A 67,973-nucleotide genomic window follows, 5' to 3' on the forward strand; every position below is an offset into this window, starting at 1 on the left:
CAGCGAGTTGATCTGTGGCTCAGCTGCACCTGCTCATTGTTCTACATTCTTCGCTTTGGGCTGGGCTGCCATCATATCCCCACCGCGGGGGAGGGGCTCACAGCAGCCCCTCTGTGCCAAGCTCCTTCCCTCTGTTAACACATTTCACCTACTTCCGTCCTGTCCCCAGTTCCCAGAGAGGAAATCTGGGCTCAGTGGGGGGAAGGGACTGTCCCTACTCAGCTGTAACAGGAAAGCTAGGACTCCAGCCCAGCTCTGTCCGATGGAAAAGCGAGTATTTCTGCTCCACCGAAACAGCTGCTTACTGGAAGGTCTGGGGATGTCTGCTTACCTAACGAAGCAATCATGGGTTGTTACTGTCCAGCTCGTCACCGACAAGCTAGGGGCCCGTGGAGGGTCTCATCGGATGGAGGCACGGGCTCCGGACGGGGGAGGTCTGCATCTGAAGCCCCTTCAGATTGGCCTGACCCACTCTCTCAGTCCAGGGTTCTGCAGTGTTTGTGTCACACAACAACAGGTGCTGGAGCAGGGCCCAAGAGCCTCTGGGAAAGGGGGCTGGGCTTCAGTGCACACAGCAGTGCTGGGCCTGGCCCTGGGCCCCTCATGCCCAGTCTGGACTCCACCCTTCACTGGGAACTCCTCTGTGCCCCTTAGTCTTGGTGCTTCTGTTCCCCTCAGCCCTGGCAAGGTTAGGCCAGGCCTCTCCCTGGCGCCCCCTCCACTCACTCCATCCCCTCCCCACCACTCCTGCACCCTCAGGGAGCCTCCCACGTCACTGACTCATTGCTGGCTGGGGCTTGTTCACTACCCTGCAAGCTCTCAGCTTCTGCCGACTGCATTCTGCCTCCCCAGAGCCCAAAGGGCTGCCATCACCCGCACCCAGCCAGTCTATAGCTCCCCACCCCCACACTCCCCAAGCAGGAGCTAAGCTTTGTGGCTGCGGCTGAAGGCGTGGCTTTCCATCTCTGGCGTCTGACTCCTGGCTTTCCCATCCTCATTTGTGAATGCGTTTGCATGTGTGTGCGCACACACACACACCCAGACACATGACATGGGAGAGCCACAGGCCAGCAGGCAGTCCGCTGGCCAGGTGCAGCTGTGTGCCAATGCAGTGGACGTGTGCTGCTGCCCCATGGAGGAACCGCTGGACACTTCTTGCCTGGCAGCATGGGGGCGGGGCAGGTGCCTGGGAAGCGAATGGGGCGACAGCTGCTCCCATGGTGCCCATGCATTGACCGTAGGCCTCCGTGCCCACAGCCAGCAAGCCCCTGCTGCTTGCTCATGGGCTGTCAGGTTTGCCATGGGGAAAGTTTGGGTCTGTCCTGGCTGGTCTCTGCAGGTCCTGGCTTCCTGCACTCAGTGACACAGACTGTAGCCTCTGCAGCAGTCGCAGCCCTGTGGCCCTTAGACCAGGCTTTGCTCTCATCCAGGAGAGGTGACCCCCCCACCCCACCCCAGCTCCCGGCTGCTCTGAGCCCTTCTGCTCCCTCCTGGCCCTTCCACGTGCTCTCAGCCTTGCCCGCAGCTCCTGGCAGGGGCCATATTCATGGATAGAGCCCCCCTGAGCTCCTCAGCTGTCTGGAGCCAGCAGAGGGGTGGACAGTGGGGACTACAGGCTGGCTGGGTGGGGCGCCCCTTCCTGTCTGTTTCCTTCCAGGTCTTTGCCACTGGCTCCTCCTCCAGCCCAGGCTCTACCTGCCTGAGGGACTCAGCATGTTTTACACAACCGCCCCTCCTGCTGTCCTCTTAGGTCCTGACTCCCATCTCCAGTGCCCAGCTCCTCTGTTGCACCTCAGTCAGCCTCCCCCCACCGGACCCCCAAACCTCATCACCTCCTCACCACCTGGAACCACTGCGCCTCTGAGAAACCGGCACCCAGCTCTCACCTGTAACCCACTGCTGCCCCCACCCAGCACCTGCGGTGCCGAACAGCGTTCTAAGCTGCTGTGGTTGTGGGGTTGCCAGTGGAGCAGTGCTGGGAGGTGGGGCCTTTCAGAGACCTGAGGTCATTAAGAGGGATTACTCCCGCCTTTCTCGCGGGGCAGTTCTCTCCGGAGTTGCTGTTCTCTGGGGACCAGATCAGGCACCGCGAGGGCAGGCTGTTACAAAGCCAGTCTCTCGCTCGTGCTTGCCCTGCTGCTCTCCACCATGAGCTGAAGCACCACGCGGCCCTCACCAGAAGCAGAGCACATGCCATGCTCTTATACTTCCCAGGCAGCTGAATCCGCTGCCTCCCTGGACAAATGACCGGTCTCCAGGATTCTGGGACAGCAGACTAAGCCCCTTCTGTGTGGGAACTCAGGCTGGCTTTCTGACAGTCCTCGGAGCTAGACACCGTTGCCACTCTGCTTTTACAGAGGGGAAGCAGGCTCAGAGAGGTTAAGCTCCTTGCCCAAGGTCACAGATGTGGCGGTACAGCCGGCAGAGCGGGAGTCAGGCCCTGGGCTGTGTCTCCTCCATCTGTGCCCTTGGCCAGGGCTCCACACCACCCCTTGCCATAACTGGCCTCTGACCTCATGCATCCCTGGAACTCCACATTTTCTCCATGATCCGTTCACGTCCATGTCTCTCTCCAGTCCCTTGAGAAGCCATACGCACTGACTTCAGTTCCCCCCTTACAACTGCACATCGCTCCGTGTCCTGCCAAAGCCGCCCAGCAGAGCCTCCACCTTGCATCAGCCCAGCCTTCGGGCTCCTCAAGGCTCTGCCCAAGCTGCTAATCTAGCAGGCGAAAGAGACCCCAGCTGGGCAGGCAGGCGCTCTGTGCACCCCCATTTCTGGCACCACTTAGGCTCCTAGGAAACCCCCCCTCCTATGCTGAGCTCACTGACCCCTCTCCTGGGCTGCACCTCCTCTTGGGAACACCCAAGCCTCTCCCATCTTGAGACAAGACCCCTCCCCCCCAACCCGCATCTGTTGCCAGCTCACACGCTCTTTCATTCCCGAAGGCGCTGTCTACACCTGACCTCCACCTCCTTCTCAGGAGTCATCCGCTCCAGCCTGGGCTTCTGTCCCATCATCCTCCAGCCTCTGCTGTCGCCAAGGCCACCAGCACATCCTCGTTGCTGAAGCGGTGACCTCTGCTCAGTTCTCCCCAGCTTTGGTGCCGTTGAGTGCTCCTTCCTGGGAATGCTTTTCCACCAGAAGATGCTTGATCTGCTCCCACAAGGCCCACAGCTCCCGCGAGGACGGGCAATGCGGGCTTTGTCTTGGCTCCTCCCTCCCCCTCCAGCTTCCCGCCACAAATCCCCAACCCACACCAATCCCGCAGGTTGTCCCCTCCCAGTGTCTCTGCAGCCTGTCCCTTCCTTTCCCGGCTCATGCTTGCCCCTTACACCCTCTACCGATCTCTCCCGATCTCTCCCGGCGGTTAAGGCCTCCTGGGCCCTCTGGCAGCCGCCCCAGCCCTGGCTTCTCCAGGGGCTCCCCTGCCTCTGCTGCAGCCAGCTGAGCTCGCCAGGAGTGCGGAGTGAGCTGCTCGGGGAGCAGGAGCCTGGCTAGCCCTCCCGGGACCGCAGAGTGCAGCTGGGAGGCCTTTCCTCCCTGCTGGCCGCCTCCCCGACCCCTGCGACCCTGTGTCCAGGTCTGCACCCCAGGCGCTCTTTTGGAGGTCCAGGCTCAGGTCCACTTTGCTTGCTGCATCCCCAGCAGCACCTGCTTCTCCCCAGGTGCCCGGTGATCAGCGGGTTCCAATGGTCAGAGGTACCACTGAAGTCTGTGCCCGCCCTCCTGGCCTCACTGGGTTTTGCAGGTGCTCTGTGGCATTTCTCGGCTCTGCCTCCTCACTTTGCGCCCTGGCTGGCAAGTGGACGTTCCAGGGCAGATTCTTACCAGGCAAGAGCAGGCAGGGACCAGGGCAGAGCAGAGTAGCCTGAGGCTGCCGGCCAGTCCTCGCTGGGGCCCCCTTCTCCTGTGCCCTCCCCTCCTCCTCTCCTCCTCTCTCACCTGTTTTCTCAAGGCTACGACCCTGACCCCTTGTCTGGGCACTGCTCTATGACTCCAAGTTCAGGGCTGCCTGGAGGCTCTCCCCCCTCCTCTTCCCCCCCACCCCCCGCCGCCCTCCCTCTCCCCCACAGCTCGCAGTCTTCACTTGCCTGAGCCGCCGCGTGGACGTTCTCTGCCGTCCGACCCGGCTGACCCCTGAGCCCCGGGGCCCTCGGCAGGGACGGATCCCGCGAGCGCCGGGCCGCCCGCAAACTTCGAAGGGCTGTGCGGGGCGCGGGGTCCGGGGTTGCCCCTTCCCAGGCCCCCAGGGCTTGCGGCCAGGGATCTGGAGCCTGCCGCTTTGGAGATCTCGGCGACTCTTGGAGAGGGGCTCCCGCCCCTGCGGCAGGGCCGAGCCGCGCAGCCCCCGCTCAGCTTCCAGTTGCAGCCCCCGCGGCGGCGGCGGCGGCGGCGGCGAGCGGGGAGGGACCGGCGCGGGCGTGGACGGCGCAGCCAGGGCTGCGGGGACCCAGCCTCCTTCTGCCACCCGGAGCCCGCCTGGGAACGTCGGCTGCGCTTCTCGGTTCCCTCTGGCCCCGGGGGGGAGCCGCGTTCCCACCAAGTACCTCCCCTCTCCCGCTCCGTGCCGCGCCGTCTGGCTGCCTGGGCTCCTGTCGGCTTGCGGGGAACTCCTGGCCCGCCCACGCCGTTTGCCCGCACTTTCCCGAAGCCCGCCCGCCACGGGTGCAGGAGCGCGGGGCAGCACGGGGTGGGGGGACGGGTCACTAGGCTCTGCAGATACCCCCGCCTCCGCCTGCGGGGGCTGGAGCTGGGGGGGCAGGGAGATTTTTCCAGGGCTGAGGCTCCTTTCCAGCACACCTCCCCCTGCCCCAGTCAGCCTGTGCCAGCCCTGCTCCCTGGAGAGGGGCGTGCAAGTCCCGGTGGGGGTCCTTCCAGCACGCTAGGGGAGGGATGGGGAGAGCGCCTGGGCCCCGCTCCAGGCTCCAGGCTGCACTGAGTTGGAGAGGGGCTGCGTGGGAGCGCGAGGGTTCCTCGCTGGCCCTCTGGAAGGAGGGGGCCTTTCCGCTGGAAGAGCATCTCCTCCCCCGCCCTGGTTCATTCACTGGCTCCTCCATTCATGAGCCTGCCCAGGGCCCCGGGAAGGGAGGCCTAGGCGGCCTCTGTTTGCAGATGAGGGAATGGAGGCTCAAGGCCCTGCAGCTTGTGGCCCCGGTCTCTTGGGAGCAGGGGCAGAAGCAGGTAGGTCTTCCCTGCCGACCCCAGCCTCAGCGCAGCCAAGCAGGGATGTGACTTTGTGGAGAACACTTTGGTTTGACTGCAGTGTTCTGAGCAGCCTGGCCAAGGCTGGGCACAGGCACAAGCCAGGTGTCAGGACCTGGCTCCCGGAAAGACGAGCTTCCTTTATTGAGTTGCTGGGTGCAGTGACACCCCCTCCCCTGCTGCTGTGGCTCAGAGGGGAGAGGGCCCTGCCCCTGATGCTGCCACACACCCCTGCCAACCTGGCCCGAGCTCCCCTGCGGACAGAGCAAGGAAGGCAGGGCTGCACCCGACTCTGCGTGAACCCCTCCCATGAGCAGGGTGAGGGGTGAGAGGTCGGGGCGGAAACTGCCCTGCGGGAGGACGTATCTGCTCAGCCAGCCTGGAGGAAGGAGGTCCAGGGACCCCGCAGCAGCGGAAACAGGAGCCCAGGCCTCCGGACTCTGCTGCGTTTCAGGGGTTCTCTGACCCCTCACCCAGTTCTGCCCCGGTGCACACAGCTCTTGCCTCTTTGTGTGTCCATTCCTTAGTTTATTCTACCCCATCCCCAGCACCTCTCTGGTGGGCATCAGGGATACCCTAGCCCTGCCCTGGGGAGAGCGTGGCCCGGGAGGTTGATGGTGGGTGGGGGAGGGATCACCCACCCACAGTTCAGGCCCCACACCCCCCACTCCCACCCTGTCCAGCCTTGGGCTTCTTGGAGGAGAGAGTTGGAGGTGGACAGGAGGAAGGACTTGCTCGTGGATCAAGGAGGAGCCACCAGGCCTGAGTTGTAGCCGATGACGATGATGATGGTGGTGAGGAGGAGGAGGAAGGGAAGGTGAAGGGGCAGGGAGCCTGCAGGAGGGAGGTGGTGGGGGTGGGGGGAGGGTGGAGTTCAAGGACAGAGAGAGGTTGGAGGAACCAAAGATTCCACGGCTGGCCAGTGTTTCCTCCTTCATGGAGGTCTGGTGTGGCCAGGGGGCTGAAGCCGTGGCAGGGACAGAGGAACCGTGGACACGCAGCCTGGTGCCACCGCTCAGGCTTGTTCGGTGAGATGGGCTCTCTCCCCTCGGCCTTGGTTCTCCAGCATCCTCGGGCTGCCTCCTGTGTGCCTGCTCACAAGAGGGAGCAGCAGCCAGGGCTGCTCGGAGGGCCTGTGGAGGAGGGGAGCCCTGGGCCCGTGGGAGCCATCAGGTGTGGTCGGCACGGATCCCGGAAGCGGGGGACGGGTCCCAGCTCGTCTTCTGCACTGAGGCCGCACCTGGGGGTGCAGGCTGTGGAGAGGAGCACTGCTTTCTAGCAGCCACGCACGCCTGGGCCTCCTTGCCCCAAACCCTGGAGTAGAAGGGGCATTGCAGTGGCTCTCCAGGGAAAGCCCGGTTCCAACAAATTGAAGGCACCACCATGTATTGAGTACCTACTGTGTGCCCCTGTCCAGGGCTAGGGGCTAGGAAACGGGTAGGGAAGAGGGCCCCTGAGGCAGGCAGGGATAGAGACAGAGCATGGACTCTGGGCAAATCCTGGGTACTCACCCCTCTGGGGAAAAACAAAATGTAAGAAAACACAATTTGGGGGTGCCCTGGCCCCTAAGATAAAGGTGTGGGGGCCGGGGAAATATTAACCAGCTCCAGCCCTTCCCACTCGCAGACGGAGAAGGGGGATCCAGCTATGCAGCCCTCCCTGTGCTCGTGAGCAGAGTGGGGGAGCCAATTACTGACCCTCCCGAGCTCGTGGACAGGGTTGGGGGGCTGGCCCAGCCGTGACCCCTACTGCATGCCCTAGGTGAGGGGCCAGTATGGCATGGATAGGGCGCAGAGAGAAAAAACATAAAGGAGGGGCCGGTGCTGTGGCATAGTGGGTAAAGCCGCTGCCTGCAGTGCCGGCATCCCATATGGGTGCCGGTTTGACTCCTGGCTGCTCCACTTCCGATCCAGCTCTCTGCTATGGCCAGAGAAAGCAGTAGAAGATGGCCCGGGTCCCTGGGCCCCTGTAACCATGTGGGAGACCCAGAGGAAGCTCCTGCTTCCTGGCTTCGGATCGGCGCAGCTCCAGCCATTGTGGCCAACTGGGGAGTGAACCAGTGGATGGAAGACCTCTCTCTTTCTCTCTCTCTCTGTCTCTCCTTCTCTCTCTGTGTATCTGTGACTTTCAAATAAATAAATAAATCTTTAAAACAAAATAAACAAAAAAAGGAGACCAGTCCCAAGGGGACTCCCATCTCTAGGGCCACTCCCCCATGTCCCACTTCTAAATCAACTCTCTTTTGCTCTTGCACCGTTTTGGACTTTTCTCTTTATTGCTGCACTGAGCAAGTCTGCAGACCAGGGAAAGCTGCTCTCCCATGGCCCGTGTGCACCAGGGGCCACACCCAGCAGGTTTAAGGCGGCAGCTTGCTTGGAGGGTGTCAAGGGAGAGGGAATGCAGGCTGGGGGCACCAGGCAGGGGAAGGCAGTGTGTGGTTAGGGGCTTCCTTGAAGTGGGTCTTTCAAAGGGGGCGGTTCTGTTGGGTGGAAGGGAGCAGGGGGGCCTGAGGACCAGGATTGTGGTTCCTTGTTGGGGAGTAGCAGGAGGCCAGGCAGAAGAGGCTCAGCTCAGAGAGCTCAGCTCGGCTCGGCTCAGAGAGTGCCTCTCTGGCCAGGTCCGTGGCTCCCTGGGCGCCCGTCACAGCGGTACTGATTTGTTTGTGTCTGTTCCTCGAAGGGTGTCCCCATCTGATCCACTGCCGCCCAGGGCCTGGCCCTGAGGACTTGCCCCTGTCCAAGGTGTCTGTTCCCACCCAGCTGGTGAGCTCCGGAGACCCAGGGCCAGGTGGCAGGGTGAGGGACACAGGCAGGACCCCTGTCGGTGGTGGCTATGGACTGTGGGCTGTGGTCTGCTTCTGGGGCCAGGTTGAAGTGAGGAATTGGGCCCCAAGTTCCAGAGAAACAAGTTCAGTCGCTCCAAAGAGGAGTGGAGATGGGCTGCAGCTCAGTAAGCAAGGCCTGGGGGGCTGCCTGGAAGAGGGAGCCCTGCAGGGGTCTTTGATCCCCTTGGTTCCTGCCCCACACCCTGTCCCATGCCCGTGGGATCCCTTCCCAAGAGCCTCGGAGGGGAGAATGCAGGCTGGGCGTCTCCAGGGCCTGGGTCACCTCTGGCTTGGATCTTCTGACTGAGAGCTGGTTGGTACTGAGCTGGGGGAAGCAGGCAGGCAGGCAGGGAGCCAGGGTAGGGCAGGCGCCTCAGCCCTCCTCAGGGCCCCGGCCCCCTGGCTTCAGCTTCTCCAGAGTCCTGCTCACGCTGGACAGGCTGCTGCGGACTCCTGGGGGGAGAGCAGGACAAGAGCTGCTGAGGAGACAGGCTCCATGCGGCTGGCGGGGTCAGAGGAGCCGGAGGGCCCGGGGTGGGTGTGCCTGGTGATGCATGTGGGAGGGGCAGTCCCAGCGGCCAGTTCCAGCCCAGCTGGAAGAGGCCCGCATGGTGAGGACAGCTCACCGCGCGGCGTGGGGGAGGCAGGACTCTGGAGGTGACCACCTGGTTTGAGTCCTACCCCCTCCTCCCGCTTCCAGGCTATGCCTCAGTTACCCTTGTATACAAATGACGCTGACTGTGGGGCCTCTTTCATAAGGGAGTTGCTGTAGGGACAGGGTCTGGAGTGGTTCCTTTCGCTGGGTGCTGGGGCTGGGGGCTGGGATTCCCTCCCCTGGGAGCTGGAGCCGCCTTTGGGTCACTCCAGCCCTGGAATTTTCCAGTGTGTCGGGGACCGGGGACAGGAGACAAGAAGACACCCAGGTTCAGGTGTCAGCTCTGAGTCGGATTCCACGGGGGAGGGGAGGGGCCCTGAGGACTAGCAAGAGCAGGTGCGGTCTGAGTGCCCCAAGGAAGAGCTGCCCAGCGCTGCTGCCCGCCTGTGCCGGGGACGCCGCTCAGAGCTTCTCCCTGGGCCCTGCAGAGCTGCTTGGTTGCATGGGAAGATGGAAGACCGATTCTGGAACCTCTGCAACTTACCTTCCTTATTGCCATTGGTGCTGGATCTTGCCTCTCCCTGGTCTGGCCCCGAATTGGGGTGGATTCTCAGGTTCCCTGCAGGAAGAGACCACCCCAGGCCCCCTGGTTACTGAGTGGTTCCCACATCAAGCCCCGTTGGGAAGGGAGGTCCTTTCTGCTGTCTACCCTGTATCCCTGCTGCTGTCTCTGCTCCACTGCTTTCCTTTAGGTCACCGCCACGGGCTTGGCAGAAGAAATGAGGGCTTGAAGGAGAGGGTGGCAGATGCTTTTAGGGAGGTGGGGGCCCTGGGGGAGGATGGGGCTGTGTAAATCCACACAGGATTGGTGGGGTTGGGTGTCTGTCTAGGGCAGCTGAGATGAGGTGTGAAGCTCTACAGGGGTCCTGGGGCCAGGAGAGACAGGAGATCTTCATGGGGGCTCAGGGATGGGGGCGGTACCCAGAGACCTTGGCGGCTTTGGGGGAGGCGGACCCCTAAGTCTTCCCAGCCAGTTCAAGCCCCTTTGCAGCGGGCAGCAGGCTGGAGCTGCTGCACCGTAGTCATGGCAACGCCTGTACAACACACATGGCAGCTCCAGCACACCAGCCAGGAGCGGTCTCCCACATGGGCTGGGCTCGCAGACCCTCACACAGCGGGCCTCCCTCAGCCTGGGCAAAGGGGTCTGCTGGGGAGAAGGGGGGAGAGGACTCACCCATCGCAGGCAGGATGTGGTCCAGGTTGAGCCGAGCCTTCAGGAAGGGGTAGACCAAGAGGAGGAGCCCTGGGGAGAGACATGGAGGGGTCTATGCTGGCAAGGGCACCCGCTAGTGTGAGGCGCAGGAGCCCCGGAGTGGCTTGTGAGGGTGACCCGTGTGTGCCGGGGGGGGGGGGGCAGTGCTCAGGTGTGCAGGATCGGGAGGGGCCCAGGACCTTCTCTCCACCCTACCAGGGGGCCTCCAGGTTGGCTTCCTGTCTTCTGCTGCCTGGACATGGGCCCAGCTGACACCGTGGCTGCCATCTCTCCCTGGCACACACTGCCCAGTCCTGGGGAGGGGGAGGCAGCGGAGCCGGCCCTGCCCTGCCCCACCCCAACCCGCTTCCTCCCAGGCTGAGTGCTTGTGCCGGAACTCAGAGTTCTGCACATGCCCACCCTGACCTGGTGCGCCGGGTCTGTTTTAGTCCTGGGGTGCAGGGATGGGGTGGGGGTGGCCCTCAGCATACTGCAGCATACTGCAGGTCTGCCAGACAGACCGACCGACAGAGCTGCTGCCGAGACACCCAGGGAAGGGACAGGAAACGCGCTCTGTGTGGGCTGGAGCCTGTCATGCATGCCCAGGGTCCTCGGGAACTGTGTCCTCCTTCCCCTGGCCCACTTCACCTGCCCCAGACAGGCTGCGAATCCCTCCACGCGCCCAAGAGCTGGGGGCTCCAGGCTGGAGCCTCCTGAGCAGAGGGTGACCGTCAGCTCCCCTGCGAGTTGCCTCGCCCCAGCAGGAGCCCAGGCGGGCTGCCCCGCTCACACCCCTGGCTTCCATTCCCCCCACCCCGTTCCTGCTGACCCAGCCCTCCCCTCCATTTCCTGTCCACCTGCTCCCCTGGGGAATCTGCCCCCACCCAAGCCCAGCCCAGCACCTGCTCACCCAGCCCAGCGGCACCGATAAAGACGCCGCCCATGGCAGCTGCGGCCTTGGACACGGACACACCGATGATGATGCTGCCGGCCACCAGGCTGAGGGCCACACAGGCCAGCTGCAGGCAGCGGAAGTCTCTGTCCATGCAGGCCTACCCTGGCTGCGGCCCCAGCCCGCGGCGCTTGTCCTCTGTATGGCCCTGGAGGTTTCCGTCCTCTCGATGTCCCCTTGCTGAAGCTCCAAGTAACCCTTGGGTTGTTCCGTCACCCTGTGCTACAGCTCTTCTGGGGCCCCCCCAGCCCCACCTTGACATGGGGTGTCTACCAGGGTGCTCCTAGAGGCCACCAAAGCTGGTGGCCGCTCTCGGGACTCCTGCCCGGCCACATTTCTGCCTGGGCTGACAGCGTTCCAAGGAACTGGGCCTGACCCAAGGGACGTTGCCCTCTGCCAGCCTCCACCGCTGGGAGAGCACCCCAAAGCTCAGCTGTCCGGGACACCTGCCCCAGCCTCACCTATTAAAGTTTAAAGGCTCAGGGGGCGGGGCGCGGGGAGCTGGCCCCCAGGCACACAGCAGGGAGCTGCTGAGTTATTTATGAGCTTGCAATGCAAGCGGCTGCCTGGCTCCCAGAGGCTCAGCCCTTGGTCCACGTTCCAGAGTTGGCTCCCCAGGGGCCTCACCTGGGATTCAGGGGTGTAAGGAGACCCCCTCCATCACAGAGTCAGGGTCTGCTGTCCTCACCCTTGGCCTGGGGGTGCCTTTGCTGGGGTCTGAGACGGAGGCAGGGGAAGAGACCCAGACAGGCTCGCGAGGCAGGAGCTGTGAGTGGGACAGGAGAGGGAGGCGAGAGTCGCCCCGAGTGCACCATCTACCCCTGCCCTGAACCTCCATCGTTCTGGCAACCTCTGGGCTCGCCAGCAGTGCTGAGGGGTCCAGGTCTGCAGGCTACTCTCTGGTGCCCTCTTCTCCTCCAGTAGCTTGCTACTCACCTCCCTCTGCATGGCTGGGGGAGTCAGGGTGCACCCCAGCTGCCCTGGGAGCCCTGGCTGGGAGCTGATGGGGAAGCACTGTGGGGGTGGTGGGCATGGCGGGACTGGGTCTGGAGGCAGGGTTCAGAGGTGAGCTTGGGTGGGGTCAGGTCTGGAGGCACAGGCAGGAGGGGGGCATGGGTGGGCATGGCGGGGGCAGGAGGCCTCCTAGACTGAGCACCTCCTTTCAGCCTGGCTGCCCACCTCCTCACAGCGTCCGCCAAGCAGAGGCAGGGCAGCAGTGACTCAGCCCAGCCCAAGCTGTGGCCTTGGCCCCAGCCTTTAACGTGAATTTTCTGGTCTTTGATGGATCAGAGCCTGCCCAATCCCTGAATATGGCCCTGGCCATGGCCCTTACCTGGGGCCCTACCACCCTGCTCGGATCCCCCCCCCCCCCCCCCACTGCACCTGCAGTTACCTAGCCAGGCTCGAGGTCTCCTACTTCCACCTGCTCCTTGGCCCTGCTTTCTAGAGAGCAACTCCTCATCCCCAGGACCTGCGCGGGGCCGACTCTGAATCCCTCCTGACTGCGGCTCCCATGCCCCACCTTCCTGTCCGCTCCCACAGACTGCCGACTCTCAAAGGCAGACTCAGGGAGCGTGCTCAGAACGCCGTGCATGGAGCCTGAACCACCCACCTGGGGGGGCCCAGCGGGGCTGTGGGTGTGGGGGAACCTCTTTCTCTACCAAGAGTCTCTCCTGGGGTGTGGAGTGGGGGCCTGAGAAGGCCTCAGAGTCATCAGAGCAGTCTCAGCTGGGGGAAGGTAATGCTGGGAAGTCAGAGAGGAGGGGTGGCCGCAGAACAGAGAGGCCCTCACCATGCTCTTTGCCTCCAGGAACAGGAGGCTTCTGCGGGGAGTCGACCTTTGGTTTGCAGGGTGGGACACTGGCATCTCGTGTGGGCGTGCGTGGGTTCGAGTCCTGCCTCTGGCCGCTCACTTCAGCTTCTTGCTAATGTGACCTGGGGAGGCAGCAAGTGCTGGCTTGAGTGGTTGGGTCCCTGCAGTGCCCCACATGGGAGACCTGGATTGAGTTCCTAGTTCTTGGCTTTGGCCTTGGCCATTATGAGCACCTGGGGAATTCTCTGTCTCTCAAACAAACAAATAAGGAGGAGGAGGAGGAGGAAGAAGAAGAGGAGGAGAAGCGGTAGCAGCAGCAGCCGCCTCTGGAGCTAGGTATTCCCCAGCCACAGCTGTTGTCACCAACGCCTCCTGTGTCTCCTGCCAGGATGAGGTCGGATTATTCCTCTAATTAGACATCAAATGACAGCCCATGTTCCTGCCACGCATAACAGATCCCCCGCTGACTAGTTTAAGAAGGAATCATCAAAATAATTGTCCATGAAAACGTGCACCTGACAGGTTGTGCTTTGGGAATCTGAAGCACCGCCCCCCCCCCCCCCCCCCGCTCATGTCTGCTGTCCCCCACCCTGGACCAGGCAGGGCCTGTGCTGGCTGAGGGCGGCCGGACCATGCTACCAACAAGACACGAGCTGCTGGGCCAGGCTCCCATGGCCCCTCTCGAGCTCCCTGACCCCGTTTCCCTCGCCTGGGAACGGGGCTGGCAGAGCCTGGAGTCAGCCCCCCACCCCGGCCACACCCAAGCACAAGTGTCAGATGCAGGGGAAACACGCTGACCTCCAAACGCTGCAGACCACAGACTGGTTCTGAGCTGGCGTTCTTTGACACTGGAGGTCCCTCGGGGCACAGAAGGATCAGGAGGAGGAAGTGTGCAGGAGATGCGGGTAGTCAGCAACAAGATCCTGAGGCCCTTCCAGCTCCGATCTGAGATACCGGGAGGCAGAGGACCACCCAGAGACCTCCACAGAACCTGTGCACCCACGTTCCTGCCCGGCCTCTACCTGTCTTCACTCCGGGGTTTCCAGGTTGTCTTCTTTGAGGTGCAAGGAATTGGCAACCCCACTATCAGAGGGAGGCTTCGTCTTCCAATGACTCAAGCGGGACCTGCACCTTCCGTGGCCCGCTGTCATGCCTGCTGCTCCGCCGGCCGCAGATGTGCACCGTGAGCCTTGTAGCTCCTTCCCCAGGGCTCGCCTGTCCTGAGAGCAAGACCTGTTTGTCCTTGGGCCATGTGGGGGAGGGAACAGGCAAATGAGTTCAAGGAGCCTGTGTCGTGTCGGGGCGACGCTGTCCACCAGGCTCCCCACCACCCACCAGCAGCAGCACCGCCCTCCTCGGAGGAGTCAGGTGCGACTGGGCCGTGGGCACAGTGCTGAGGTCCACCACAAAATCTCTCCTTCGTCTCCTGTGAAGCGAGGGCTGGGAGGGTGTCTGCCTTGCACCAACTCCAAATGTGGTGTGGGGGTGGGGAGGCAGAGTGGCGAAAAGGCCCCAGCTTGGTTTGGTTGTTTATTTTCCTTGAGGGGTGAGAACCCTGGAAAAGAGAGTGATTAATTCGCTGATCCCTTGGGGGACGGGCAGCTTTCTTGGACCGTTCAGAAGCTGAAGTCAGAGAAGCGGCTTCCAAGGCAACTGCTACCATGGCAACGAGAGTGCCAGCCTTGGGGGGGTACCTTGCTCCTCGGCCCCCTCCAGACCTGAAGCAGCTGGAGTGGTTGGCGTGGGACCAAGACACCATGGTTCATGGAGCTGGTAAGGGACAGCAGGCAAGGAGGGAGGAGGGAGCTCAGGCAGGCGGACCTGATCAGGGAGGGACCAAAACTTGATGACCCCCATGCCCAGAAAGCCACAGACAGGACTCCTCAGGGTCTGATCAATCAGGACTCAGGGCAGGGCCAAGCTCTGCCAACTGGAGTTGAGGGAAGAGGCCTGAGGTGTGGGACGCTCCAGGGGCTGGGGCCAGCTCTATCCCCTAAGGCCCAGCCAGTATGAGTCTGAGAGCTGGGTACTGGCTTCCACCACCGCAAGTCCCAGGCCGGAATGGGCTCTGCGATCCAGGGCCTTGTTCAGCCTCTGCTGTCTCTGTCCCTGTGGAGCAGTACCCTCCCATGGTCACCTGGCGAACGGTGGCAGAGGCAGGACTAGGCCCGGACCCTTGTCCTCGCCCCAGGCCCTAGCCCAGGCACCCCATGTGAACAGGGGCTCCAGCCCAGAGAGGCATCCAGAGAGGTCCCTCACCATCGCCCCACAGCCTTCAGGGAAGAGCTCTGGCAGCCGGAGAAAGGGGAGCTCCTTTCCAGCCCTGGGGCTGTGAGTTGAAGAACTGTGCCCCAGGAGACAGCGGCAAGGAGAAGGAACGCGCTGACTCCGTGTGCTCAAACTAAACACTTGGCCAGACCACAGCTGTCGCAACAGCACCACAGCTGGGCACGATCATCCCCACAGACTGCGACTCAGAGGCGAACTGGCCCAAGGCTTACAGCCGGCAAGCGGCAGAGCTGGGATCTGAGGGCAGGCAGTGCGGCTCTGGGTCCTGGTCCCAAGCCTCTCCGGACAGAACTCCAGTTCCACCATTCCTAGGTGCCCCGGGCAAGGTATTATTCCCTTTGCTGCTTCATGCCGCATGTTGGGTGGGGAAACCTACCTACCTACCACGTAGGTACTCCCAGGACTGCCGTGAGAATTAAATTAGCTGTCTGTGAACTACTGAGTGGCCACCCAAGGCTGGCACAACCAAATCGGGCAGAGTAGCCTCCGAGCAGAGCCATGGAGGATGGGAGGGGCTTGGCGGGGGCACTGGGGCTGGGGGTGGGTGGGCCCAGCTTGAGGGAAGGCGCAGAGGCAGGACAGGGCGGGGAGGCAGAGTGCTGGCTGAGGAAGCCTCTGGAATCACAGGCCTGCTGGGCAGGCCGGGAGGAGACGGGAGCCCGGGGACCGAACTCACCTCCTGGCTGTGCCTGTTTCTCCAGCCGGCCTCCCTGCAGGCAAGTGAAGAAGGGAAGGTCACTGCAGAGGGAAGCCCATCAGCAAAAGGCAGGGCATCGCCACTGCGCAGGCCCCCAGTGCAGGCCCGGCCCCACAGAGAACCCCTTGCCCCACACCCCGTCTGCCTCTGTGGGGACATACAGAGGTCACTGCCATGCCAGCCCTCTCCAGGGGCCCCGGGGATGTCCAGAAAGACCTCCCATGATGTCCAAGGGCTGTGCAGGGCAGGTCCCACTTTTATTTCTCTTTAAAAAGATTTATTTATTTGAAAGGCACAGCTATGGGGTGGGTGGGTGGGGGGAGGCAAAGAGGGAGAGGCAGAGGCAGAGATGTCTTCCATCCACTAGTTCACTCCCCAAATGGTTACAATGGCCAGGAGTGGGCCAGGCTGAAGCCAGGAGCCAGGAGCTTCATCTGGGTCTCCCATGTGGGTGCAGAGGTCCAAGGACTTGGACCATCCTCCGCTGCTTCCCCAGGCTCATTAGCAGGGAGCTGGATCGGAAGCCGAGCAGCTGGGACTTGAACCGGTGCCCATATGGGATGCCGGTGCTGCAGGCTCTGGCTTAACCAGCTGTGCTAGAGTGCTGGCTCTGGCACCATTGTTCTTGTTGTTGCCAAATCTGGCAGGACAAGTGCAGTCGCAGGCACTGGAGTGGTCCTCGGCAGAGGCTTGGTGGTGCCACAGGCAGAGGGAAATGTGCTCCTGCGTGAGGCCCTCTACCAAAGCCCTCTGTGAAGTGAGCCGTTTCCAACTCCGCTCTAGGTCCTGGCAGGGAAGAAGCGATTGGTAAGCGTTTGGTGAATTTCATCCCGACAAGGTGCACGTTCCCCCCGCCTGGCTGGACTCGGCCCAGCTCCTCCTCAGGTCTGCAGGTGAGGAGACGGACCATCCAAGACGCCACAGCCAGAATTTAAAACATTTTATTACAACAAGCACAATGAACAATATAGCATCACGGTGTCGTAAACGAGCGACATATGCAGGTCTGTTTGCTTTCTGCAACTCAACAGCTCGGCTACGAGGCAAGGGCTCCACCTTCCCTCTCTGGAGGGACCAGGGCGGAGGGGCTGTAGCTCAGGGCAGAGCTGGGGCCGCCCCTCCGCCGCCCTCCCTACCGGACCTGAGGGCAGGGCAGCAGCTCGTCAGAGTAACAGCTTAAAACCAGTGTTCTAAAAGGGAACAGCTCATTAAAACCTCGACGCACGCACGGCGCTCCGGAGGGCAGCGGCTGCTGGAGCTGCAGGAGCCCATGGGCGTGCGGGGAGTGGGAGCTTACATCCCACCTCTGCTGGCAGAGCGTGGTTAAAACGTTAAAAAACACAACAAAATAATACTGACTGTAGCAGCAACCCCAAACAAGGAGGAGGATGACAAATGAGGAGGATGACATCTCGGTCACGGCAGAGAGAGATTCTGTGTTTCTCTGTGCTGCAGCCTGGAAGACCGAGCCGGCCGCCCGGATGAGGAAGGCTCTCTCCGCTCCTCCCTGAATTGAGGGCACGGCTTTGCTGGAGCGACGGGGAGGACGGGCGGAGGACAGACGAAGGTGGACGAGCGGCCAGGGGAGGGAAGGGCCACGTGGGCACCTCGGTCTGCCGCCTCTGAGCAGGCTCCCCGAAGGCCCTAGCCCCAGCAGCCCAGGAAGCCGCCAGGGCCGGCTGGATCTGATCTGATCCGCAGGCCGTGAGCAGGTGGGCCCAGCCGCAGGCCATTATGCAAAGTGATGGTGATTGCTTTCCTTTCAAAGTCAGCCCTTCGGAGAAAGCTTTTCCCTGCAGGACCCTGGGGAGGTGGGGGGTCGAGCGGGACCCTCAGGGCCTTTGTGGACCAGAAGCCCTGAGTCTGCAGCAGGTCCCCATGCCTACTCAGGGATGTTCCAGCAGGGCCACGCCCGGGCAGGCTGAGGTCCTACCAGGCGTTGCGGGGTTGCTCAGAGAGCTGTGGGTGGTGGGCAGGGGTCCGTGGCGCCACAGCGGCCTGCCTGGGTCAGGGCCCGTCGGCGGGCCAGGCGTGACTTGGACGGAGGGGACAGCTTCACAGAGCAGAGGCGCTCAGCCAGGGCTTCTGGTTCCCCGGCCTGCTGGCTCTCTTCGTGCTGGGACAGCTGGCGGTTAAGGGCGATGGCCTCCGCCGCGAAGAGCGTCAGGTCCATGGTGCTGCTGTTCCTGCAAGGGCCGGGGAAAGGCACAGAGAGGGAGGCAGGCCCTGGGGTCAGCCGGCTGCTGTAGCGCCACGCTCCCACTAGAGTTTCCCGAGCCGGCGCGAGCTGCCTTTCTGAAGCAGTTTTTGCCTAGGTTTGAATCTCGTCTGAGACGCGAATGGGCTCTGAGCTCCAAGGTCAGCTTTGCACGGTACACGGGGGGCAAACAGCCCCTTCCCCTCTGAGCTCCCACTATGCTGCCGTGGCAGACGCAGGGCTGCAGCCTGTGAAGCTCGGCCCGCTACCCCTCTCCTTGTCAGAGCAGGGGCTCCCGGGGCAGGGGCTGTGCTGTTTCTGCCCGGGCCCCCAGAAGCTGCTCAGGGCTGGCAGGTGATTGGGCACTGTGTGTCCTGCCAGGTCAGTCTTCTAAAGGGGGCCTGAGGCTTGGTGCCTGAAGGTGGCTCCGGAGAATCAGCCGGGAGCTCAGCCGGGCATTAGACTTCCTTGTGGCCCTCCTAAAAGCTGGCCACGAGGCCTGCTCTTGAAAGGGTTGCCCACAATGCCTGCTGCAGCCCTTTGGGCACAGGGCGGTGCTCACTGGGGATCTCATCTAATTGTTTAAAGACTGTGGAGTCAGGGCCAGTGTTGTGGTGCAGTGGCTAAGCTGTGCCGCTGGTGACACCAGAATCCCATGTCGGAGCCCCAGTTCCAGTCCCAGCTGCTCCACTTCCCATCCGGCTCCCTGCTAACGCGCCTGGGAAAGCAGCAGCAGATGGTCCAAGTGCTTGGGCCCCTGCCACCCACATAGGAGACCTGGATAAAATTCTTGGCTCCTGACTTCAGCCTGGCCCAGACTTGGCTGTTGTAGCCATTTGGGGAGTGAGCAGTGGACAGAGGACCTATTCCTGTCTCTCTGGTGCTTGGCCTTTCAAATCAATCAGTCAACCAGTCAACAAATCAACTGATCTTTTAGAAAAAGAGAGAGAGAGAGAGAGAGAAAAAAAAAAGACTAGAGTCATAGAGTTGGCTCTGAGCTTGTTAACTCGATCCCTCAGTTTTCTCATCTGCAAGTTGGGGATGCTAGGAACCCCACTCTCTCACTTCACTGTGAAGACCATGGATGTGATACATGTAAAGCCCTCGGCACCACGTTTGACGTGCACTAACATTTGCCATGTGGCGGCCATTGTTATTATTTCTTGTCTAGTGGTGTGCATGACAACTGGCCGGGCCCCTGCCTTCCTGTAACTTTTGCCACCGTGAGAGCAGTAGGCTGAGTGCTGTGAATAACCCATGGGGGAGGCCTGTCTCCTGCTTTCCAGGTAGGATTCCAGTGGGGCTGCCGGCAGCATGGGGAGCCACAGCGCTGGAGGGCAGAGGAGGAGGAGAGTGAGACAGATCTACAGCGGAGGGAAAAGAGGGGGAGGCCAGGAGGTGGCGAGAAGGGAGGCCAGGGAGCCCCTTCAGAGAAGGGTACCTGGGCCTGGAGGTGGGCTCCCGGTCCCCACCTCCACCGTCAGACGGCTGAGAGCTTGAGGGGGGGAGGGTGGTAGAAGTGGCGGGGCGTTTACCTCTGGAGGACTTGCGGCGTGGGGAGTCCCCTTTCTGGAGCTTGCTAGAATGGGAAGGACAGATGTGTGGGTAAGGGCTGCTGCCTCATTCCAAGAGCTGCCCTCACCCAAGCCAGCACAGAGAGGGTGGGTTACTGCAGGCTCTGGGCCCAGCACAGCGGCTGTGCTGTGCTTGCCTGCAGGGTCACACCTTCCTGGGGGGAAGCCAGGAGGCTGCAGCCTGAAGTCAGCCCCTTGCACAGCCGCGCCGCCTGGACAGCCCCTGCCCCTCAGCCTGGATGTCTCAAAGTGCTCCTCCCGCTTCCCTGCCACTGTGCACCCCAGCCCCGAGCAGAGGCGGTCTTTGTCCCTTTGTGCCCCCAGTACTTTGACAAACACTTGTCACACTGCCCACCTCTCTCCACGGGGTCCTGCTCGTCCCTGAGCTGCCGGCCTCTAGCATGTGGTTGGTGCTCACTCTTGGCGGACTGGGAATTAGGCAGCCAGGGACTCTCAGGTCATGTACCTATCTGTAACTCGGGCCAGCAACACCAGCCTCCTTCCTCCGGTGGGGCCATCAAGTCCAGCTGGGGCCTGGTAGACCATGGAGCCACAATAAACCACAGGAGGGCCTGGCAGGCCCTGTGGAGGGGCAGAGGCCAGCCATGGCAGTCAGCCAAGGAGCCTTTAAAATGACATTTTCAAGTGAAGACTTAGCTCCTGGACGGAGTGAGGTCACCACTTGCCTTGTAGGCCAGCCACATCTAGGCCTCTAGCTGCAAGGAGGACCCCTGCAGCCCACAGGAGGACAGCAAGGCCTTGCTTGCTGCTGGGGACTCGTAGCTCCTGATGTTTATGTCTAAAGGTATGGTGCTACAGGCCTCAAAACATGATGCCAGGCTTCTTCCTGGGAGGGGGGCCTCTGCCAATAGTGGGATGTTGGGGTGCAGTGGGTGGCCAAGGTTATAGCCAAGTGCATATATGGCCTGTCAGAGGGCTCAGATGGGGCTGAAGGAGGAGTCAACTCATTCTACACACAGAGGGACTGAAGCTCTGGCCCACTTCCCCACCACTGAGGGCAGCCAGCCGGGCCGGCGCTCAGCACTCACTGGCCTGACAGCTTTCTTGGGGCTGTGCCACAGGCCTGGAGAGGTGGTGCCGTCACCCCGCCCTGGAGCCACTCACCCCCTGCACCCACGGGTGCTGCAGAACTTGGGCAGCGCTGAGTCTCTGCTTGGCGTCCCGCACCAGGAGCTTGGAGATGAGGTCTTTGGCTTCGCTGGAGATGTGTGCCCAGTCCTTGTCAGGAAACTCATACTTGCCCTCCTGGATGCTCTCAAACAGCTTGTTCTAGGAAAAGAGGATTCTTCCTGATGCCACGCTGGCCAGGTGACAGGCAGCATGTGCCTATCCCAGATCTACCGCCCCGGCCCCTGCTGGCCCCAGCTGCAGCTCGTGGCTTGGGAATGCCACAGACGGGGGCCCTTCTCCGACCTCCCACTCTTCCCACTATCATCAAACTGTACGGAATGCCCAGGTGGCAGTGCTGCTGGGAGGGCTGGCCAGGTGGGGCACGGTGGGAGGTCACCTACAGACCAAAGCCTAATTCCTTGGCCCTTCACGAAGGGCCCTTGGGGATCTGGCTCCTGGGCACCCCTCAGGCCGTCTCCCACCACCATCCCCCTTTGTCCCTCCCTGGACGCGCGCAGCTGCAGGCCTCTGCTGTGCTGCTCCTTCCACCTGTGTCTCTCGCCCTCCCTTCCCTGGGAAAGACTCATCCTTAAAGAGCCCGTCAGGCACTATCTTCTCTGACAACCGCGCCCTGAACTGCTAGCTGGGCCGAGTGGCTTACTGTCTGTCTTACAGAAGACGGAAGGGCGCTATAAACCCTCTGCCGATGGGGAATGGTCTCCAGCCCAGTCCTGCTTGGCATCCCACGGTGCATGGAGCCCATGCAGGGCCTGGGCACGGGCCCTCGGCAGCTTACCTGGCACACCCTGCACACCTCTCCCCGGTCCCAGCCGCAGTCGGCCCCACAGTGGCCCACGAAGGGCGGGCAGCCACTGAGCATGATGTAGAGGACCACGCCCAGGCTCCACAGGTCGCAGCGCTTGTCGTAGAAAGTGGCCTCGTCCCTGAAGACCTCCACCACCTCGGGTGCCATGTATTCTGCAGAGCCGCACTAGGGGGGCCCGAGTCGGTGGAGGAAGAGATGGCAGAGAACATGGGTTTAGTCACAGGGGGCGGGGATGGCGAGAGGACACAGGGATGGGGAGGAGGACATCAGGAAGGCCACAGTGGCCTTGGCCAAGGAGCTCCCAGAATCCCTCGCTGCCTCAGCTCTCTATAAACCTGTACGTACCAGGAACGCAGCTCTGGGAGGGAGATGTGGGAGATCCAGGCCTGGGCAGCAAGCATTTCTGAAAGTGACTCTGGCCAAGCTTCCCCGCTAGCTCAGAGCAGGAATGCACAGACCACCCAGGCTGGAGGAGCTCTGGGAGTAAGCGCTGTTTCTGCCTCTCCGGCCTATGGTAGGAACGCCAAGGCTTGGGAGGGGACAGGGATTATTCGAGCACATCAGCAGCAAACCCAGGACCAGAATCCAAGAGTCTTTCCTGCCCCCTTGCATAGAAAACTGCTGACAAGAATGAAACACATGGGGCTGGCCTGCGGTGCTGGCATCCCATATGGGCGCCGGTTCGAGTCCCGGATGTTCCACTTCCCATCCAGCTCTCTGCTGTGGCCTGGGAAAGCAGTGGAAAATGGCCCAAGTCCTTGGGCCCCTGCACCCTCACAGGAGACCCGAAGAAGCTCCAGCCATTGCAGCCATTTGAGGATGGAAGACCTCTACCTCTCTCTCCCCCTCTCTCTGTGTCTCTACCTCTCTCTGTAACTGTCTTTCAAATAAATAAAATAAATTAAAAAAAGGAATAAAACACATTCCTTTTGTTCCCCCTCTTCATTATTTCAGGCTCACCAGGAACCAACTCCCTCCTCACAAAACTAATTTGAGTGGAAGATGGTGAGGAAGGGTATTTTCTTTGTTATTGGCAATTAGAGTTAATGACTTTGAGATCAAGGTAGCTCAGTGTACTAGAAACAACTACAGAAACATTTCTAACAATGCTGCTTACAGTAAGACATGATATACACACACTTGTATTTAAAGGCATGCCTTTAAAAAAAGGCTATTAGGAATACGCACTCCCGAAGCATGCAAGTCTCCGAAACCTTCCTAATTACAGTGGATCAAGTGTGCACACAAGATGTCTCGGGAGGAAGGAGCGCCCAGCAGTGCCACCTGTGCTGCAGGTGCGAAGCTGGAGGAGCAACGGGATCGCTCAGCAAAGTGCTCCTACGATCCTATGCGCTGAGAGCCTGGGACCTCACGTTTCCACTTCCACGGAGGGGGATGATAGCTCCTCACCTGCACCACGAGGGGGGTGCACCATGGCTTCAGCCGTGGGGATGGGACTCACAGAGTTAGCCGCGTGAGCCTCGAGCTCATGCGCAGAAGGGCTGGCCTGGCCGTCATGTCTGTTTTCACCTGGGCCGGGCAGTGCTCCAACGGCTCTCCTGTTGGCCTCATTAGTGACTACGGAGCGGGAGGCAGGTTTGGGAGCCACCAGTGCAGGGCAGTGAGCCAGGGGCAGCGGCAGGAAGTGCTCTCCATACGCTCAGTTCTCCTTCCTCGCCCTCTGCTCTTCATGACTTCACATCAGCTAATCCCTACGCATAGGAGCCCAGAAGGAGGTGGCCCGGGGTCCCCATACGTACTGGAGTGGTCAGCTCTGGTGTGGTTATGGGGGTGCAGGAGTTGTTCAGTTTCACCCCACTGCCCAGGTCAAAGTCACAGATTTTCACTGGAGACACCTGGAAAGGGAGAGATAAACAAAGGCACAAGTTCCAGAAATGAAAGGGTAGCAGACTGACGCGACTGCACAGTGCTCACGTGGCCGTCAGACCGCGGCCCAGCTCCACCTGCCAAGTCCTGTCCAGCCCCCTTGGGGTGACTGCCAGTCATATGAGGATGTTTTCCAAGATGTCCTCTTCCCCACACTCTCTGCTTGTTTCCTAATGGAAACATAGGTAACTCTGGTGTTTGACTTTTGAACCTGTGATGACAAATGAGCACAGAACCCTGGTGGCAGGTGATGGCACGGGCTTCCAGAGGAGTTACTGTGTGCTCCTTTGCTGCCCAATCCCTGGAGGGCAAAGGAGCTGGGAGTACAACGTTCAGTCACCCCAGGGAGCTCAGGCACCAACCTATCCTGGTTTGATTGCTTGGGCAAAGCACTGCAATTATTTTGAGTATATACCCAAAAGTGGAGCAGCTGAATCATTAGGTGATTCTACCTTTAGTCTTTTTTTTTTTTTTAAAGATTTATTTATTTATTTATTTGAAAGGCAGAGTTACAGAGAAGCAGAGGCAGAGAGAGAGACAGAAAGTTTTTCTATCCACTGGTTCACTCCCCAGATGGCCACAATGGCCAGAGCTATGCCAATTGGAAGCCAGGAGCCAGGAGCTGCTTCTGGGTCTCCCATGTAGGTGCAGGGGCCCAAGGACTTGGGCCATCTTCTACTGCTTCCCCAGGCCATAGCAGAGAGCTGGATTGGAAGTGGAGCATCGGGGACTTGAACCAGCGCCCATAAAGGAAGCCAGCCCTGCAGGTGGTGGATTTACCGACTATGCCACAGTGCTGGCCCCTACCTTTAGTCTTTTGAAGAACTGTTGAATTCTTTTCTACAGTGGTCACATCATTTTCTTTCCCAACAGAAACATATGGAAGGTCCCATTTCTACACATCCTCACCAACACTTGTTATTTTCCTTTTTAAAAAAATTTTAACAATCTTGGGGGGAGACAGGGAGGGGGAGGGGGAGGAAGGAGAGAGGGAGAGGGCTAGGGAGAGGGGGAGGGAGAGGGGGAGGGAGAGGGGGGAGGGGGAGGGGGAGGAAGGGGAGAGGGAGAGGGAGAGGGAGAGGGAGAGGGAGAGGGAGAGGGAGGTATCTTAACATCCACTGGTTCATCCCCAAATTCCCACAAAGCTAGGGATATACCAGACTGAAACCAAGGAGCCAGGAACCCCATCCATGTCTCCCACATGGCTGGCAGGGATCCAAGGACTTCAGCCCTTATCATGTGCTGTGGCTGCCAGGTTAGGATGCCACCTTTGATGCCAGCATCAAATATGAGCCCCACTTTGAGTCCTGGCTGGCCCACTTCTTCGTCTTTTTCTTTTTTTAATTAATTAATTTATTTATTTGAAAGTCACAGTTAGAGAGAGGAAGAGACAGAGAGAGATCTTCCATTCATGGTTCACTCCCCAGATGGCTGCAATGGCCAGTGCTGGGGCCAGGCTACAGACAGGAGCCTCTTCCAGGTCTTCCATGAGGGTGGCAGGGGCCCAAGCACTTGGGCCATCTTCCGCTGCTTTTCCCAGGCCATTAGTAGGGAGCTGGATCGGAAGTAGAGCAGTTAAGACCTAAACTGGTGCCAATAAGGGATGCTGGCATCGCAAGCAGCAGCTTTACCTGCTATGCTACTACGCCGGTCCCAGGCTGCTCCACTTCTGATCCAGCTCCAGCTTCCTGCTGACATGCCTGGTCCAGGTGCTGAGGCCCCTGCCCCCCACAGTGGAGTGCTTGGGTTCGGATCTCAGCTCTGCTTCCAGCTCTTGTTTCCTGCTGTGGTGCACTCTGAGAGGCAGCAGTTAGGGCCCAGGTACTTGAGTCCCTGCTACCAAGGAGACCTGGGTGGAGTACCAGGCTCCTGGCTCTGACCTGGCCCAGCCCCAGCAGTTGCAGCCATTTGGGGAGTACACCAGTGGATGGAAGATCTCTCTATGTCTTCTCCTCTTTCTCTCTACCTCTGCTTTTCAAATAAATAAATTAATTAAAATTTTTTTTAAATAATTTTTTTTATTTGGCAGAGTTATAGACAGTGAGAGAGCGAGACAGAGAGAAAGGTCTTCCTTCTGTTTGTTCACTCCCCAAATGGCCGCCACGGCCAGCGCTGCGCTGATCTGAAGCCAGGAGCCAGGTGCTTCTTCCTGGTTCCTAGTTTCCCACGCGGGTACAGGGGCCCAAGCACCTGGGCCATCCTCCACTGTCCTCTCGGGCCAAGGCAGAGAGCTGGACTGGAAGAGGAGCAACTGGGACTAGAACCCGGCGCCCATACGGCATGCTGGCACTGCAGGAGGAGGATTAACCAAGTGAGCCACGGCCCCGGCCCCGGTATTTTTTAAAATTATAGCAATCTTGTAGGTATGAAGTATCTCATTGTGGTTTTTATTTGTGTTTCCCTCATGACTAAGGATGTTGAGTATCTTTCCTTGTGCTTGTTGGCCATTTGTATATCTTGTTTGGAGGAATATCTATTCAAGTCTCCTCGTCTTTAAAAAAAAACCTATTTATTTATTTTTCATTTTATTTGAAAGGCAGAGAGACTGAGAGAGACAGACAAAGAGATCCTTCATTCACTGGTTCACTCCCCAAATGCCTGCAACAGGTACTACTGGGCCAGGCCAGAGCCTGAAGCCTGGTACTCAATCCGGTCTCCTTGGGTGACAGGGACCCAAGTACCTGGCCCCTAACCTGCTGCCTCTCAGGGTGCACGAAAGTAGGACACTAGAACAGGAAGCAGAGCTGAGACACGACCCAAGCACTCCACTGTGGGATGTGGTGTCCCAAGAGGTGCCTCGGCCACTGTGCCAAACATCTGCTCCCTTTGCCTCTTGAAACTGGATCGTTTATCTTCTTGCTGTTGAGTGTTAGGAGTTCTTTATGTATTTTGGACATTAAACCCTTGTCGGATATATGACTTGCAAATACTTTCTCCCATCCTATAGGATGACTTTTCACTTTCTTGATGTCCTCTGAGACTTAAGTCTCTTTTGATTTCAGCTTTTCCCACCATAAAAAGGGGGGCAGCAAACATGCCACGAGAAGCAAAGACATCATGGGACATGAAAGCACTCTGCCAATCAGAGACGGAATCGGGTAGCGCAGAGCATCCACGTGGTTCTTGGGTCAGACAACCTTAGTTTTATTCCGGGCTCTTCTGCTTAGCCACTAAGTGACTGTACAGGTTCCTCAGCCTCTCTGGGCTTCCATTTGCTCACCCATAAAATGATGAGAATAATAGCACCTATCTTGAGATAGTTTATAAATACTAAATAAATACAAGTGTGGGGTGCAATGCAAGCCTCAAGACATGCTAATTGTAATTGTGAATAATAATCATGGTAATGATAAATTACAAAGTTTTATGTCACAACCACTGACAGGAAGTCACAGATTTTACTTGAACTGGGATATTAATATTCCCACAAGACAGTTGTAAGTACTAGGCTGGCTCTTGCACTCATTCAGAGCTATCTATTCCTTATTTATACAACATGACACATGTGTTTTCACATATGGAGCCATGAACATGAGCCGTGAGTGCCAAACTCTCTCCTAACAAACACAAAATTTGTCAAATCCATACACTCTATGGAAATGCAAACGCTCCCCTGTATTAGTAGATTGAGTTGAGGCAACATATAAAATAGGTTGCATGTGTTCAACCCGAGGCATACATGTATTCTTTTTAATGAGCACCTTTGGAAATAAAAATGGAAACAGAAACCCTCAAGAAGTGGGTTCCTAATCATTCCTTGCGGTGGTGGGTGCCATCCGGCGTGTACACCGTAACAGACACCACTCACAGGCAGACTGAGCTGCTCACGACCCACATCAGCTGCTCCAGAGGTAGGTGCACTGGACTAGAAGACAGTAATTTTGTAGTCTACAAACTTGTAGTCTTAAGCCAATCACAGAGCAAGGAGAAAGAGCAAAGAAGGGACAAGGATGGACCCTACTCGAGGTGAGGAGACACTGCACAGCAGAATCTCATGCTCAGAGGAATCTGTTCAAGCTGGTCCTAGGAGAGGTCCCAGAAATCCACATTGGATTCTGGAAGCTTCCCTCATGAGAGAAAGTGGAAACATCTCAAGCCTGGTCTTAAGTACCTTTTCTGGAGACTCACACAAAATATTCTCTGGCTTCAGATCACGGTGGGCAATGCCTGCAATGACAAAGAGCAGAGAAATGGTTAACATGTGCATGTAATTATCAAACATTCCACACACAATTAATTTTTTCCAAATGCTGTTGTTCGCAGATTAATTCCCAATTATGGTACATTAAAAAATCAACGAGCTGCAGGAGGCAGAAGTAACCAGAGATGCAGACCAAAAGCACAGTGGATTCCCCGGTTCTGTTTGAAGCAGAGGCTTTAGAAGTCTGCCAGGGATAAGAAGGGCTAAATGAATCCCAGCCAGCCCACCTTTCAGCACCGCAGCGATGACGGAGAGTGAGCAAGCCTAATGCAAAGCAGAGCAGAGGGCGCCGCAAACAGCAATGCTTGGAAAAGCAGTGCAGAAATAATTAGTGCCTTGTTTGAGAGCATCTCTAGGGGCTTACGCTGCTCTACCTCATTTCTTCTTGTGTAGCTGATTTTATTTTTAAAAAAGATTTATTTTTATTTATTTGAAAGAGTTACAGAGAGAGAGGTAGAGGTCTTCCATCTGCTGGTTCACTCTCCAAATGGCTGCAACAGCCGGAGCTGAGTCAATCCGAAGCCAGGAGCCAGGAGCTTCTTCCGGGTATCCCACGTGGTTGCAGGGGCCCAAGGACTTGGGCCATCCTCTACTGCTTCCCCAGGCCCATTAGCAGGGAGCTGGATCGGAAATGGAGCAGCCAGGACTTGAACCGACACCCATGTGGAATGCCAGCGCTGCAGGCTGGGGCTTTAACCTGCTGTGCCACAGCACCAACCCCTTGTAGCTGATTTTTGAAAAAGATTCTTCTCCTTTCTCCTTTCCTCCGCCATCGTGGTGGGTGTCCCTGACTCTCCCTCGCCATGTCTTCTCACAAGACCTTCAGAATCAAGAGGTTCCTGGCCAAAAAACAAAAACAAAACCGCCCCATTCCGCAATGGATTCGGATGAAAACTGGTAATAAAATCAGGTGTAACTCCAAGAGGAGACATTGGAGAAGAACCAAGCTGGGTCTATAAGGAATTGCACTTGAATGGCGCGCACATTTCTTCTGTCTCAATGTCACTATTACCACGTCAAGCTGAAGATGTCACCATCTGGACAGCTGGACATGTTTGATTAGGGCTGTGACCAGTGGGCTGGTTCAGTAATAAATATGTGAGACCTTTTGAAAAAAAAGATTCTTCTGGTGCGACTTCCTGAACGTTTAGTGGACCGAGTGTTAGCACACAGATCTCCCAAAGCTTGCCCGATTCCCTTCTCACCTGTCCTGCACGGCCCAGCAGCATAGCAAGGCCTGCTCGGGCCTGAAGGTGCTGTCCCTAAGGGAAGAGCCCCTGCCTTTGGTAGAGGCCTCCCTCAGGAGACTGCAGTCCTCCCATGAGGGGTTAAAACCTGGCCAGGAAGGCCCCTGAGGAGAAGCATCTTCTAAGACAGAAAGGCACGAAGAAGCAACGCTGAGGGCCGCGTGGTGCTTTCCTCCTTCCTTCCAGGGCACACAGCACAGAGGAGCTGGGAGGCTGAGCGGAGCCAGACAGTGACTGTCTGCAAACACTGAGAAGCAGCAGGGGTCCTGGAGGTGCTGGGAAGAGCACAATCTGCTTTACTAACACTCCCTTGGCGGCGAACTTCCCAGGCAGCCCTCCGACTCCACAGCAGCAAAACCGGAGGCCCAGCAAGCTGCGGGACTTCATCGGTCTCCTAATTGAATGAGAACCCAGAGCAACTCAGTCTGGCCTGCACAAATTGAGCCGGGCTGCAGCTCACTGCACTAAAAGTGAAGGATATTTTCCATTACAGCAAGCGCTCCCACAGCAGGCTCACGAGCCACACATGGAGCCTCACTCTCCAAATAGGTGCCCGTGGCCCAGCCGTCCCCCAGCCCGAGCGCTCAGAGAGCCCAGCTGTGCTAATGGGCCTGCCCGTGCGAGCACACCGGCCATCGAGCTGCTCCGGTTCATTTCCCAGAGGTCAAGCTGCAGTGCGTCCAGTACTTAAAAGTATGGAACTTGTTTCAGGCCTGACCCATTCTTGCCCAATTCATCTTCCCAGCATGAAGTTATTTAGAAAACAGCCCAGTTCAGCTGAAAATCGTTTTTCATCCCCTCCACCTTGTGGTCACGGGGGCGGCTGGCCAGCTAGATGCTAACAAGCACTTCAGAACTCCTAAGACACCGGTAGCCTCTGTTCCCTTTAGTGCAGTCTTGTAAATAAATAAATAAAAAAAGCGCCTTTACCCCTCCTCCAAGGTATGGCTCTTGTGAACAGCATGACCCAGTTCTGCAGTCTGCAGCAGTGGCTCGGGGAGCAGTTGTAAATCTCTGTCAGGCAGGTGTTACTACACGCATCCCAGCTTTCAGAAACACAACGGGCGCTATTCATCACGTGCGCAAAGGACAGACAGCCCCTTCTTGGAACTCGCGTCCCGGGTGCGAGTCAGGGCCCGCCAGGATGCGCATCTGCTTCGGCTGCTGGTAGGGAAGGGGTGGAGTGCAGCCTCCCACACACAGGCCCCGCCAGGGTGCACTTGCTGGTGCCAAGGGGGATGTGTGAGTGGTGTGCCTGCAATTGGTCCCGAGCAGTGGTGTGGCTCGCCGGTGTCTATAATTGTGAAGGGGGGTGGAGCTAAGACACAAGTTATCTGCTGCACTCCCACCCCTACCAGGTAGAAGACTTTAAGGTTTAAGGGAGTTAATACCAGGAATAAAAATATTTTCTATGTAGGGGATGAGGATGGAGGAAATAACATTGATTGAAGAACTAGTATGTGCCAGGAACGATGCTCCGCCTATGCTATACCTACACAACTGTGATGTAAGATACACACAATTATGTAAATAACTAGATACAACACTTGGAGAGCCAACGAGGTGTTGACTACGGTTGTGGGTGAGATTATCTCTCTTAACTGTCACAACTTTAAGAGGTAGGCATTATTACTGGGAGGGCACACAGCTGGAGAAAGGTAAAGCCAGGATTCAGTTTTTCCCTTGTACTGCATTTAGTCAAATTTAAAAAAAAGGTATGTAAAAATCGATTTAGGGAAACGTGAAAACATTTAATTTGCAAACAGATTTCATTCATTGCCGAAGTCCTCAAATAACCACTCCTGGGAAAGGGACCGTAATTCACACAGCAGCAGCCCTCTGGTCACCACTGTGACGGTCAACGGGCCCCTGACGCTCACGTGTTAACAGAAAGCGTGTTTTTCATTTCCTGCGAACAAGATCTATAAAGCTCCATATGGCCTAGCTTGCCAGTTTTGAAGGGAGAGATACAAGCGATGTATTTCAAAAGGCTGGAAGGAGTTAACAGCAAAGTATAACAGAACAGTCACGTTACTGTTACTGTTCTTACCTTCTACATTCTTCGTCAGGAAAAGCAAAGGCACAGCATTCACATACTCAGCCTCACGTCTACACACTCACAAACACCCTGGTCTCCGTGGAGCTTACTCTTTTTCCTCCCTGCTCTTTCTCTGTCTTCTATCCACCAGCCACAGCAGGTGCCCAGGAGCCCTCCTGGATGACCCTCCCCAGGCTGCAGTGGGCAGGTTCACATCTCCAGCTGGCTGCCGGCTGCACCAGCTCCAGCACCAGCCTGGAGCCTGCCCTTCACCCCTGGTCCACCCCCCCCGGAAATGCTTGGTTCACCTTTGGTATGCAGGAAGTCGAGCGCAGCAGCAACATCCCGCACCACTCGGCTGGCTTCTCGCTCGTTGAAGTGCTTCCGCTTCTGGATGTGGGCGAGGATGGAGCCTGGGGAACAGAGGGGACACCAAAGAACGGCTCCTGAGGCGCTCAGAGGCCAAGGTGTCACAAGTCTGAGGCGGGGATGCAGGCTGCCTCGTTGTCAAACGTCCAGCACCACGTCCAGTGCCTGGCACAGAGCAGATCCCAGCATGCATCTGTTGAACAAAACTGGACTGCTCTCTTCTGTTCCCGTCTATGAAGGGCTCAGAAGGGAGACGGGACAACTGCTCACACGGTGAACTAACGCCATGAAAAGGGAATGCCTCCAGGCCTGAGGCGGCCAGTCTGTAGGAACAGTTCCTCCCCGGCATCTGACCTCAGGTCCAAACCAGAGCAGGTGCCAGCCCTGCCCGGATACACAGAGGTCAGAAAATGGGGGAAGCCCGCTTCCCCTGGGCGTGTCCATATTTTATTAATATTACTGTTTTGTTGGCAATTGCTAGCATTTATTGTATAGTTACTATGTACCAAGCACTATACAAAACCCTCTAAAAAGTTACCCTAACCACAGCTATGTTTAGTTATCCCTCTTTTATAGATGGCGAACCTGACATCAAAAATGATTAAGCACTTTGCCCAAACCATCCACCAGTGAGTGATGGACGCAGGACGCAGGCCTGGCAAGGCCGTCCTCAGAGCCTGTGCAGACTGCCCGACAGCAGGACTGGCAGTCCAACTGGCCTCAACTGAGTTAGCTCCGAGTGGCGTGGCCGAGAGCACCCCAGCTGTGTCCAGCATTTCAAGCACAGCATTCACAGTCCCGGCTGTGGGGCGAGCAGGCCAGACCCAGGCCGAACACATGGCTTGGCTCCATGTGGTGTAGACTCACCACTGGAAGCCATTTCTCAGCACACGGCACTGTCTTACGGCCAACCTTCACTGAACCTTCAGTGCCTGCTGGGCACTGCGCTAAGCATTTCACGTGAATTATCTCATTTAATCTTCACAGCAACTCAGTGATGTAGGCACTATCGATACCCCCATTTTACAGATGAGAATCCTGCTCAGAAATGGCTAAGTGACTTGCCCAAGGCCACGTGGCTATTAAGCGATGGATTTAGATTTAAGCATAGCTTTGTTGGTTTCTAAATCATGCTCCCTTAACCATGAAGCCCCTCCGTGCAGCTCTCTACTCAGCTGCACACACGCCTGTCACCTTTACCTTGCAACATGTCCTCAGGTTGGCTGAGTGATGGGGCGGGAAAGGGCTTCCCTAGCCCCTCTGCGTATCTGAAAAGCAACTCAAATATACAGCCCAGTGACAGGTCTGGGGATAATGGGGATAATGGCAGCACGGAGTGGGCACAAAAGGCATCTTTCCTCCTGAAGGCTGGCACCTTCTCAGGATTCCCTCTGTCCTGGGTCATTATCCCAAACAATGGGACCCTTCTCTCTGATTTAGCCTTTCGAGACCACACTGTGTAAGCGAGAGCTTCCACCCCATAATTAACTTCATTAAACAGTGAACGTGTGAAAGGAGGGGGCTGATGGACTGATCACTAAACGTACCCATATGTGACTCCTATTACAATGGAAAAGCATTTAGAGAATGCCCACTCAGGTGACATTCTATGCTCTGCAAAATGCTAATTATCATCCTTCCCCCCGGCCTCCCTGCTCCCAAATCAAGGGCAGTGTTTAAGTCCTTCGTCCTTTCCATCAGCCTGACTCGCTTTGGAAGTCTCTGGGATTCATGATGGATGATCCCCACCCGGCTCTTAATCAGAAGTCCACACACATACTCAACAGTAAGTACCTCCGTGCAATTTCTCAAAGACCAAGTAAAACCTTGTGTCGTCTTCAAAGAACTCAATCAGCTCCAAAATGTTCCTTAAATCGGGAAGAATAGGAGGAGAGGGAAAGGGGGTGGGGAGAGATGATATCATACGTTAAAGTCCACTTACAAATACACAACTCAAAAGTACACAACACCCTGCAGCGGGAGCAGAAATCAACTTGGAATCAGAATGCACATGAAAGCCCCATGTTTGAGAAGCAGCCAATGGTGTTAGCAAGATTCAGGTCACCTTATCTTTCCATAATGTGTAGTCTCTGGTGTTTTCACCAAGCCTGTGCTGTCAAACCCCAACCCTAAAACCCACTAGGTAGAGTTATAAAAAAGTCCCGGTCACATTAAACTGAATAAAATCTGCAGCCGACTGGAAGCAATTGCGGCTAATAACACTGAATAGTAGGTGTGTGTCCTGGAGGCAAGCAGCAAATAATTACTTGCCCTCCCTCTTGCCCATAAATCACGGGGCAGTATTTACATTGCCTGGAGAAAATGGAAACATCTGTCAAATAGACTTGGGGCCTAACGTGGGCACCGCTAGACCCTAACTGCTAAGCGCTGCTTAATGAAACGGCCGCGTTCCCGGCCACCGTAGCACTTGTGGCCTTCCCCGGTGAGCACTCTCTGTCTGCCGAGTACTGCGGTGCTCTGCCAACAAGGTCGTCTTGTAACTCAGGAGGGAAGCCACCAGCCTGGATATTGGCGGTGTTGGGGGCTTTTTTCTTTTAAAGAATGAAATAAACCAAGTAGAGTCTCTAATGCTGAACTAAGAAGCTGCAGGGCTGAAAATAAAAACCTGTCCCTCGTAAAAAAATGCTGACCACTTTGGGAGACACCAGGCTTTTACTAGTGCGAAGGCGTCCAAATAAGATGGCCAAATGGCCTAATTTGAAGGAAGATTGTAGAGGCAGTGCCTGGAGTTAAATCAACAGCAGCCCCCAACCTCCAAGCTTAATGACAAAGCCATCAATACACCAGGCCACTGGCTCCCAGCTGACCCTGCCGTGGAGGGGGTGGGGTGCAGCCGAGTCTTAGAGGTGACCCTGACTTAAAGCCACAGAGGGAGAGCCACTCATCTGGAGCCGTGGTGAGCGGCCTGAGATGCTGATGATGGGCTGGAGGTTACCTTGGCCCAGTTACCAAGCAGGGAGTGCCAGGGGTTTCAAGACCCTTACTGGTACCTGCGTATACGCAAACATGCAAGGAACGGACATCAGCAGGCATTGTTCCCTCTTCTGTCCTGCCTGCCTTGCTGATATTTCCAGTATTTCAGGACACACAGCGTCTCTGTGGCTACTGCTGCTTCTTTGCCCCTGGCCTGCTGTCTCTGAAAGATGGACGGAGTCATGTGCAGGGGCGGAGGTGTGGGAGCTCTACCCGGCTCCAGAGGGTGCTAGGAGATAGCCTCCTTTTCTGTGGCCACACCTCCCCCCAGAAGCAGCAGCAGGGAGCCCCACCCCGACTCACTTGTTTCCTTGACACTGATACAGCGTCTCCACCTCGCGGAACACCCTGTTCCGACTGTGCCCTGCTTGCTTTTCGATGATCTGTGGGAGGAATAAAATGGGTCACAGATGCCCACCTGGCCCCCACACAGCCCCTCTGCAGGAGCCCTCAGGGAGAATGCAAGGCCAAAGGCAGGCCAAAGCCAGCTCCAAGCAGGAGTCTGGAGCAGGCCCTGGCCACACAGGCACAGAGCAGCAGCCTGGCCCCAGGGCTCTGCAGTCCAGCTGCTCGGCTCTGGCCAGGCATAGCTCCAAGCAAGCCAAGGAGCCTGCTGCCCTCAACTGCCCGGGGAGACTGAGGCAGCCAGCGAGACAGGGAGCTCTCTCTACTTAACCCCATTGCTGATGGGCATCTCATTCTGCGTTCGGGGTCAGGATTCAGTTTCTGCTGAGGGATCTCCTGATGCAGGGGAACAGAACAGGAGAGGGAGGACACACGGGAGGAACTTAAGCTTCCAGGTCCGGCCCAGAGACCTTACCCTTTGGAAGGTACTGTGAAGCTGTTTATATGCGAGGATACTTCAAAAAGTTTGTGGAAAATGGAATTCTAAGGTAAGTTTCTTTTGGTGAGAAAATTTCCAAATCCAGCCTAGTTTTTTTTTAATAATATATAAATTTTTCATAAATTTTTGAAGACCCTTTATGTGCATAGATTTCATATTTTTTGCATCCAACAAAAGGTCTTTTAATTCCATTTTTCCATGAACATTCAGAAATACCCTTGTACATAATCTCAGCAAACTCTTATGACAATGTCCAAAGACAGGTGGCCAGCGCTGTGGCATAGTGGGTAAAGCTGCCATCTGCAGTGCCGGTATCCCATATGGGTGCTGGTTCAAGTCCCGGCTGCTCCACTTCCCATCCAGCTCTCTGCTATGGTTTGGGAAAGCAGAAGATGGTCCACGTCCTTGGGCCCCTGCACCCATGTGGGAGACCTGGAAGAAGCTACTGGCTACTGGCTTTGGATTGGCCCAGCTCCGGCTGTTGTGGCCAATTGGAGAGTGAACCAGTGAATGGAAGACCTCTCTCTCTCTTGCTCTCTCTGCTTCTCCTTCTCTCTCTGTGTAACTCTTTCAAATAAATAAATCTTTAAAAAAAAAAAAAGACAGGAAGGCGCAAAACCTTTTGCCCACAGCCCAGAGCTGCCTCCGGCGCCCTCTTACCTCTGCTCCTTCCCCAGACAGCTTCTTCAAGCACCTCAAGGCTTCATCTCTCCCACCACACTGGAGGCTTCCCCACGCCTCCCACCTGGAGACCCTCGGCAAATGCTGACCGAAGGGATGGAGGTGCCAGCAGAGGAGCAGGTGGTCTGCATGGGCACCCGCTGCCTCTGATGAGCTATCTGCACCCGCCCAGAGCCCCAGAGTGTTGCACACAGGGCCTGTGGGCAAGTCCTCCTTGGAGCCCGGCTCTGCCTCACGGCCATCCCACACACAGTGGGCAGCAGAGAGTGGGGGTCTGCTCCTTCATTCATAGACTGCTGTGCAGAACACCTCACACGTCCCTAGGAGCACGAACAGCTACGGCCAGCCGTACGTTCTGAAACAAGCCACGTCCGTTAGTAGACTATGTGGGACCGTTGTGAGCAGTCCGAGAGTGACAGGCTGGGGAACAGAACAACCCCAGCTACTCAGCTTCACTCGGCCACATTTCAGGTCTCGGTCAGGAAGAAGTACTTAGCTGGCCAGCTGTCCGGCAATGGCGTGCTCCTTTCGAAGGAGGTGACAGGCTCTTGCTACTGGAGATGGCACAGCAGAAAGAGGAAGACAGACAACGATTTGGCAAGTTCAGGGGAAATTCGAGATCAGATTATCTTGAACTTCTACTGGGACCCTGAAACCTGGGATTTCTTAACTGGATGCCCTAGGGGAAGCCATCATAAACCAAGTCTTGTGGGAAGCAGCCATCTGTAGGGAGCTGTCAAAGAGTAGGGAAGACGTGAGCCATGGGCAGAACTTCGGAAGCTAAAGGATTGCCAGCCAGCAGCCAGTATTTGCCCAATGATGCCAGGGCCAATCTTTTTTTTTTTTTTTTTTTTTTTTTTTTTTTTTTTTAAGATGTCTGTCTTGTTCCTTTGTTCCTATACTCCAGGATCCAGGAGTTTCTTCTGGGTCTCCCATGTGGATGCAGGGGCCCAAGGACTTGGGCCATCTTCTGCTGCGTTCCCAGGCCACAGCACAGAGCTGCCATGATCCAATCTTTAAAAAAATACACCTGTCAGCTATCAGGGCATTCAAATCTCTGAAAATCAACTTACATTTGTGGTTTTTGCCACATTTAGGCATTTTAAAAAAAATCACTTGTAATTTATAGTGATCTATTTCCAAAAAGGAACAGAAGTATTGTTCTCTTACAAGTCACAGCTGGGACTGGGCAAAGTTGGTTTCTTTCAGGAGCCAACTGGCTGGGCTTGCCAGTAAGAGGCCGCGCTGAGACCTAGTGTTTCAGGTGGATGATCTGAAAAACATCTGAGTTGGCCTCTTGATCTTAGTAAGATCAGAACAGTGGTCCTGAAACCTTGAGGGGAGAGGTGTTTCAGGATCACCTAGGGAACTTGGTAAAAAAAAAAACAGGTGTGGGCATTTGGAGCAGTGGTTAAGATGCCCTTTGGAATGTCCACTTTCCATACTGGAATGCCTGGGTTCAAGTTCAGGCTCTGGTCTCAATTCAGATTACGGCTCAAATAATTGGGCCCCTGGGGCCTTTGTTGTGGTTCAGTAAGTTAAGCTGTGGCTGTGACGCCAGCATCCCATATCTGAGTGCTGGTTCGAGTCCTGCCTGCTCCATTTCCGATCAAGCTCCCTGCTAATGGCCTGGGAAAAGGAGATCATGGCCCAAATGTTTGAGCCCCTGACACCTATGTGGGAGATCTAGATGAAGTTGAAGCTCCTGGCTCCTGGCCCAGCCCTGGATATTATTGTGGCCATCTGGGGAACGAACCAGTGGATGGAAGCTCTGTCTCTCTCTGTCTCTCCCTCTCTTTCTGTTACTCTTTCAACATACATAATAAAATAAATCTTAAAAAAAAAAAAAAAAAAAAAAGAGGCCAGGTATCATCACTTAGAGCTGTGGGAAACAAGACTTAAGGAGCTTCAAAGACTTGCCCACAGCTAAACAGTAATAGTTTGTCAAATCAGAGATTTAGACAGGCCTTCTAATCCCAGATCTGGTGGACCACGTCCTGAAGCTGACTGTCAGAATCATAAAAGTGGCTGGCCATCAGCCAAGCACTGTCCTAGGCACTTCACCTATTACTATTCAACCCTCAAAATAGTTCTGTAAGGGTTCTGCTATTACATCCATTTTACAGATGAGGAAATGGAAGGACAGGTTAAGTAGCTTGCCAGGGTAACACAGCCAGTAAGTAGAGAAGGTAAGATTTGTATCCAGAGAAGACAGCTCTGCAGAATCTGAAACCTGTTTGGTTTAGGGCAAGCTAGGAATGGCTGTTTGCAAGGCCGGGCCTGGCGTGCAGACAAGACACTCACTTTGACAGCGTACTCTTTGCCACTCTGCAGGCTCACAGCGCCTTGAACTTTGGCATAGGCTCCCTCTCCCAGCAACTCAGAGGTCAGCTTGTACACATCTAGAGGTGAAATGGGTGAGAGGAATAACAAGGTGAGTCAGCCCACTGCAAGCTGGGGTGGGAAGAGGCGCCTCCGGCACCCAGCTTCCCCGCTGTGACGACACAGGCAGAACAGGCGCACGATGACCACGGCACGTTTGCTGATGAGAAAGACGCGTCACCTCCCAGTCATCTCCGGACTCAGTTTCTCAACGAGACCACATGGACGGCATCCTGTTCCTCTTTTGAGAGTTGAGGTTGCTGAAGGGATTGGTTTCCATTCTGCAGATGCTTCCTGAGCACCTACTATGTGTCAGACAGCATAGGAGGGGCCGAATGAGGAAAGGCTAGAGTCCCTCCCCTCCAGCGGTCACAGCCCGGCGGGCTAGACAGCTACACACACACGTGGTTCCAGAATGGCCCAGGCACTGGTAAGAACTATTCCTGAGGGACAAGGCGCAGGGAAACAGCAGGGAAAGGGAAAGGTTAAACCCGGCCTGCAGTCTGGGCCATCTTCCTGGAAAGGGAACGCTCCGAAGGAACATCTTTGTGGAGCATGTGCTTTGTGGCAGGCTCCTTGCTAAGCTCTGGTGAAACAAAGGGGAATAAAACACCATTTTACACCACAGAAAGTGGACGTCACTGGAGGTTTCTGAGAAGTTTCCAGAAGTCAGCCACAGGAAATAAGAGACGGAAGTAGCATGCAAACAATGCTTCAAGGTTTTAGGGCACTGAGTCAGAGTGGCTGTGACAGAGTAACAGGCCTGGGTTGAGAACAACTGGGTGGCCTGCCCAAGCTTACAAACAGCATGGGTTCTCTGAGCGCTCTCGAAAGGAGGCCACATCTCCACCACAGCCCTCGCCGAGCTGACCTCCCCGTTCTCAGCACCTTCCTCTCATTTAAGCCCGCAGACTGAGCTGAATACTTCTATAACTGCACAAGCGATCCTCAGATAACAGGAAACACTCTCTTATTTTCACTGAGAGAGCAAAAGACCTGCTGATCTGGAAACTGTTCTAAAACCTCTGGGGCATTTGTAACCCATCCTCCCCGGCCACACGCACATGTACATACAGATGTCCACTAAGTTAAGGGAAGACAAACTCCAAACCCCTGCAGTAAGTATCTTCTTGGCTCCATCGCAGTTTGGTCTTGCAGCTGCTCGTGAGAACGGGTGGCATGCTGCTGGCGTTTTAAATGCCATCTTTTTCCCTGTGGTCACCTTGCCATCAGGCCTTTACACGCACCAGCACAGGCCGGTGCTGGGGCGCCATATTCTCGACTCATAAGCACATGTTATTAGAACCATTCTACAAGACAGCCAGCTCACTGGTGTGTCTGCAGGGCTGGGAAGAGGGACCATGAGGGCCTCACAATGAGAGAAATAAGAGTTGAGGGGGCAAGTTACTCCTAGCACTAGCTTCTGATCTGGTCTGTCCCCTGTAGAAGTGGCTGTGGTTCACCTACCCCAGCTCCAATCACCCAGTGACCACAGCATTAGCACTGAGTCGTGTGCCTCACGTGGGGATGGTGTCCAGAAGTGTCTGAAGACCCAACACAGCACTTCTGGAACACCCATGCACTCTTTAACACGGGGTCAAACACGTGCAGCACGAGCAGCTGCAATCTCTAGGAGCAAATTCTTTGCTTACACATGATGGAAGTTTCATTTGCAGCCCCGGCCCCTGGTGTTTCTTGCGTCCTCTAATATGGCCGTCCTACTTCTCAGCAGCCCCTCCAGGAACAGCCAGGGAAGAATCAGCTGAAGACGAGCAGGTGTGCCCTGGGCAACCTCACTCCACACACGCCCTCTGAGGCGGTGCTGGCCCATTGAGGGGGGCCAGTGCATCATTCGAGAGCCTTCCCCAGCCTTGCTCTCTCTGTCCCACCTTTGTGTCAATCTGCTCAGCCCATCTTTCCCCCGAATCACACAGCTAACCCCTGCTGGCTCCAAGATGGCACAGCCTGGTATCCAGACCCACGGGCACCAGAATGCTTCCCCATGCTTGGGGAGCTACGTCCCAGGGCTAGGAGAGTTGTGATACCGACCTTCAAACCTCCCCGGCAAGGAGTCGGCAGCCCGGGCTCTCCGCTTCTTCTTCTTCCTTTTCTCGCTGTCTGCGACCGAAAGGGGCTCACTGCTGCCCATCTCTGGGGGAGAGAGGACAGGTCAGGGGAACACCACTGTACTGATCAGGCTCCAAGTTCACCCAGGAGAGAAAGAGGGAGGGGGACCAGGAGCTTTACATGGATGGTTTTTAAATATCTGTGAGGACTATTGATTTGTTTTGACCCAGGAGGCAGAACTAAAGGCAAAACCATTATAGGAGATCATTAACTGTGGAAAGGAACTCAGACAGGCAGGCTAGATTAAAGGAGGATAGCAGAAGCCTGCTTTAACCAAGCTCATTAGCGCATGGATTTAGATCTGCCACCCGTCAAACTGTATTTCCCCAACAGAATAATGAATCTGCAAGCACAGCTCCACCTGTGACGCCCTCTGGTCTCAGCCCTGGCAAGGCAGGACCCAGGGAGCTGGGCGAGAAGTGGGTGGGAGTAGGGGCACGTGCAGACGAAACCACAGGCTCAGCAACCCCCCTCGGGGGAGCGCTCACTAGAGGGCTGGCAGCGGGTTGAGAATGACCTTAAAATCCTCCACGTCCCGCAGCACAGACCGAGCGCCAGTGGAGCCCACAGCATGTCTCCCCTCCCTGGCTCCGTCCTGGTGGGGCCCTTCCAGAAGCCTGTGGTCGAGAGGTCCCCGACAGGCTGCTGGGTAAGGTCACTGTGGCAAAGACATTATTCTCTCTCACTGGCATGCACCTGGCCCCCCGTCTTCAAGGGAGAATCTGTGAGGCAGACTTCCAGACACTGGGCCGGAGAGTGAGGCAGGGGCTCGGACAGGAGGACCAGTGAGCCAGGGCCCAATCACAGGACTGTTCCTAAGACACTCGAGTCGGGCCGTCCCCTGTGAAAGATAAATTACTTATAGAACATGTCATGCCCCTGATCCAGAGTGGAGCCTTAATACTCTTTGCCTGCAGTTAGAAATAATAAGATTTCTCTGAAGTCTCTGGTCTAAATCCCCACCAGGGCGATTAAACCTTTACATCCTTCTAAAATAGAGGCACTCGAGTGCTGATGGGGCGAACGCTGGGAAAGACTTTCAGACCAGCCTTCAATAAACACAGGCTCTGGGTTGCTGGGTTTTTTTCCTTTCTTTTCTTTGAGAGACATTTTAAAATGGCTGGCTCTTTGCCCACTGAGGGGAAAAGCCCGCTCTCTTCTCAGAGGGTGCGGCTGAACGTGATCAGAGAAATGGCCCGTCTGCCTGGAAGACTGACTAGCACTGATGCCCAGCCACGCGCTGTCCTCAGAGGCCAGCACACAGCGGCCGCGGAGGGAGTGCACGCAGAATGGCTTTGAGCCACCGCAATCCAGAAAGCGTGGGCAACAGCCAAGGGCCTGCCAGCTCAACGCAGACATTCTCTTGCATTCTGGGGCCCTGCTGACAGCAGGTTTTACGTTATTCTTTTGAAAATAGAAAAGATAAACACATGGAAAAAAGAAATCCACCGAAGATCTCAACATATGACTGCAGCCAATGACTTCGAGCACAAGCTACAGCTGGGGAGGGCAATGCCCTGTGAATTCAAAGCACTACACACCAACGTTAGCACCGGAACACCAACTCTCATCAAGGTGAGTTAAAAGGAAAAAAGCAGCCCAAGCGCTTCTCCTGAGCACAGGGAGGAATTCTGCAGAAATAACACGCAGGCCCCTCGTCGGCAGGACTCAGGGAACGAGCCCGGGCCATGGATCCGCAGGCTGAGAAGGGAGCCCTGGCCCTTCTGTCCTGACCTGGCACGGAGTCCAATGTCAACCCTGGTCCCCATCTATTTTCTCAGCCCTGCGAGCCAAGTGCAGAGCAGACAGCTTTGGGGTTCAGCTCATTCTCCACCCCCTGTCCACATTCAGATCGAGGGCCTGAGGACAAGCCAAACAGCCGACAGGCAGGCAGTGCAGAGGAGCGGCGAGGGAGCTGGCGGCATTATAATTCACAGGGGATGCTCAGACATACTTACGACTCTAGCTAGAAAACCCTGTTAGCGGCAATTTATACTCGGCCTGCACCACAGCAGGGCTGCGGGAGCCTCTTGCGGAAGAAGCATGCCTCTGAGCTCGGCCGCACACTCACTATTAGGTTTTATGGCTTCACGCGAGAAGATCGAGTACCTGGTCTATTCTGCATGGATTCAGTGGAAGAGGGGACGCCAGAAGGCACAAATGGCTAAGGCTTGCCTTGGAAACAGAACTTGTTGGAGAGTTGTGTTTGCAACTAGAAAGGAAAATGTGGGAAGACAGTGAAGTGAAAGAAACACACTTAATGTCCCTGTTTACGGGGGCCGGGGGTGGAGGGAGGGATGTCATAATCTCACCAAGGGGTTCATGGGTCCCCACTGGGAGGCTGTCCATGCTATTTTACTGCAGAGTCCCCAGGCAGGTCTGGGACACATTAGTCCAGTAGGCACGTAATCACTGGCTACATGCTTCCTCTGGGTCTAAGGCCCCATCGTCAAGTTGCATCTTGGCACATAGGCTTTCCTTGGCCTAGGAATTCTTGGCCATCAAAGTCCAGCTGAGAAGACCTGGGCCCTCTGCAGACAAGCTAAGGTTTGTGCAAACACTTTAGAATCAGTTCGGCATCATGAAATTAGAGGGTAGTGCTGAGCAGAGCTAGGAGTTACTGCTCCATCCTCTTCTCTAACATCCTGCAAGAAGCACCCTCAGAGCACTGGTTTTATTTGGCCCTGTGTTCCGAAAGGCCAAGGCTGTCCCTTGTTCACCCACGACACAGTGTCAGACTCCCAACAGCCATCAGACACTGTGCGCTGACATGAGACTGATACGAGACGAGGCCCACTCCAAGTGCAAGGTGCAGCGCAGGTCACGTGGGTCCCGGAGGTATCCAGTGCACACACTGGGAGAAACATGGGGACACCTCGGCCTTGCAGACCATGTGAAGTAAGGAGATTCAGTTCAACGACTTCCGTTCAAGCATTTTCTCACTTCCCTGACAAACTCCCCTCTCAAAAAAAATCCTAGGATGCCAAAGGTCCTTACTTTTCTATCCACAAGCCTGGTCCTTGGTATAGGACTGGGCAATGGGTCTATTACTGAAGAGGAGAAGCGAGACTTCTTTTCAGACCCAAACTGGACTGGAGGCTCCCAGCACTTCCGCGGCCTCCAGCCCTTGCCCTCCTCTTGGGCAGGGCTTGGTGGCTACCACTGTGTGTGTTGGCAGACAGGGAAGTGGAACTGGACAGGAAGCATGCTGCTGATGGGGAAGAATCTGATTGGTTTTAAAATTGTCCAGATTCTCTGTGTTGAAATTCAACATCCAGTGATAAAAACCATTTCAGGAATATTGGTGCCTTTTAGATATTAATTTTATAACCATGAAGGAAACAAACGCTGGGGCAGGTATCTGGCTTAGCTCCACATCCCATATCTGAGCATCTGGGTTGAATCTTGGCTCCTGCTAGCGAGTTCCCTGGGAGATGGCAGAGGATGGCTCAAGTTCTTCGGTCCCTGCCATTCACATGGGAGACCCAGACTGAGTTCCAGGCTCCTGGCTTTGGCCTGGCCCAACCCTGGCTTTTGTGGGCATTTGGGGAGTGGATCAATTGGTAAAGATGTCTGTCTCTTTCCTTTCAAATAAAATGAAAATAAATAATTTAAAAATATTATTAAAAAAATTTTTTTTTGACAGGCAGAGTGGATAGTGAGAGAGAGAGACAGAGAGAAAGGTCTTCCTTTTTGCTGTTGGTTCACCCTCCAATGGCCGCTGTGGCCGGCGCATTGTGCTGATCCGAAGCCAGAAGCCAGGTGCTTCTCCTGGTCTCCCATGCCGGTGCAGGGCCCAAGCACTTGGGCCATCCTCCACTGCACTCCCGGGCCATAGCAGAGAGCTGGCCTGGAAGAGGGGCAACCGGGATAGAATCCAGCGCCCCAACCGGGACTAGAACCCGGTGTGCCGGTGCCGCAAGGCGGAGGATTAGCCTGTTAAGCCATGGTGCCAGCCTATTTTAATATTTTAAAAAATGCTATTTTGTTGGCCGGCGTCTCAGCTCACTAGGCTAATCCTCAGCCTGCGGCGCCAGCACCGTGAGTTCTAGTCCCGGTTGGGGTGCCAGGTTCTGGTCCCGGCTGCTTCTCTTCCAATCCAGCTCTCTGCTGTGGCCCGGGAAGGCAGTGGAGGATGGCCCGAGTGCTTGGGCCCTGCACCCGCATGGGAGACCAGGAGGAAGCACCTGGCTCTTGGCTTCGGATTGGCGCAGCACGCTGGCCGCAGCTGTGCCAGCCGTAGCGGCCATTTGGGGGGTGAACCAACGGAAGGAAGACCTTTCTCTCTGTCTCTCTCTCTCTCACTGTCTAACTCTGCCTGTCAAAAAAAAAAAAAAATGCTATTTTGTTTAGAGGAAATATTTAGTAAAAACAACAACAACAAAAAAGTGTAGTGAACATTCGTGCCTGAGAGCCAGGGGCTCTTCACTGCTCCAGGAACTCAGACAAGCTGCTTAGTTCCCCAGAGTATCAGTTTCTTTATGTGTGGGGACTTAACAATGTTTGTGGAAAACAGAAGTAAAAGATAAGCTTAGGGGCCGGGCCTGCGGTGCAGCTGGTTAACTTCCTGGCCTGAAGCGCCGGCATCCCATATAGGCACCGGTTCAAGACCCGGCTGCTCCACTTCAGATCCAGCTCTCTGCTATGGCCTGGGAAAGCAGTAGAAGATGGACCAAGTCTTTGGACCCTTGCACCCACGTGGGACACCTGGAGGAAGCTCCTGGCTCCTGGCTTCAGATCAGTGCAGCTCCAGCCGTTGTGGCCAATAGGGGAGTGAACCAGAGGATAGAAGACCTCTCTCTCTCTCTCTCTCTCTCTCTCTCTCTCTCTCTGCCTCTCCTCTCTCTGTGTAATTCTGACTTTCAAATAAAATAAATAAATCTTAAAAACAAACAAACAAAAAAGACAAGCTTAGAATGTGTGTTGACAAAGGGCCGGCGCTGTGGTGTAGCGGATAAATCCACAGCCTGCAGTGCCAGCATCCCATATGGGCACCAGTTCAAGATCCAGCTGCTCAACTTCTGATCTAGCTCTCTGCTGGCCTGGGAAAGCAGTAGAAGATGGTCCAAGTCCTTGAGCCCCTGCACCTGCATGGGAGACCTGGAAGAAGCTCCTGCTCCTGGCTTCGGATTGGCATAGCTCCAGCTGTTGTGGCCAACTGGTGAGTGAACCAGCAGATGGAAGACCTCTCTCTTGCTCTCTCTGCCTCTCCTTCTCTTTCTGTGTAATTCTGACTTTCAAATGAATAAATAAATCTAAAAAAAAAAAAAAAAGAATGTATGTGACAAAATAGCCTTCTTTCCCCATGTTATAATCATTGTCATGAATCCCTCACTCTGTGATATTAATATATCTGTCTTCAAGAAAAAATAGTACATATAGGCATGTATGTGATATCTATATGTGCAGCATATGTGGCAAGATATTAAAAATTGTTAAATTTTAAATCTAAAAGTAATAAACTAAAAAATGAAGTTTATTTGGGTGCAAAAGGTTTTGAAATCTATGCATATGAGAGGTCTCTAAAATGTTCATGGGAAATGTATACTATGAAAAATCTATGCATGGATTTCAATTTTTTTGTACAAAAATAAACTTAAGATTTAATTCCATTTTGCATGCATTTTTTGAACCCCCTTTGTATATGAAAAGGGGGAAAAGTAAGGCTTGGGTGCCTACATCACAGGCTGTTGTGAGATCAAATGAGGAAGGAAACAGTTTCTCATTCAGCAATAGTGTATTTGCTGGGCACCTGATGGTCCAGGTCTAGACTACAGCAGAGGACAAGGTCTCTGCCCTTGCGACATTTCATCCCACTGATGTATACAACAGTTTCAACACAGCAGGCATGTGCTGTGACAGGGACACAGCATGGAGCAGAAGACAGGACTCTACCCCAGTTGTGTAATAACTCAACGCTGTCGGCTGGAGGACGAGCGGGACCTGGCTAAGGTGGAGGCTGGGAGAGGGTGTCCCAGACTGAGGAAGAGCTGGCACTTAGCCGGCAGGAGGGGCGGCATGGATGGTTAGTGCCGCTGCGCACGGCTCAGGCTGCCTGGAGCACGGTGTACGTGAGGGGAGTGGTGGCAGACCACGTGGGCAGCCGCCGTGCCACCATCAGTGTAACAGATGTTTCTATTCCAGGCACATGTTTATCTTGTTTTCTCCACTAAAAGAGAGATGCACATTTTCATTTCTTTGTAAAACTTGTAGGCCAACAAGTGCTGATGGTAAGGATTCAGATCCAAGAAGCAACCTGGCTCCTGTATGGGGGAGGCCCAGAGAACTCACAGAGCACAGGGATAGGGGCGAGGAGTCTCTCCCTGAGGGCTGCGCCAGCAACAGTTAGTCCCGACACGCAAGCCTCGACCACTACTCCCCTGAGAGCTGACCTCGAGCCCGGCCTCTGGAACTCTCATTTCTCCAGGGAGTCTTAGAAGCCAAATGGCCCCCAAAGCCACGAGACCTTACCCCATGTGAGGGCAGGGCCTACAAAGACCTCATCAAGCTCTCACATCTGGTGTGTGACCCCAAAGATGATCACCTTGCCCCTAAGAACACGGCTTTGCTGGTTCCTTCAGCTCCACGAACCTGGCTTGTGCTCCTCGCCCAGGCACTCCAGAGTCCTGTTCAAGGTCCCAGCCTGCAGGCGCGAGTCCCTCCCAGCACAAGAGCTCTGTGGGAGGGAACAGTGGTGAGAACAAGAGGATGAGGCTAATATGGACACAGCTGCCATCTCAGCCCTCAGCTGAGGGCCCCAAGGCAAACGGGAAGCTGAGAAAATGAAGAAAACTGGGGATGAGAAAAAGTGGGGTGGAAGGGGTCGTTGAAGAAGTAGCAGTCACAGTACACACTACCCCTGGTAGTAGTTACAGCACATGTATGCTGACAGGTGCTTATCATGCCAGGCAAGGTTCTAAGCACTTTACAAACACCACACTTCACATATACAGACTGAGTCTCCCTTTATTCTTTGGACCAGAAGTGTTTCAGATTCTGTAGTTTTTCAGATTTTGGAATGCTTGCATAGACTTAAAATCCAAAATCCGAGGTCGGCGCTGTGGCCTAGAGGGTAAAGCTGCTGCCTGCAGTGCCAGCATCCCATATGGGTGCCGGTTTGAGTCCTGGTTGCTCTATTCCCACTCTAGCTCTCTGCTATGGCCTGGGAAAGCAGTAGAAGATAGCTCAGGTGTTTGAGCCCCTGTACCCACGTGGGAAACCCGAAAGAAGCTCCTGGCTTCAGATCAGCCCAACTCCAGCCGCTGCAGCCATTTGGGGAGTGAACCAGCAGATGGAAGACCTCTTTCTGTCTGTCTGTCTGTCTCTCTGCCGTTGCCTCTCTGTAACTCCGCCTTTCAAATAAATAAATAAATCTTAAAAAAAAAAAATCCAAAATCCAAAATGGCCCCAAATCTAAAACTTTTTAAGTCCAAGTTTCAGATTTTGAAGCACTTTCAATTTCGTATTTTCAGATTAAAGACGCTCAACCTGTACTAATTTATTTAATCCTCACAACTCTATGAGATAAGTTTAATTATTATCCGCATTTTGCAGATGAAGAAACTGAAGTATGAAGAGATTAAGTGATTTTCCTCGGTTACACAGCCAGTAAGTTGGCACAGCCGGGATTTAAATCTAGGTAGTCTGACTCAGGGTTCAAGCTTATGCTGTATTTCAACATTAATGCTCTGCGGCTGAAGTGGGTAGTCGGGAAGAGCAGGCCGGGCACCCACGGGAATGCTTTTGTTTATAACCCTTAGCACAGAGCTCCCCTCCTGGTGTGCCGTGGGTGAGCTGTGGTCCCGGCTCAGGCAGCCAGGCTCACTGCTCAAGGGTGCGGGTGCTCTTCTTTACTGCGCGTGCTCTGATGCAAAGACGCTGGCTAGCAATGCGCTTGCTCGCGTTATCACCACGTTCTCACTGTCCTACTGATCTAAAATGTAACACATCAGCTTTGTATTTTGACTTCTGATAAAAAATGAGCCAAAACCAAAGTCCAACCACATTATTTTGTGGCAGTATGGGTGTCTGGTACAAGGCTGTTGGTCTGCTTCTGCCTGACCTGGTAGTTGGTTGATGTGGTTTCTGATGGCATCGTTACTATGCAGGGGACAAGGCAGAGCACCACTCAGACAGAAGCTAGTCAAACCTAGCACACAGTGGATGAAAGGCACTACCTGTGAAATCAGCTAAATCAAAGGACGCTCTGTGTGTAAACGAAATTCCAAGGGGCTAAGGTGTCCTTTCCCCAAGAGCCTGGCGTGCTGGAAGGCTGGGCAGCTGCGTGCAGAGTGCAGTGAAACCGGAAGGGGAGGCCCGCTCGGGGCCAGTAGGTGGCTGCCAGCAGGGTGGCCTACAGAGGCCTCAGTCAGGCCTAGGGGATGAGATCCTCAGAGGCAAAGGTCTAGACTCGAGCCAGTCTTCTCCCTCTGTTCTGACCCTGGGATCACAAGCAGCCTTCAGAGCTGTTACTGTACATCCTGGTGGAAGGAATGACAAGAGGAAGGATGCACAAGGGGAGGAGGAAGTGTGTGCCTAAGAAACAGCAAGCAGGAGGTGAGTGTTTGGCACAGCAGTTAAGATGCCTCTTGGGATGCTTGTATCCCATATCTGAGTGCCGGGTTCGAGTCAGCTTGGGGTCAGCACCGTGGCATAGTGAGTTAAGCCATGGTCTGCAGAGCCAGCATCCTATATGGTCACCAATTCAAGTCCCAGCTACTCCGCTTCTGATCCAGCTCCCTGGTAATGTGCCTGGGAAAGCAGTGGAGGATGGCATAAAGTCCTAGGGCTCCTGCACCTACGTGGGAGACCCAGATGAAGCTCCTGGCCCCTGGCTTCAGTTTGGCCCAGCCCTATCCATTGCAGCCATTTGGGGGAATGAATCAATGGATGGCAGACTTCTCTCTCTCTGCCTTTCCTTCTCTATAACTCTGCCTTTAAAATAAATAAATAAAAAAAACAAAAACAAAACAAACAAAAACTTCAGCTTCTATGCTTCCAATCTAGCTTCCTGCTAATGTGCACCATGGGAGACAGAGATTGAGTTCTGGGCTCCTGGTTTTGGCCTGGCCCAGCCCGGGCTGTCATGGGCATTTGAGAAGTGAACCAGCAGATGGAGTACCTCTCTCTGCATTATGACTTTCAAATGAAAATGTTAAGAAAAAAATTTAAATAACAGGGGCTGGCATTGTGGCATAGTGGCTTAAGCCTCTGTCTGCAACACCAGCATCCCATATGGGTGCCTGTTTATGTCCTCGCTGCTCCACTTCCAATCCAGCTCCCTGCTAATGGCCTGGGAAAAGCAGCAGAAGATGGTCCAAGTACTTGGGACCCTGCCACTCATGTGGGAAACCTAGAAGAAGTTCTTGGCTCCTGGCTTTGGCCTGGCCTAGTCCTGGCCATTGCAGCCATTTGGAGAGTGAATCAGAGAATGGACAATCTCTCTCTGTCTCTTCCTCTCTCTCTGTAACTCTTTCACACAAATAAGTAAATCTTAAAATTTTTAAAAAAATAACAATAACAACAAAGTTATAGTAAAGAGGAGTAAAGAACTGGATTTCTGTGAGAAGGAGAGTGTACAAGGGATCTTCGGGCTGTGGTGCAACAGGTTAAAGCCCCAGTGTGCAGCACTGGCATCCCATATGGGCGCCAGTTCGAGTCCCAGCTGCTCCACTTCTGATCCAGCTCCCAGCTAATGCGCTTGGGAAAGCAGCAGAGGATGGCCCAGTTCTTGGATCCCTGCACCCACATGGGAGACTAGGAAGAAGCTCCTGGCTCCTGACTTCTTATTGGCTCAGCGCCAGCCATTGTGACCATTTGGAAAGCACACCAGCAGATGGAAGACCTCTCTCTCTGTCTCTACCTCTCTCTGTAACTTTGTCTTTCAAATAAACAAAATAAATCTTTTTCAAAATAAATCTTTTTTAAGGGATTTTCAGAAAGTTTGTGGAGAATGTGTATAATGAGAAAAACTATTGTAGGGATTTCAAAATTTTTTGCAACAAAATTCACTTATCTTTCAGTTCCATTTTCCATGAACTTTGTCAGGACAAAGCAGGTGTTTAATATACACGTATGAATTATGCTTATTTTATTATTTAAAGATTTATTTGTTATTTATTTTAAAGAGTGACATAGAGAGAGAAGGAGAGACAGAGACAGAGACGGAGAAAAAGAGAGAGAGGTCTTCCATCTGCTGGTGCACTTCCCAGTTGGCCGCAATGGCCAGAGCTGTGCTGATCCAAAGCCAGGAAGCTGAAGCTTCCTCTGGGTCTTCCATGTGGGTTCAGGGGCCCAAGGACTTGGGCCATCTTTTACCGCTTTCCCAGGCCATAGTGGGGAGCTGGATTGGAAGAGGAGCAGCAAGGACTCGAACCAGTACCCATATGGGATGCTGGCACTGCAGGAGGTGGCTTTATTCACTACACCACAGCACCAGCCCCTGAATTATGTTCATTAACCGGAACCAAGTAACCAGAGCATAGCAGCACCAGCAAAGATAGGAAGAGAGAACTCAGCAAGGGGTGCCGGTCTGATGGGGAGAGGGGAGGCCAGGTGCTGCGGGAAGCTTCTGCTGAAGAGAGACACAGCAGCAAAGGACCATGAAAACCCAGATGAGGCTAACGCCATCCCACCCAGCCCTCGTCTCACCCAAAGCTGCAAATGAGGCATTATCTATAACTGTCGGTGTGACAGCATCTCAGGTTAGAGAGCAACACGGAAAATGTCATCATAGGGGTCACACGTAAGTTAGGAAAGAAACATGGAAAGACACAAACCAAACCCTAAAAGAATGAGATTGGGAAGTGCAGTTATTTCACTTTGTATACTTTTTCTTTTTAAAGATTTATTTCAGGGTCTGGCACTGTGGTGTAGCGGGTAAAGCCGCTGCCTGCAGTGCCGGCATCCCATATGGGTCCTGGTTCGAGTTCTGGCTGCTCCACTTCCAATCCAGCTCTCTGCTATAGCCTGGGAAAGCAGTAAGAAGATGGCCCAAGTCCTTGGGCCCCTGAACCTGCGTGGGAGACCCAGAAGAAGCTCCTGGCTCCTGGCTTCGGATTGGCGCAGCTCCAGCCATTGCAGCCATTTGGGGAGTAAACCAGCGGATGGAAGACCTTTCTCTCTCTCTGCCTTTCATTCTCTCTGTGTGTAACTCAACTTTCAAATAAATAAATAAATCTTTAAAAAAGAAAAAAGTCAGTAAGCTGGGGTTGGCACTGTGGCATATCAGGTAAAGCTGCCACCTGCCGTGCCAGCATCCCATATGGGCACCAGTTCAAGTCCCAGCAGCTTCACTTTCGACCCAGCTCTCTGCTATGGCCTGGGAAAGCAGTACAAGATGGTCCAAGTGCTTGGGGCCCTGCACCCACGTGAGAGACCCGGAGGAAACTCCTGGCTCCTGGTTTTGGATTAGTGTGGTTCCGGTTGTCGTGGCCAATTGGGGAGTGAACCAGTGGACGGAAGACCTCTCTCTCTCTCTCTCTCTCTCTCTCTCTCTCTCTGCCTCTCTCTGTGTAATTCTGACTTTCAAATAAATAAATAATTTTTTTTAAAAAAAAAGTCAGTATGCAGGGATGGGCATTTGGCAAAGTAGTTAAGCTGCTGCTGGGCTACCTGCATCTTACATCGTGTCTGGGTTCATGTTTTGGCTCTGCCTCCATTCAAGTCTCCCGCTATTGCTGACCCTGGGAGGCAGCAGGTGACGGCTCAAGTATCTGTGTCCCTGCCACCTACGTGGGAGACACATATTGAGTTTCTGGATCCTGGCTTCAGCCTGGCCTGGCCCTGGCTGTTCTGAGCATTTGGGAGTGATGTCTTTCTGTTTCTCTTTCTCCATGCCTTTCAAATAATAAATAAATTTATGTCAATAAGTATGTTTTAATTACTGCAGAGTTTTCCTTATGACCATTTGTCCTCCTCCTTCCTGATGCCTGTCTCAGGCACACAGGCACTCAGCTAATCCCAGCTGCCCAGCTCAACAACGAAAATGAGGCTCTGGAAACACCCGAGCCTTCGGCCTGAAGTAATCTAAAAGGATATGTAAAATGCACACTCGATCTTACCTACAGGCTTCCCCAACTTTTGAGTTGTGGTCCTCTGCGACCTTGAAATTCCAAATGAGACGCTGCTGCCGTCAGCAGGTTGGAGTCTTCCAGCTACAGGAAGCGTTTCAGTGGCCCCTGCAGGTTCTACATCTGCCCCTGCTTCATCCTATCTGGCGTGAGATCTGAAAAAACAGGACAGAAAGGTCATATACATGCTGGCTTTTTAAAAAAAACTTAGTTATTTATTTGAAAATCAGAGCTACACAAAGAGAGGACAGGCAGAGAGAGAGAGAGGTCTTCCATCCACTGGTTCACTCCCCAATTGGCTGCAAAGGCCGATCCGAAGCCAGGAGCCAGGAACTTCCTCCAGGTCTTCTCATGCAGGTGCAGGGGCCCAAAAATGCTGACTTTTTTGAGAGCCAGAGACGACAGAGATCAACCTGCATGGAACCCAGACTTTGGGTCACACCAGTGTGTAGGTCTACACAAGGCAAGCACAGATGTCGCCAGGTCTTTACCAATCAGACGTCTGGACATGTGAAAATGCTGGGATCACACACTGGAAGATTTATTTATTATTTTTAAATATTTATTTATTTATTTGAAAGTTAGAGTTACAGAGAGAGGGAGAGATGGAGATCTTCTGTCTGCTGGTTTACTATCCCAAATGGCCACAACAGCCAAGGCTGGGACAGGCTGAAGCCAGGAGCTTCTTCTGGGCCTCCCACGTGGTGCAGGGTCCCAAACACGTGGGCCATCCTCTGCTTTCCCAGGCACATTAGCAGAGAGCTGGATTGGCAGTGGAGTAGCTGGAACTCGAACCAGCGCTCATACGGGATGCCAGCGTTGCAGGCAGTGGCTTTACCTGCTACATCACAATGCCGGCGCCGTGCACTGGAAGATTTAACAAGGGTCTGAGCAAAGCGCCTCAGATTCTGCTTCTACTGTGGGACACCAGACCCCAAAAGATGTGACTGCCCCGGGCGTCAGAGACAGACACTGCTGTTCCCTCTGCGCAAAGTAAATGCTGAGCTTGTCTCCTCCCACTTCTTAGAGATGAACGAGCTCTGGCTCCACCACCCAGAGAGCAGGCCCAAGTCCGACTGGTGAGAGGCAGCAGAGCCAGAGAGACAAAGACGCACGGACACAGACAAGGTTTCGTGACAAATGTGCCCTCACGGCTCCTTCTCAATCTGATGACGTCCTTTTCTCTATGTCCACTGCTAGTGTTCATTCTGTGGCTCCAGCTATCATGTGTCGAAACTGCTTTGTCAACTTCTTCTCTACAAAACAATATGTGCTTCCCCTTTTCCTGGGGGAAAGCTTTGAAAATACAGCTTAAATCTGAATTCTGGGCTCGTGGGCCAAATTTCTGCAAAGGCTTGTGCTTCCCCATCGCCTCAAAGCACGTGTCCCTAACTGGTGCTGCCCCAGGCCCTGCTCTCCGCTTCCTTCCGGCCTCTCTGCCAGATCACATTATCCTTCCACCCTCCCAGCTGCAGTGTTCCCAATGCCCCCTTCTCTCCTATCTTTTAGGCTCCAAATGCTCGCACCATCAGACATTCCCTTAGCCTGGTATGCAGCTCCTTGAAAAGTAACTCCTACTCATCCTTCAAGGCCAGTGCAAATTACCCAAAGTAGTCTTACAAGTCATGGCAGCAGTCTTCCTCCTTTCCAAGTTCATCCGACATGTAAGTGAGCCCACAGTATGCAGATACAGCAGGCCACACACATGTGCATGGGCCTTCCCACCAGGCCAGGTGCTCCTCAAAGGCAGGGAGACATCTTTCTTATGTCTGTGGTCGCAGCATCTCACACAGCACCTGACATCACCCTAGTGAATCTGAATGAACTGCTTCATTCACAAACTCTTTAGCGTCCATGAGAGATGTCAGCACAGGGAACAGCCCTTCCTTTTTACTTCCAAACAAGGCTCTGAGGCCCCATGGAACTACGTCCAGGCCCAAGGAAACTCAGGCGATCCTCCCTCCCCCACTCCACTACAGCACTTCCTGGGACAACTGTGAACCCCTTTAACTGCCAGGCCTGCCATAGGTCTCTTCCTGTTGCCTGTAGTAGGGATTGGCCCTATTTTTTTCAAAACAGGGACAGATAGTGAATAAATATTTGACACTTTGTGGGTCACATGGTCTCTATTACAACTGCTCATTTTTGTCTTTGTAGAGCAACAGCACCAGAGAAATATGTAACAGAGCGACTGTGGCTGGACATCTATTTCCACCCGACTGCCCTACACAACTTGCAGCTTCCCTACTTGTGCCTAACTCAATCACGATGGCTGTAACATTTTTCTAGATAGCATCACCCAGACTGAGCTGGGGATGGGGCAGAGACTACGTCTGATTCACCTCTGGATCCTAGCACAGGGGCTGGCAGAGGCCCAGGCTTGACAGATGCTGAAGAATGAATGAAAATCCCCTTCTACTGTTTTAGCCGGCCTTTCATTAGCAGACTGAGCACAGTCTGGGTCACTGCCGGCAAGTAGAAAAACCAAAGAGAAAGCAAAGAAGCATAACCAATGCGATCCAGGCTATGGAAAACAGGTTTTAGGAGAGCGGTCAAAGAAACCAAGGCCGGTTAGCCTGCAGAGGAGAAGATGAGGCCTAGCTGGATTCTGCCTTTAAGCACAGAAAAGGTTCTCACGAGAAACTCTTGATCTCATCCTCCTTTTATAATCCGAAGTAACTTTTCTATATTCATGGCAAATGGAACAGTGAGAAACGGCTTAAGTTGAGGACAGCAGGGCTGAAGCTGGAGAGAAAGAACTGAACGAAGCACCACTTCTCCAGTCATTCTTCTTGTACCTGGAGGGCTTTTGCTGAAGCCTGTGCCAATGGGAGTGAGGATGCAGCCCCCCTCCTGCTTACTGTGGAGGGAGGTGGGTGGAAACAGATACGGTCAGATAAGGTTCTCCAACAAGCCCAGGGCCTTTCTTAGCCCTCTCCTACGGGCACCTTCCATCATGGCAGCTTTGCAGCCCTGTGATGGAACCAGCCAGTATTTCAGTTTTCTGCTAGGGCATTGAGAAGAAAGACAAGGTAACAATGCCAGAGTAAGGCAGTAGGGAAAACGGCCCGAAAGCAACACCTAACTGGGCATCCACATAACCAATAACATGATTACTGCTAATGCCAACATTCACTGAATACCTGAACATGGCTAGGACCTGCGCTGTTCAATGGGTTATCATAATTCTCCTAACAACTCCACGAAGCAGCTAATATTTGTATACGCATTTTATAGATGAAGAAACTGACTTAACAAGGTTAAATAACTCACTGCAGTGACAGTACACTGACGGACTCAAACCCAGCCAGTCTGACTCCAGGGTCTATACACCTAACTACTGCCTTCCAATAAGGATGAGAAACAGGAATTTTTAAAGTTTTTTGATGAAACTTATTTATTCAAGAAGCAGACACACACATGTATACACAGAGAGACAGAGAGCTCCCATCCACTGGTTCACTCCCCAAACAATCCAGGGCCAGAGCCAGAAGCTGGCAACCAATCCAACACATGGGTGTCAAGGACCCAACTACCTGAGCCATCATGGCTGCCTCCGAGGGTCTGCATTGGCAGGAAGCCGACACTGGGAGACAGTGCCAGAGCTGGGTGCCAAACCCAGGCACTCTGATATGGGATGTAGGCATCTTAACCACATGGCAAATGTGTGTCCCCAGAGACTGGGAATTAAACCCTGATCTCTCTGAAGCCAGGTTCATGCTCTCGGTCACTTCCCAAGTCAAAGCAGTATATGAGATTAGCAAGAGATGAGCTTGCAGAAGTAAGCCAAAAGACTCCCTGCATCTCAGGAAAGGAAGACTGAGGCTGAGGGCTCAACAGAGGGGAAAGAACAGAGCCCTAGTCAGGGCTTTTGGGGCCTCACACAGCCTCATGGAAAAGAATGTGAACTTTTGGAGCTGGCGCCGTGGCTCACTTGGTTAATCCTCTGCCTGCGGCACCGGCATCCCATATGGGTGCCAGGTTCTAATCCTGGTTGCTCCTCTTCCAGTCCAGCTCTCTGCTGTGGCCCGGGAAAGCAGTGGAGGATGGCCCAGGTGCTTGGGCCCTGCACCCGCATGGGAGATCAGGAGGAAGCACCTGGCTCCTGGCTTTGGATCAGCGTGGCTCCGGCCATAGCGGCCATTTGGGGGGTGAACCAATGGAAGGAAGACTTCTCTCTCTCTCTCTCTCTCTCTCTCTCTCTCTCATTGTCTAACTCTATCTGTCAAAAAAAAAAAAAAAAAAAGAATGTGGACTTTTGAACTCAGCATTCCTAGGTCTGACCCAAGCTATGTGACTGACCATGGGGAAGTCACTTTCATCTTTCAATTGGGGCTAAATAGCCCCAACTGCACGGCTTGTGAGGATTAAAGCAGTTATAGGGTGGAAAGCACCTGGCACACTGCAAGCCAGACAACAGAGCAGGACTTTGTGCATATCTGAGCTCTTTCCCCTCCCGCTCTCTCCGTTTCGGCCAGGACACACTTCTAGTTTATTTCCCCAATTCACCTGCTCCCTTCCTCTCTGCGCACACACACCCCTGCACATCTGCATCTCCAGACCACTGCCCAAGCTGCTCCTTCTCCCAAGGCCAGCACAGATGCTCCACCTGCGGGGTTCCTTGGTCGTGCTGGGATGGATTTCTCCTCCTTTGTTGACATTCCTTACTGCCCTTCCCGGGTCAGCGTGATCGCGGTCAGCATGACCACAGCTATGTCCGCACTTATCTGTCTTCCCAACTACACTGGAGGGAGAGGGCTCCGAGAGGCAGTCACCTCCAGGAGGCCAGGAGACGCGGGGCCTTCCTCAGGCAGCGATTCTTTCTCTTGTGCTGAGCAAGGCCACAGTATGTGCTTACTGAATTGGCTCTTTCTACCCCTCCCTGGGACTCTTCACAGGAAGATACTGGACCGAGTTTTTTCTAAGCTGTACATTTAGAGCCTGCCTTTGAGAAAGGGGCAATTTTTGAAGTATCTTAATATTCCCAAACTAAGACCCACAAACACTCATGTGGGCTTGCTTCACTGCTTCACCCATTCTTCCAGCACGCGCTGGGCTCTCCCGGGACATCTCTGCAGCATCCAGGGACGCATCGCTCGGAGGATGGCTCTCGCCCAGGGACGGAGGCACATCTGGGAGCAATTTCTTAGAACTGCTCCTCCCACCCACTGGCTAGCTGCCATTAAAACCACACTAAAAATGCGAGCTGTAGAATCAGAAAATAGATCTGGATGATTTCTATTTGTGTCAGTTTCTGAGTCCATAAAATAGAGTTAAATTCACTTAAAACAGTGTCCCACACACAGTAAGCACTCTATACATGTTGGATATTATACTAACAGCATAGTGCACTGAAGAGACAAGGGTTTTGCTTCTAGAACTGCCTCCACCAGTGACTAAGTCCTTGTGGAAGCTTGATCAAGTTCTTTCTCTTCTCTGGGCCTTTCTCCATCTGTAAAACCAAAGTGGCAGAACCAGATGGTCCCCAAGTTCCTTCTGCCTTCAACAATGTATATTTTTCTTTGATCAACAAAGAACCTTCTGTTCCATAGGCTGAGGCTGCTGGCAAGGAAAAATGTGTATTTGTAGCTGCTGGTCCCCAGATAGGAGGGACTACTGTTTCCCAAGGCCAAGGGCAGAGCAACTGATTAGTCAGCCACCTGTGGGCTGTCCCCTACCAGGACTCTATCACACCAGTGCAGGTCCCTAAACAGAGTTCTGTTTCCTTCCCGACAAAACTCACAGAAAAGGCAAGACAAGAGCCTGGAAGCAACAGCACCGATGAAGAATCCTGGCTTGTGCAGAATTCCTGGACTTTCTTGCCTTTGATGCCTGCAATTAGGGCATCAACAATCTAACCCATGGGCTTCCTTGGGCACAGAGAGGAGGAAAAACACAGAGCTCCACTGGGAACCTAACCTGACAGCTCATAAAACAAGGACCAAAGCAAGTAAACACAAAGTCCCTGAGTCACTTAGCCACGAACACTGCCGCGGCCGTGGATGTGCTGGCGCCGTGTTGGTGAGGAGGGATTCTGAGACAGCTGGGTCCCCTGCCAGCCAGCGACTCAGAGCCCATACGGGGAGACATGCTCCAAGGCAGATGGTGCTAAGAACCACACTGCAGGTTCAGCCTCTGTACAGAAGTCAGGAAAGGGAGCAACCAACACAGCGGGAGGAACAAGAGGCTTCTCCAAGGAGGCCACAGGGGACAGGGCCTTGAAAGATGAGGAGGAATGCAAACAGAGGCTGCAGCAACAGGCAAGGGGTGTTTGAGGAGCCAAGATTAGTTTGTTTGGACTGCGGCACAGGTGCAGGTTTGTGGGAACAGGGCAGGGGAAAGGTCTGGGAACATATTATGGAAGGACTTGTGGATGAGTTCAGAGGACCCAGTTACTAAATTACCATGGGGCCACACGCATTTCCTAAGCAGGTATTAGACTCTGTCACAGCTCCTGTGGGCGGAGCTTCGCTCTCCATGGTGTCTGGCATCATGCAGTCTGAGTTGCCAGGTCTTCCAACCAGCAAAATCTGCCAACGTGCTACAGTAACAACATTCCCAGAGGAAGCAGGAGCCCAGCCAACTCTCTGGATTGCAGAGAGAGACAGCGGAGGTGGAAGCTGCTGGGAGAGATGGCACCATGGTCTCTAGCTGGCTCAGTCCATACAAAACCCAACCCTCTTGAGAGTGGCTGAAGCTAAGGTCAGTGGGGTGAAAGTACCTGGCTGACAGCTGGTGACCCAGTGAGACACTACACACCCAGTGCCCAGCAGGCGCCCGGCACACAGGCCTTGGGCAATGAGCATTAGTGATCCCCATCCTGCAAGACCATTTCCTTCTGTAAAACTACTGAGGCCTCACCTCAGGGCCCAGATCATAACAACTCCTCGCTAAAGCACCCCAGCCCACAACGTCCTGGCTCCTAGAAATCTCAGCAGTCTTGTATTCGGTGCAGATGACATGACAGGTGTCACAGTACGTGGCTTACATATAACCCGAATCAAGCCTCACGATGACCTCACTATACCCACTTTACAGAGGAGAAACGGCAACTCTGAGATAGGGAATGACTTGCTTGAGGACACACGGCTCGGAGGTGGCAAAGGCGAGGTATGAACCCAAGACTGCCTGACCCCAAAGTCAAGCACTTCCAATCACACTTCATTCCTGGCCTCCCATCGGCCCTGACCCTCTGCCGGCAGCCTGTGAGCCCTCTCAGGGAGCCCGCACCTGCCACACTGACCTCTCCCCGCTGGACAGCCACCTGCCCACGACAGGTGTTTTTAAATATTGCAAAATAAATGAAAACAGCTAACTCCAAAATACAGTGCTTCGCAGCTTTTATAAATGCCTCACGTGAAAAACTACTCAAGAGGCTGCACTGCCTGAGCCTTCAACTCAGTCCCGACCCCTGGGGGACAGACCGAGGCGCAAAGTGGCCACACTGAGCTCCCACCTCCAACACCGAGCGAACCCGGACTTGTCACAGTCCTAGCCCAAACCCACGGCACAGGCTGAGCCCTGACCAGGACACGCTCCGCCCAGGTCTCGTCCCAGACGGAGCCCAGAGGTCACTTCTACAAGAGTGTCCCCCTTCGGCTGCCCCTCGCAGCAGATCCGGGCCGTGACCTTAGGCCGCTCTGACAGCCCTGACTGCCCCCTCCCGGGCACAGGGACTCACGCAGACCCCGGCCGGTTCTGCTCGCAGAGACACCTCGCAGTCTCGCTTTTACCTCTGCTGACTCTCCGCGGGAGCGGTCGCGCGCACCCCACCTGCAGATCTCTCCGCTGTGAACGCGGAAGAGGCGGTGCTAGACGCGGGGAGGCAGGCCCGACTGGAGAGGGGCGTGAGGGGGCGGAGCTGCGCCTGCGCTCTTATGGCTTCCCGGAGGGCGGGGCGAGCTGAGTAAACTGCGCAGGCGTGGCAGGAGAGAGGCGGGGAGGTTGCGGGCTCGGGGGTGGGGCTTATCCGCTTCGGACGCTTTCCGTTCGGAGTTGGGCCAGGGAAGCCTTGGGTGGGAGGGGCGCCCGCAGTGGCGGGTGTAATTAACATTTATTTAGCGCTGCTACACGCCGGGAAGGAATTTTGGGTATATTTTACACACGGGGAGATGCTGCTGGTCTCTTATAAAACGGAGCTTTCTTTTAAAGGTCGGGATGCCTACAGTTTCACCTTTGATAGACATCACCCTCAGTAGTTCAAAATAAATTTTAAAAAATTAAAATTAAAATTAAAAAAAATTTAAAAATTAAAATGAGACAAACCTCAATAGATTAATGCCACCTCTTCCTCAGCTGCAGGTGCACTGAGAGGGGCTCCGCGTGCTGGCTGGGGTTTAATACAGGCCTTGACTGAGTGAGCTTCCCTTGTGACGTGGAGGTAAGCCTCCTTCCCTGCCTGCTTCGGGATTCCTGGAAGGTTCTGGCGAGCAGTGCTTGTTAAAGTGCCCCTGGACTTGCCTCCCACCGTCACTTGACAAACATTTACTGCCTTTCCCTTCTGGGCTCAATCTTTGTGTGATGAGAAATCTGATACATCAGGGAGTGTTTAGGACTTTGCTCGGTTTCCCAATCTGGTTGACAGCTGGAGGAGGAGTGAGAGCCTTCTACGTGTCCGTGTTCAGACCCTTCTACAGGTCCTCAGCCCAACCCGAAGGCGCCTGTATAACTTGGTGTCTCCCGCCCATCACTCCCAGGCTACACCAGACTTCAAGTCCTCAGAGGCCCTGCTGACTTGTTCTCTCTGTTTCCTGTCTCAATATCCAGCAGGTCCTGGGTCACTCAGGACTGTGCGCCAATCCAAGTTCCCAAAATTGCTGTATTTGGGGTGGGCATTGGGTGCAGTAGCTAAGATGCTGCTCGGGGCACCCGCATCCCATGTTACAGTACTTGGGCTGAGTCCCTTCCTGCTAATATGTACCTGGGATGCAGCAGTGATGGCGGAAGCCATTGGGTCCCTGCCCACATTCTGCTCTGCCCTCACCCCAGCCTAGGAGACCCAGACTGGATTTCAGGCTTCTAGTCCCAGCCTGGGCCTAACCCTGGCTCTTGCAGGCATTTAGGGGGTGAACCAGTAGATGAAAGTTCTTTCTTTGTCTCTCTGCCTTCTGAATAAATAAGAATTTTAAAAAGAGTTGCTATGTCTTCCACACGGCAATGGAGTCCCCCTCACATCAGATGAGGCCTCTCCCAGAGCAGGTGTAGTTTGGGGATCCTCTCACCACACATTCCACAGTGGCAGCAGGGAAGCCCCAAGAGGTTGTTGTGTTCCTGGGGGCCAAGGCTGCGGGGCCACCCTTCACTCGGCAGGTGGATGGATGCGCAGCCCCGGGTGAGAGGACGGCTTACTGCAACTCCAGCCATCACTGTGCTTCTTGAGCCAACAGGAAAGCAAAGCCAAGCAGACTGCCACTCTACCGCCAATACACCTTCTCCCAGCACCCCCACCCTGCTGGGTTTTCTCCTGGGGGGGAGGGGGGCTCTCTTTTCTCTGCTTTGCTGAGACCTCGGCTCTCTTTGCTCTCCTCTCCTTTTTTTTTTTTTTTTTTTTTGACAGGCAGAGTGGATAGTGAGAGAGACAGAGAGAAAGGTCTTCCTTTTTGCCGTTGGTTCACCCTCCAATGGCCGCTGCGGCCAGCGCATTGCGCTGATCCAAAGGCAGAAGCCAGGTGCTTCTCCTGGTCTCCCATGCGGGTGCAGGGCCCAAGGACCTGGGCCATCCTCCTGTGCCTTCCCGGGCCATAGCAGAGAGCTGGCCTGGAAGAGGGGCAACCGGGACAGAATCCGGCGCCCTGACCGGGACTAGAACCCGGTGTGCCGGCGCCACAAGGCGGAGGATTAGCCTGTTAAGCCACGGCGCCGGCCTCTCCTCTCCTTTCTAAGCTTCCCTCTCTGCATCTCTCAAAGCAGTTTGGTATTGGCGTCCCGATGTATTTACCAACCCTCCCACGTCAGGTGAAGGCCTTAGGCCACAAAGTTTGGAAATAAATCTGCCCTCACTGCCATAGTGTATTTAAAAATGGACTTCCTGGTGGCATGAGCAGTCCCATGATTGAGAGGACGTAGTGAGTGATCAGTCATGGGAGGTGTGCAAATGCTGGACTTGGGCTTCTCCTGGTAAACCAGAAGATGGGACAGCAGAGTGAAGCGCCATCGAGATCTCAGAAGAGTGAAGGGCTGTGCCACAGTGGGTTAATCCTCCACCTGCAGCGCCAGCATCCCCTATGGGCACCAGTTCTAGTCTCGGCTGCTCCTCTTCCCATCCAGCTCTCTGCTATGGCTTGGGAAAGCAGTAAGAAGATGGCCCAGGTCCTTGGGCCCCTGCACCCACGTGGGAGACCCGGAAGAAGCTCCTGGCTCCTGGCTTCGGATCGGCGCAGCTCCAGCCATTGCAGCCATTTGGAGAGTGAAGCAGCGGACAGAAGACCTTTCTCTTTGTCTCTCCCTCTCACTGTCTGTAACTCTGCCTCTCAAATAAATAAGTAAAAAATCTTAAAAAAAAAAAAAAAAAGAGTGAAGGGAGTGGGGGATACCAGGGACTTGGAGGGGAGTCAGGCAGTTGGCTTTGTATTCATATATTTCTACATTCATGGACAAACTGGACTCAGTGAGCTATTGTATGTCAGGTACTGAGAGCTGTGCCCGAGACACGGCAGTAGCTACTCCTGTTGTTATGAATGATTCACGATGAGTAATGTGAGTTACAAAGGAGCTCAGCGATCAGTGTCCTCCACCTCCACCTCGATCATGGAACAGAAGGGGAAACTGAGGGGTACAGGAGGACGGGCTTGCCGTGGAAACTCAGGAGCCGAGTGGGGCTGGAAGCCAGGCCTCTGCCTCCAGGGAGAGCCCTGCCCAATCAGTCTGACTCCTTTGTAGGCAGAGGGGGCACTCTGGGAAGGCCTTTGCTGACTCTCAAGACTCCTGTCTGGGCAGCTTGTGCGTCAGGGGCAACGGACTGACAGCAGCACCTGAGTCAAGAGAATCACGAGTCTGCTGAGGAGTGAGCCCAGGAGTCGGCCCGTGTCCTGCCATGCCCGCTTTGAGATCCGGCCAGCAACAAGCAGCTTCCTCCGGAGCACGGCTTCCCTCTGCAGTGGTTAGCGCTGGGACTCTAATTCTACGCTGCCCCTTAACCCATGATGTCCCCCAAACCACCCAGATTTAGGCACTTGGATGAGAACAGCTAGTGCCAGGCAACCTGGGCTGAAGCAAGGGATGATTCGCAACAGAGTTCCTGGAAGGCAGGGGCCAGCCCCGGACACACCAAGGCCCCAGATCAGCCTGGTCTAGAATGCCCAGCGCCCTCGGAGAACCTGGCTGTCCCCACCCTGGAGAGCTGAGCCACGCAGGACCACACCAGCCAGCCCTGCACATGGCCATGGCCCAGGATCTCAGGACAAGAGTGCTTCCCACTGCCATTCTGGCCAGCTCCTTCCACGGTCTGCCAAGAACCATGTGGCACCCAGACCACAGCTTCCCACCACTGGCTGCTTTAGTTCACCTCTTTTATTTTTACCAAAAATAACAACAATAAAGTTTCCCTGTTTCACAAAAATAGATTTCTCCTCCCCCTCCCCGCAATCAGCCCTGGCCGCAGCCTAGAATCCATCTTGCCAGCCACAGTCCACTCTGCGGAAGCTCCAACGTCCCTTACTGCAGAGCTGCTGGCCCAGCTTCCGGCCAGCATGTTTCCCTTGGGAACTTCTGTGGCAGCAGCAGTCCCCAGCCCAGCTGGCGTCCCAGGAGCTCCATCTGTTTGCCCAGAGGGCAGGCAGCTTCTAGGCCGTTGAGAGGGGCATGACTTTGGAGGCTTGGCTCAGCAGCCAACCCCAGCCAGCCCGGGAGGCAGCGGGGTTGAAATTCTTGCTCAGAGCAGGAACAGTTCTGGAGAGGGCCTGCCACACCTCTCCTTAGCAAACAATGGGCCCTGGGGTGGGAGCCAGGACCATTGGCTTCTACTCCAGCCCCATGAGAGCTTCACTTTGAGCCCACTGCAGAGGGCTCCCTCCTCTCCTTTGCATGCTGAGATGCTGAGTCTGGACGACCCTCGGGTCCTTTCCAGCTCTCCAGCCTAGCCTCCCAGTGTGGAGGCTCTGGGAGGGTGGAACCCCGTTCCTGCTCTCTAGCTCCACCGGAGGTCTGGGCATGGAGGTACTGAGTGATGGGGTACAGAATGAACAGCTCGGGCTCCTGTGGACAGCTGGAATGTCTCAGGATGGCTGGGAAGGAGGCAGGCACTTCCAGGATGGGGGCATTTCACGCTGCAACAGTTCTTTCATCAGCTGTGTGGTCCTCAATGTCCTGGGATGGGAAAGAAGACTGCAGAGTCACCAGTCCATGCTGCACCGGCTCTCGGGCTGGCAGACTATTCTGTGCTGGAACTTCAGATCCTAGGAGCCAGGTCTGTAGATCTGGGAAGCTAGATCGGCATCTACCGTGCCCGGTGTAAGCACCAGGGTACCCTGGTGGACCCGAAGGATCATCCCCAACCCCCAGCTGGCCCTCCTGAAGGCAGAGAGATGAGTGAAATGATAGCTCAGGGGCATCTCTGGCTGAACCAATCAGAACCTGCATCTGTGGTAGTCAGGCAAGACGCCCTCTTCTTAGCTTCCCAGGGTTCCCAGGGCCCGTGCTCATGGAAGATGGTTGCCTACAGGTTGAAATGTAGAGCTGCAGCTGCAACCATGTTTCATGCTCTTACACAACTGTTAGACACACTGAGCAGGGGCACTGCTGACCTGTCATCACACCTACAGGTCACGGTCTGATGGTCCCAGTCTCTATCCACCTACTCACCTCTCCATCCTCCCATCCACTCATCCATCCACTCATCCATCCACCCATTTATCCACCCATGTTTATGGAGGGTCTACTGCGTGCCAGGAAGGTTGAAAGCAGTTACCTCTCAGACATAGCCCACAATTAAACTCTCTCTCTTTCTCATACACACATACACACGCACACAGGTATCTGGGCTTGCTCACACTCAGGCCGCTTTCTCTCTTGCAGGTTTCTTGCCATCACTTCAGCCACATCCACATCACCACGGAAGGGCCAAGTATCGGGGAAGAAACCCCCTGGCTGACCGTGCTCCCAGACTTCACCCCAGAGGTTCGGCCCCTCCTTCCCTCTATCTGCCCACCCTGAAGCCCTTTGCTTCCTCGTTCACAATCAGTCAGAGGGACGTGTGGTCAGACTCCCGACAAGCAGAAGTCCAGAGGCTTCGGGTTTATGGAGGGGTCCCAGGGTCTTCCGCTCCCTTGCTGCCAGACTCCCGAGAGTCCCCTCCCCCACCAGCCTGTGTTCAGACGTCCAGGTGATGGGTAACACGTCCGGGCCTGGGCTCAGTGGCAGATCCTCTCTGTCATCTCCCTCTGTAGAGACACAAGGTAAGGAGGGGGCAGTCAGAGCTCAGCCTGCCAGGCAGGGCCCAGCTGCTCTTCCACCTGAGCCTGGTCCCTTTCCTGTCCCCATGCCCACCTCTAGGCTGCAGGGCTGGGTTTATAAACTGGCACTGAATGAATTCTCAGTAAGTGAAGTGCCTTCTCCTAACTGATCCACGTGGGTCCTGGAGTTTCCCAAAGCAGGCAGCTTTGGACCTGAAACCCCCGAGGCTAGCTTTGGTGGGGAGGGCGCTGGGGTTTGGACCTCACCAGCGGCTCCAGCTCCCGCTGGTCCACCAGGCTGAACTCGCGGATGAAGTAGTAGAAGTGCTTGTAGCAGGTGTTGACGTGGGCCTCCGCCCCCATGCTGAGGATGCTGTCGAAGTGGTGGATGTAGACGTGGACAAAGACGCGAAAGAGGCGGGTCAGGATCTTGGTGCAGACCTGCTGGAAGTTCTTGGGGAAGGGAACTCCTAGGGAGGGGGAGGGGGAGGGGGAGGGGTGGGGCCATCAGCACGCTGGTGACAAAACCCTGCCTCGCCCAGCCTCCCTCACACACTCAGCCTAAGCCCAGGGTGGCTTTTCGCCAAGCACACTTCCTTTTGGGAGACAGAGAGAGTGGTTTTGCTCCCTCCCCTACTTTCCTTTTTAATGAAGCACACAACTGGCTTGGCCACTCCCCTGCCGAAATACAAATCACCTTTCACATGTCCTCATCACCCAAAGCAGGACTTTGCTGGGGGTCACTGGCCAGCCCTTCTTGGACTATGATAGCAGTTACAGCCCAAGTCTCCCCACAAACATATGCATCTGGGGCGGCATTGTGGCGCAGTGGGTCCAGCCGCTACATGCGATGCCAGCATCCTTTGTGGGCAGTGGGTTGAGTCCCAGCTGCTCCACTTTTAATCCAACTCCCTGCTAATGCACCTGGGAAAGCAGCATAAGATGTCCCGAGTACTTGGGTCCCTGCCACCCACATGGGAGACCTGGAAAAAACTCCTGGCTCCTGGCTTGGGTCTGGCCCAGCCCCCAAGTGATGTGCCCATTTAGGGGGTGATCCAGCGGATGGAAGCTCTGTCACTCTGTCTTCCCTACCTATCTCTTCCTCTCTCTGCCACTCTGCCTTTCAAATCAATCAATTAAAAAAAACAACAACACGCAAAACCCCTGTGCTTTGTCACGAGTCCGAGTCCTTAGTACAATTCTGCTGATGGGTCTGATGGTTGGTGGCGGTAGAGCAGCGGCGTGTCAAGGTGAAGCCCTGTGCCCAAGTCCCGTAACTATTAACTGGAACAGACTGCAGGCAGGAGTCAAAGCCCTCTGCACCCTGCATTCTACAGTGCCCCTCAAGGACTAATGACACGGACCAGGCCCCAGGAATGTTCTGGGCACTATCAAAAAGGCTCAGCTTCTGCACAGCCCCCCATGCCCAGGGCAGAGATCTTAGTGCCTGCAAGTCCTTTTCTCTGTTGTGGTTGGAGTCAAGGTTAAAGGCAAAGAGCTGAGATCTCACAGGTCTAGGGAGACAAGGCTATGAGCAAGTAAGAGTCCAGAGTCAGGCCCGCACCTGGCCCACCTGGCTCCTCACTGCTCAGGCGGGGCCCCCCAGACTTTTCCTGGGTTCTGGGCCCCAAGAGGCCCATGCTCCCGTTCTGACTCCCTCCCAATTCAGCCCACTTCCCCTCTCTCTGCCTCAGTTTCCTCCTTTGTGAAATAAAGGTACTCCTTGTTGGACGTGATAGTGCAGGAAAGGGCAGGTCACCTGATGGGGAGGAGCCAAGGGCACTGAACTGTGACTCAGTGCCCAGCCTCCCTCAGCACTCAGACTTCTCCCCTCTGGGCTTGCCCAATGCGCCCCACCCACCTCTGACGATACCAGCTGGGTACAGGTGGGGCCGCTGTGATGCAGTGTCAGGACTGCTCAGCTTCTTGACCCACACACCCCTCCTGGCGGGGGGCAGGGCCAGCGTGACATCACTCATCTCCCCTCCCCACCCTCACCGGCTCAGCTGCCCAGCTGATAAGGAAAGGCCTGTGGCCAGGGAAAATTCCATCCTCACAGCTCCAGTCTGAGATGAAGACGCCAAGAGAGCCCCCCCAGTCAACAGTCACGTTCCTTTCCTGTGACCAGGAGTCAGAGGGCCTGTCCAGGAGGCTGGAGGGGACCTACTGCACACACCTGGGGGGCACCTGTTCTGGAACATTCTGAGAATCATAGTGTGTGGTTTTCCCGGATTGGTCCCTGGTGGGACCTTCAAGCTTTGAGCACAGAGCCCCATGGGAGTCAGGCGGTCATTGACCTTGAGCAAGACACCTGACCTGTCTCAACTTCGGTTTCCTCTCCTACTCAATGAGGATGAGAAGAATCCCATCGCCTCTCCCTGCCCTGCTA

General features: G+C 54.9%; 4 protein-coding genes across 10 annotated transcripts in view; 1 reads left to right on the top strand and 3 right to left on the bottom strand.

Annotated features, from left to right (window-relative positions):
• Window positions 1-8,402: 8,402 nt before the first annotated feature.
• On the bottom strand, window positions 8,403-10,922 carry KNCN (kinocilin). Its single transcript, XM_062190076.1, has 4 exons — window positions 10,787-10,922; window positions 9,859-9,927; window positions 9,169-9,243; window positions 8,403-8,482 (listed from the first exon to the last, which is right to left on the bottom strand). The coding sequence occupies exons 1-4, from the start codon at window positions 10,920-10,922 to the stop codon at window positions 8,403-8,405; spliced, it is 360 nt and encodes a 119-aa protein (XP_062046060.1).
• A 5,157-nt stretch (window positions 10,923-16,079) lies between these two features.
• MKNK1 (MAPK interacting serine/threonine kinase 1) lies at window positions 16,080-60,026 on the bottom strand. Of its 5 annotated transcripts, none has more exons than XM_062191243.1 (14): window positions 59,930-60,026; window positions 52,188-52,351; window positions 40,822-40,966; window positions 40,048-40,149; window positions 37,921-38,018; window positions 34,395-34,474; window positions 32,892-32,965; window positions 31,037-31,141; window positions 27,354-27,409; window positions 23,116-23,211; window positions 21,326-21,520; window positions 20,524-20,688; window positions 19,360-19,403; window positions 16,080-17,813 (listed from the first exon to the last, which is right to left on the bottom strand). In XM_062191243.1, exons 4-14 carry the CDS (start codon window positions 40,145-40,147, stop codon window positions 17,579-17,581), a joined length of 1,248 nt encoding a protein of 415 aa, XP_062047227.1. In that variant the 5' UTR covers window positions 40,148-40,149; window positions 40,822-40,966; window positions 52,188-52,351; window positions 59,930-60,026; the 3' UTR covers window positions 16,080-17,578. The 5 variants fall into 5 exon arrangements, with proteins under 5 accessions (XP_062047227.1, XP_062047226.1, XP_062047223.1 ...); XM_062191242.1 differs by lacking the exon at window positions 40,822-40,966 and adding an exon at window positions 46,717-46,801; XM_062191239.1 differs by lacking the exon at window positions 40,822-40,966 and having other exon boundaries at window positions 16,081-17,813.
• LOC133759756 (large ribosomal subunit protein eL39-like) lies at window positions 28,217-28,562 on the top strand. Its single transcript, XM_062191245.1, has one exon. It carries the CDS (start codon window positions 28,247-28,249, stop codon window positions 28,400-28,402), a length of 156 nt encoding a protein of 51 aa, XP_062047229.1. The 5' UTR covers window positions 28,217-28,246; the 3' UTR covers window positions 28,403-28,562.
• Window positions 60,027-63,694: 3,668 nt separating the features above from the next.
• Window positions 63,695-67,973, bottom strand: part of MOB3C (MOB kinase activator 3C) — a 7,820-nt gene continuing 3,541 nt past the window's right edge. For all 3 annotated transcript variants that reach the window (XM_062191247.1, XM_062191248.1, XM_062191249.1), the window contains exons 3-4: window positions 65,852-66,054; window positions 63,695-65,572 (exon numbers count right to left, since the gene is read on the bottom strand). In XM_062191247.1, the coding sequence (XP_062047231.1) occupies window positions 65,543-65,572; window positions 65,852-66,054 (233 nt within the window). In that variant the 3' untranslated portion in view covers window positions 63,695-65,542. The remainder of the gene's footprint in view (window positions 65,573-65,851; window positions 66,055-67,973) is intronic.

Source organism: Lepus europaeus, chromosome 5, assembly GCF_033115175.1.
Source record: "Lepus europaeus isolate LE1 chromosome 5, mLepTim1.pri, whole genome shotgun sequence".
Lineage (NCBI taxonomy): Eukaryota > Metazoa > Chordata > Mammalia > Lagomorpha > Leporidae > Lepus > Lepus europaeus.

What these genes read in the sequence shown, in the direction of transcription:
- KNCN (XM_062190076.1), bottom strand. Translation starts at nt 10,922, where the DNA reads ATGGACAGAGACTTCCGCTGCCTGCAGCTGGCCTGTGTGGCCCTCAGC. An exon ending in CCACATCCTGCCTGCGATGG is followed by an intron (nt 9,244 to 9,858) that starts GTGAGTCCTCTC and finishes CTCTTCCTGCAG; the next exon opens with GGAACCTGAGAATCCACCCC. An exon ending in CACCAATGGCAATAAGGAAG is followed by an intron (nt 8,483 to 9,168) that starts GTAAGTTGCAGA and finishes CTCTCCCCCCAG; the next exon opens with GAGTCCGCAGCAGCCTGTCC.
- LOC133759756 (XM_062191245.1), top strand. Translation starts at nt 28,247, where the DNA reads ATGTCTTCTCACAAGACCTTCAGAATCAAGAGGTTCCTGGCCAAAAAA.
- MKNK1 (XM_062191243.1), bottom strand. Translation starts at nt 40,147, where the DNA reads ATGGGCAGCAGTGAGCCCCTTTCGGTCGCAGACAGCGAGAAAAGGAAG. An exon ending in GCAAAGAGTACGCTGTCAAA is followed by an intron (nt 34,475 to 37,920) that starts GTGAGTGTCTTG and finishes TTCCTCCCACAG; the next exon opens with ATCATCGAAAAGCAAGCAGG. An exon ending in TATCAGTGTCAAGGAAACAA is followed by an intron (nt 32,966 to 34,394) that starts GTGAGTCGGGGT and finishes TCCCGATTTAAG; the next exon opens with GAACATTTTGGAGCTGATTG.